Source organism: Liolophura sinensis, chromosome 9 (genome assembly GCF_032854445.1).
Source record: "Liolophura sinensis isolate JHLJ2023 chromosome 9, CUHK_Ljap_v2, whole genome shotgun sequence".
Classification (NCBI taxonomy): Eukaryota; Metazoa; Mollusca; class Polyplacophora; order Chitonida; family Chitonidae; genus Liolophura; species Liolophura sinensis.
In genome coordinates, this window is record NC_088303.1 from 30573740 (window position 1) to 30645828 (window position 72089).

At 38.1% G+C, this 72089-nt stretch overlaps 2 protein-coding genes across 2 annotated transcripts; both read left to right on the forward strand.

Annotated features, from left to right (window-relative positions):
- Positions 1-3493: 3493 nt before the first annotated feature.
- LOC135474804 (gamma-aminobutyric acid receptor-associated protein) lies at positions 3494-8655 on the forward strand. Its single transcript, XM_064754403.1, has 3 exons — positions 3494-3683; positions 6537-6734; positions 7494-8655. Exons 1-3 carry the CDS (start codon positions 3594-3596, stop codon positions 7557-7559), a joined length of 354 nt encoding a protein of 117 aa, XP_064610473.1. The 5' UTR covers positions 3494-3593; the 3' UTR covers positions 7560-8655.
- Positions 8656-11989: 3334 nt separating this feature from the next.
- On the forward strand, positions 11990-46905 carry LOC135475780 (WD repeat-containing protein wdr-5.1-like). Its single transcript, XM_064755720.1, has 12 exons — positions 11990-12118; positions 14023-14294; positions 14573-14646; positions 15004-15136; positions 16452-16573; positions 18302-18391; positions 21189-21275; positions 22300-22388; positions 23439-23658; positions 24625-24747; positions 26879-27032; positions 46652-46905. The coding sequence occupies exons 1-12, from the start codon at positions 12002-12004 to the stop codon at positions 46869-46871; spliced, it is 1701 nt and encodes a 566-aa protein (XP_064611790.1). The 5' UTR covers positions 11990-12001; the 3' UTR covers positions 46872-46905.
- The last annotated feature ends 25184 nt before the right edge of the window (positions 46906-72089 follow it).

Below are 72089 nucleotides of genomic sequence, written 5' to 3' on the forward strand. Positions count from 1 at the left end.
AACCTTCGCTACTATAATTTGTTTGCCAATGAATTCTAATCAAGAAGTGTCCCACCTCCATCATAACATATAGAAAAATCTACTTTTGTAAAATTTTCAAATTCATAATGGTCCATCAGTGTTTATTAATGGAATGGGAGACTCGAGTGCGAGCTACACAGAGCGTCCAAATGACAGTAGAGCGCGTCGTTTTCTTCTGTGACGTTGTAGTGCGTGTGTATATATGTTTCATGAGCACGCCTTCTCAGATAATTATGACGTAATAAAAGAAAGAACAAATGAGTTCACAGCTTTGGACTCTGTGTACCTTTAATAGCGCCATCTGACGTCGGGGGTAGGGAACCAGTAATGGACCGTCTTGATATAGACGGCAAGATGTTCTACTAGTTACGACGTCACAATGACCTCCATGTATCCGAGGCATATAATCCAGTTACCGTTCACACCACACACACAAACCGGCTCAAGACCTGAAACAGGCTTAAAGCCACGTCGACAACAGGGGCAAATAAACCGGATTAAATGCCCCGCTTTGGGGTTACACGAGCGACGTTAAACTGGCTCAAAGCTATTTTCGGATTTAACCAGCTTAACTTTGTCCGTGTGAACAGGATGTCAATAGTGCACGAAATCAGGACGGAATCCTGCAAAGAGAAACAGTCGTTGGTTCGCAATGATGTTGCAAAGAAGCAAGAAATTTTTAGGTGAAGGAGTGAAAACAGCATTCAAATCGTACCATGCTTGTATCGGGCCTATACATTGTCGATAATAAAAATATGTATTTCAGTTGACACACGTGTGGAGCGTGTATTCTGTACATTTTACTTCGAAAACTTGAGCTGACCTTCAAGCTGACGCATGAATGATAGACACAACCAGAGATTTCGCTTTCCGTTTCAATGCGCTTTCAAAATTAGAATGATCGGCAAACTCGTAACGTCTTGATGCATTCACCTCGAAACACTGATTTTATTTATTTATTTGATTGGTGTTTTATGCCGTACTCAAGAATATTTCAATTTTACGATGGCGTTCATCATTATGGTGGGAAGAAACCAGGCAGAGCCCGAGGTAAACACATGACCATCCGCAGGCTGCTGAAGACCTTCCCACGAACGGCCTTAGAGGAAGCCAACATGAGCTGGACTTGAATTCACAACGACTGCATGGGCGAGAGCTCATGGGTCATTACGGAGGCTCCTCTAAAGGCTGATGAGAATTAGATGTTTTCATCACAGTAATATGGTTCGAGTCCTCAAATATGGTTCATTCCTTTGGGGGGGTGGGGTCAAATAAAAATATATCCGTTGAAAATTTAACGCCTTTCTTGCCCCCAGCATTTTCGCTATATAAGGAGTGTGGCATGTACATACTGGAATAGGAGATGTGTGATGATGTAAATTAAATTATTTATTTATTATTTAGTTATTTATTTATTTGATTGGTGTTTTACGCCGTACTCAAGAATATTTCACTTAAACGAGGAAACCGGGCAGAGCCCGGTGGAAACCCACGACCATCCGCAGGTTGTTGCCAGACCTTCCCACGTGCGGCTGGAGAGGAAGTTAGCATGAGCTGCACTTGAACTTACGGTGACCGCATTGGTGAGAGGCTCCTGGGTCATTACGCTGCGCTATAGCGCGCTAACGAACTGAGAAATTAAAATTATGTCGTACTATATATTGACGCGCAGGTACATATGCTACACCATCATGTAGACATATATTCTTGGCTATATACAGAAATTTCTGTGGAGCCGGTCTTATTTGATTTTAAAAGACAATAATCAAACTGCAATTCATGCAAAAGTAGCTTCTATTGACAACTTTACAATGATTTAAAATAAGAACGAGAGAGCAATTTACAGCTAGTAATTCAATACGTCTTCTTAAACAAGAAACCCATTTCATGATTCAAACAATTAAATATATTTTAAAAATATTAAATGGGATTTTTACCCATATAATTTTTTGGGAAGAGTCCTTTTGAACGACATACATTAGTGTACCACATATATAATAAGACGTTGTGTATAAATATTTGTATATAGAACACTGACCATATGGCCATCTACGTTCGTGGATATCAGCAACCTGCGGATGGTCGTGGTTTTCCCCCTGGCTCTTCCCGGTATAAGTGAAATATTCTTGAGTACAGCGTAAAACACCAATCAAATAAATAAATAAATAAATACGGCCATTTATATCACGGATCTACAGGAATCGTGCATGTACGGTCTTCCGTGTAAGAGCCTATCAGAGGATAGTCCATAAAGACACTCTTTTTGGCGAAGGGGTTCGTCATGGTAGCTGATGACTACAGGCCCCTACCAGTTTTGTTTCAGTGTTTTAATGTACTACTATGTACTACTATTAGCACTACAGGAGCCAGATAAACATTTAGCAGAGGCATGTACATGTAAATCACAGGAGTTAGGTAATCCCCCGCACTCAGTGAGTCAATCCCTTATTCATTGCATGGAAACAAAGAAATAAAACACGACAGTGGTGCATGGTTTGCAACGAGTTTTGTAAAATTTTAGGTATTTCGAATTTTCATGATTTTCATAACTTAAGTGAGTGCATGAGTAATGGTAAATTAAATTTACTCAACGGTTTTACCTTCCTTATATATATATATATATATATATATATATATATATATATATATATATATATATATATATATATATATATATATATATGAAAGCCTAACAATAAACTTGATTAAGGAAATGTATATACATATAGCCTATATGTAGGTCTACTGCAGGGTTCAGCCCTAATTTAACTCACTGCTATATAGGAATAAACTGTTGAATTAAACTGCAATCCCCCCCCCCCCCCCCCACCACACACACACACACTTCCTTGTCCTTCCCTGTCAGTATAAGTTCTCAAGAAGTTTACAGTTTTACTTTCGTTATGCGAGATTATAATACGCTATCATACATGTTAGTATGAGTCAGGTTGCGATATGCATAGGTCTGTTCATTCAGCCCGAAACAATATACATTGTATAAATACTTAATTTAAGTATTTAATTCGTTATAACATTGTGTAAGTTTTCGCAATAGGCTTTGCCTCACTTTGGGTTACTCAACAGTATGGCCTTCTCACCTCTACCCATACAAAAGACAACAGGTGGTGAGTCAAGGACAGATTTGACTGAGCGAAGGAAACAAAGATTTGATATGAATGCAATATTACGCAACAAAATCGAATCACGTGGCTAACACTAACACTACACACAGACACGTGACGTTGCAATGTATGTGTGGCGATGTAATGTATAACTCGTGACTTTGTATTCCTACACTGTTTAACTAATTAAAATACATAAAATATCGTTAATAACAGATTAAGACCAACTGCAAGACACCATAACAGATTCCATATCATTAGAGTTTTATTAGACATTGTACAAGGGCCGAGTGTCCGTTTCTTTACCGAACTATTTTGTTTTGGCGCAGTAATATACCAGGAAGTTGGTTTTCCAAAACAAAACAGCTGCCATATTTACTGACGGAACAGGGTTGAAATTCAGACATACAACTGTATTCGTTGTTATTTCTCGAGCAAATATCTACCAGAATGAGGTGGCAATACAAAGAAGAACACCCTTTCGAGAAAAGGAGAGCAGAAGGCGAGAAAATCAGAAAGAAGTATCCAGACAGGGTTCCAGTAAGTATCACAGTGAGGTGATGCGTATTTATAGAATCGACTTTTGACGTTTCTCAACTTCTAACGAAAACTGTCTGACGAAATAGGGGACCACTGTAACAAATTTATCACTTGAGTGTGACTTTTTTCTGGTTGAAAAGCACCATATACTTACAGCAAACATTAAGTTGTCAAAAGGTAGCTGTTGTGGTTGCATATTACATTCCCCATTGTTCGTTCTTTCATCCAACATTAACAACGTCCCTTTCTCCTATAAATTGAAACCCAACGAAAAAACACTGAACTAGCCTTATCGTATTTGTAATGCTGTGTTCCCATGCGTGTGTAATGTATTTTGTTTCGGAGTATTTAGTAAATCTAACCTTTCCAGCATGAAGTGGACAGTTTGACAGCTACTATGGACATCGAAATCTAATGCGAGCACATTCAGTAGTCGGTTGAGAAATATTGGGATTCATCGTTATCATGGCTGCTCAACCTCTAATCAGAGATCCCGCACTTCAGTCCTGTGTTGAAGAACATTACAGCTCGAAAAAACACTTCTGGCCTCTATTTGATGAAATCCACATTGTAACATCTCACCAAATACATCTCCATGGCCTTAATTTTGCAGACACTTACGTTCGTTATCTTTTCCGCTTTTTATTTATCATAAGCACAATGGCCATCTGTCATTTCAGAGGGCGCATGGGTCCGAAATTCATTGGTAATGCTCAAAGCGAACTGCTGCATTGATAGCCTCAACATATTTTACAAGGGCAGGTAACTGCATCAGGTTTTTAAATAGAGCGCATTCTGACGTTGGTTAGGAGCCAAAGTGCCTGAACAAAATTTTGCCAAACCTAACATCAGAGGAATATGCCACCATGTTGTCACATACACAAATTAACTTCCATTCACCTATCACTGTCAAAGCATCAATTTGTACTCATTTTGAAAGCATCTAGCTGGTACTTCATACTTTTACTTCACTCTAGGGTAATTTTAGATGATTTTATTTATTTGATTGATGTTTTACAACATACTCAAGAATATTTCACTTATCGGACATGGCTGTCATTATGGTGGGAGGAAACCGGGCAGGGACTGGATGAAATCTACAACCATCTGCAAGTTGCTGGCATACGTTCCTGTGTACGGAGAGGAAGCAAGCCACGAGTTGCAGTAAAACTCGCAGCGACCCACATTGCTGAGAGGCTTCTGTGTCATTCCGCTAACCACAGAAGCCGGCCTAATTTCAGGTGATGTCATTTTCATAACAAGATTGATGCATCAAGAGGTCAGTCAGACATGGCGACACGGCGAGTAGCTCAAAACAAATCTTATTTGAAATATGACTTGGAATAATTATCCAACAAAGGTCCGTTCCAGTGGTAGCAGCGGGCTGGCTGTTTATGAATAAGATTTACTTGTTGTGAATCGCATATTCAACGAGCAATCTGGTGCAGAAGTCATCGCTAAATATAAAAGATCCTTAGATCATGAAATTATGGTTGAAATGTCATCTTGACCGATTTGACATTAATTGAAATCTGACATTCAATGAAATCTTCTTTGCACTGAGCTGAGGCATAGATGGATGGATCCTCTTAACTAAACCTGTCATTTTGTTCAATCATCTTAATAAATATTTGCAGAATTCAATCTCTCACACCCAGTTTTTGGCACAATGGTTTATCTAACTGGTGCTTTAAACGGGATAAATCTATATGCTTTATAACGACATGACATTCGAGACTGAGCACATCTGGGCACTTCACGTACATGAGGCAACTGCATGCATACAAGGGGGTAAAAGATTTCCAAATAAAGGTATTTTACGTAATTTGACTCTCTTGGCCCAGTTGTAACTCGCGCATATCATGCTATAGCTACAAGCCCTCTGAAGGTCTCCTTTTAGTTTAAGTTGAGTCTGTTGAGAAGCCATTCTTAATAAAATAGACAGAGGGGACATTACATCAAGAATTTACTACAGCTTCTGTAATCATTTTTATTTTTGACGTACATTTATAATTAACAGGACCTGCTAATACATTTTGTTAAGTAATTTGGACATGAAAGAGTTAATTGAGGACTGAGTTGAAGCTTGGAAGCATTGTCCATTTCCAACAATGATATTTTGAAAAGATGTTTACATGTAGACTGCAAACATTAGACGTAAATGTATGTACAAAGTCTGAATTGATTACACGGCCTGGTCTACTGTGTTTTATAATACTGATTAATATTATTACTGTACTATTGTGTAAGTGACTAGGTACATACTTGTGTTAACCCTAAATTTATAACTGGATGTACATGTATTTTTTTTAAGATACAGCAAAAAATTAATTTTTCATTATGCACATCGTGTAGATAGTTGTTCAGACACTGCTTTTTTCCTTTGGAGGGTATTGTCATTGCTGTTATCTTTGTATGTCTGTTTTCTGTCTTCTTGTTTAAGTAAGTTGTCCAAAAAAATTATGGTTTATGATATAATATTTTTGCTTTGAAGCCTTTTAAAACAAAAGTCTTATTTAGCTGAAGCGGTATGGTGGATGATTTGTTAATTTCCCTTATAATCCTTGTCACCTTACATTGCATCCTAATCTTTACTGTTTGTATGAAATAGCCTTGAACATGCCAGTGAAAACCTATGAAGTAAATAGAATTTGATCATGAGATGTTAATTTGTGAAGCTTTCTATTAGATGCATAGTACATAAAAGGTATGCATTGTACCTCATCTTGTATTTTGAGTCCTTAACTGTTATTTTAGCTATCTAGAAATTTTGCATTTGCAAGGTTGCATGGTATTTTTGAGGCTGGTATACAATTATGTATTTACACATTTGATTTTTTATTTTTATTACAGGTTATTGTGGAGAAAGCGCCCAAGGCTAGAGTTGGAGATCTCGACAAGAAGAAATACCTAGTACCATCAGATCTGACCGTTGGACAATTCTATTTCCTTATCCGCAAGAGGATTCATCTGAGGCCAGAAGATGCGCTGTTTTTCTTTGTGAACAATGTTATTCCCCCAACCAGCGCCACAATGGGTGCCCTGTATCAGGTGGGTAGCTTAATTAGAAATAGGACGCCATATATTATATACATTCTTGTGAGCATTTTATGCTGGCTGTTGTCATGACTGTTCACTCAAAAGCCTGGTGCCTTTAAGACATTTGTAGTGCAGCCTCACTATAATGCCATGCCAAAGACTTTTCTAAGCCCAGTCACATCATCACGACTGAACCTATCTCATTATGCTGATTGCCATGCCAATATCTTGCATTAGAAGATCTTGCTCATGGCAAAATTTAGGGTGAATCCAGATCTTCCATCTGCTAAGCATATGGTTGACGGCTCAGTCAGTGGAGGTGGCCTGTTGTCCTCAGCATGAATATAGTAGCTTTGCCTGTCATATGGAGGCACTACCTTGAAAACCAGATTCTTGTATAAATTATTGAGGATGAGAACCATTTTCTCACCATTTGGAATTATAATTATTGCTTCCAATAAACCTACTCTGGTTTATTCTGAATACAATGAGAGAGTTATTCCAGATGTTTAAATTTTTCCAGCAGTTGTTAATTTGGCTTGTCTGATCGACTATGTGATCATGGGATTCTCCAGAGGTGTCAGACAGCTGTCAAACTGATCATAAATTGTCTATTATGTGTATGTGACTTGTACAGGTGATGAATCTTGTTACTTTATAACACTTATTCTGCTGTGATATTTGTAATCAAGTTTGACACTGGATATATGTTATTACAAAAATATCATGGGTGGAATTCAAAGTAATGCGGAATGTTTTGTTTCATTGCAGGAGCATCATGAGGAGGATTTCTTTCTTTACATAGCCTACAGTGATGAAAGTGTATATGGGGCATAGAAAGTGAAGTGGAGATTTTGAACAGTGGAACTGTGTACATGTTGTGGAAGCCACTCTTTGAGTGTTAGGCTTGGGGTTTGTTGATACATAAACCTATGTATGAATGAGCTTTTAAGTGTAAATAGTAAATGAGTATATATGTATTTGTTTGTTTTTTTTAAGGTTATTTTTCAGCCACCCATGCATTTGTGGGTGTTGATGAGGGTTGGTGTTGATACCACAAAATTAAATTTACCTGTTTACCTGTATCCTCTAGTTAGGGATACAGATCCTTAATTACATCTCCTACTCTGTATATGAAGTTCCCTGAAAATGTACTCTTGTGAAGAATTTATTAGGCTATTTTCTGTCTTTGTATCTGTTTGGTGGTAGTAAAATGGGATAAGAACCTGTTTGACCATAAAGGTTTGTGATGTAATTTATCTTAATGTCTGCCATGGTTTGTTTATAAACACACCTCTTTAGCCCGTATACCCTGTGTATAATTATTTAATGTAATGTAGTAATTAGAAACTTGTTTGGTTTGCATGAAAGTCATGTGTGGTTTAATTCATATTTTTACCTCAAGATCTAACCAACCCCCGTCATACCACTTGCAGATGAAAATATATGTATTTGGCCTTGCCCTGTTTAAAAGGCATTGTCCCCACTTTAGGATGTACCCAGAGTAATCTGTTTACAAAGTGAAAATTAAATTCTTTCGATGCTTAGCTCAGAAGGCAAAATATTGTGATTTCCTAGGCGAGCTTTCATGTACAGTTCTTCAGTGTCTACTGCTATTCAGATTAACTTACTTTCTCTTTGGTACATTCTGTATACTTGTAAATATTATCTTCTCAAGTTTTTTTAAGGTATACAAAGGCCATATCATTTAATTACTAGTGAACTATGTTACCACCTGAATTTGTAAACCATTATTTAACGGAATGCTTTTTTGTTGGCCTTGTAATGAAGTAGAATCTGTCAGGATGTACAATTGTCAGTCATGTCTTCACGGTAGCATGGCATCACCCGCCCTTGTAGAAAGCATTTATTCTCACAGCATATGTAACATTTGTTGAATAAACACTTCACCTGTCCATGGAACCACTGAAAAGCTTTTTTAATTTATTAGAGCGCAGCCATTTTTAGGTATTGTGAGTGTGGGGGGGGAAAAGTGGCATTGGTGTTTTTTGTATGGGTCAGTTGAATAAGGTTTTATGTTCAGGTCTGCTAGTCTCACAGTTTTGACATCACCTTTATGAAACTTGATGGGAATGGTGAACATGATTTTGACATGGATAGTCAAACAGTTTTCACATTATCTTTATGAAACTTGGTGGGAATAGTGAACAGGATTTGAGGGTTCACTCATTTTGAATAGTAAGGGATATTTGCTTTTTTAGTTCGCTGTTACAAAGTAAGCTTTTTTGTCTTGGGGTCAGCTGTAGTCAAAGTTTTCACAATATGTTTATTAAACTTGTTGGACATTTTAGTTGATGTTTTTGTTTTGGCTTGTTGTCTCAGTGGGCAGCACCCGATAAAAGAGCGGTGGAAATCCACCGTGCATAAACAGAGGTACAGTGCATCACACACTCTAAGGACTCCTTGTTGTCATGTGATGAAAAATTGTCAAGCTGTCGGGTTTCTCATAACCCTTGTTTTATGTAGACTTCCCCTGACCTGATTTTGTTTGACAGTTGTAGTTGAGAAATGGTTCTGCTGACCCTGGCTTGTACGTCACCAGTGAAATGTTTCTTTTCATTACTGGAGTAGTCTGATGCGCCCCGATAACTCCATCAATATCTACTGAAAATCCGCGAAGATGATCTTGAACAAAGCAGGTTTGAGCGTGAGCCTACATCAGAAGATTTGTCCAGTAGGTCTACATGTACAATGTACATATGCCTGGCGAACAACGATGATTTCCACTGTTTCAGCCATCTGTTAGATGAGTGAAATATTCTTATTGTCAATTTTAATCATACATGTATACCTTGATCAGATTACAACAAATAATTTTTAGTATTTGCCTGACATCATATTTCACTAGTTTTACATGTAGATGAAGGTGCATTGTCCCCTAACAAGGATCAAAAAGGTGTGTCGAAATTGTGGTGTTTACTGATCAGGCAGATGTGACAAGAAATGATTAAACCTGACGAGAAATGAGCAAACAGGTGTGATGAGAAACGATCAAACAGGTGCGATGAGAAACGATCAAACAGGTGTGATGAAAAATGATCAAACATGTAATGAGAGTTGAAAAAACAGGTGTGACAAGAAATGATCAAATATTTGTGACGAGAGATGATCAAACAGGTGTGCTCAAATCTTGATCACACAAGTGTCATCAAATCCTGATCAAACTTTTGTCCAAATGATGGTGAACAGCTGTGCTCAAATAATGATCACACGTGCGATGAGAATCCATGGTATGTAAATGCTATGAACATGTGTGGTAAATTAATGATGGTGAACAGGTGTGGCTCAAATCATGAGTGCACAGCTGGGTTCTAACAGGTATGGCAAATGAAGTTTCAAGCAGGTGTAAACAAATGATGATCACACAGGTTTGTTCAACTGATGATCACACCTAAATGATTATATGAGTTTGCCGAACACAATCAAAAGGGTATGCCCAAATGATGATCAAATGGGGGTGCCCATATGATTGATTGATTTATTGGATTGGTGTTTCAAGAATTAAGAATATTTTACAACAGCAGCTAGCATTATGGTGGAAGGAAACTGGGCTCTGAACCCCATGACCATCCACAGGTTGCTGCCAGACCTTCCCACACATGGGCGGAGAGGAAGCCAGCAAGAGCTGCACTTGAGCTCACAGCAACAGTATTTCTGAGATTCACTTTGGTTGCTGGAGTTCAACTCAAACATGCAACCCTGTAGGCCAAGCCTACCTACAATTTTACCCATGACCAAGCTGCACATTTTGCCTCATTATTGGTAGAATTCTACTGATCATAGGTGTTTTGAGGTTTGCTTGACAGCTAAGATGATATCCTACAGGAGAAATGTAATTTTCAGTAACAAAAATATTACAGTAAGATATTTATTTGCCTTTAAAAATGTCTTAATTTTGAGTGAAATTTAAGGTCATTTACTGTATGGTTTTCAACTCCATGAAACCACAACAATTCCAATAAATAATATATACAAGTGTGATATATTACATGTGCGGTTTACACTTGTGTCATCGACTTTCCTTTCAATCTCTGGTCCAAATCATACAGCTCCCCTAAGAAGCCTTTGTTAATGTCCATTGGTCTGTTTTCTTGTAACAGTTTAATAGCTGCAACAAGTCTCATTGATTGCTTCAACATGAGATAAGCCAAAACCAGACTCGTGGAACGGCTCATTCCCAGCATGCAATGCACAAACACTTGCCCTGAAAAGACAAACAGAAGTCAAAGTGAATAAAAGCCACTCACTGTTTAGTCTTTCTTAATATAATGAATAATAATGATAATAAAAGAAATACAAATGATATTTCAGAATTAAAACCCTTTTGTGTACCAGAAAATAGAATTAAATTACCGATAAATAATTAATTACAGTCTGAGCAGCGAGCACAGATGCCACGTGACAATTACCACAGCATAAATCACAGAGGTTATTGGTACTGTAAACCTTTAATATCCTGATCTATATTGGCATGTCGAGTAGGCCAACTACTTGCCTCCATCTTTCAAAGCAGATTCAATGAAGTCAGCAGCCTCTGAAAAGTGTGGTGTAAGTTTGAAGTCTGGCTTATCAAATGCGTCTATGCCGTGAAACTTGATGCCACACTCCTCAAAGAAAACGTCATTTGTATTTATCTGGTCGAGTCCAGTGCCCATGGCAGCATTCAGGACGTGTGTTACCCCTAGCTGCTTGAGGGCATCTCTGTCAGTTGATATGGTCCTGAAACAGACCAGGTACCTGGTTAGCTTTGTTTGAAAATTACAGACACATTCAGCATCTCGAACTATATTTTCATATGTGAGGCCAAGAGAATGAATTAACAATGGTCGATATCATGTTTCAAGCAGATCGAGCTCTGCCTAGTTCAGTAAAACTAAACGTTGAAGTCTATTTTCAACAATTTCTGACATAAGGCAGTTAAATATTTTGTTGACCTACCATGTAGGCCTACCTAGGCATATTTACTATAGGCCTAAGCCATCCTTAGACCCGATTATAGAGACCAAATGTTTTATATATGTTTTTCAAAAAAATAAATCAGATACCTATCACCGATAATTACGCCAGGAAGAACTTCATTGTAGTCATCTAATGGTATGTCGCCTTCAATTCTTCGCGCCCAATGACCTTCGATTAGATCATCAATTTCATCCAACGCTCGCTCTTTCGTGTTGTCCATGTTTACCTCTTCACGCGCCACAACAGCACGCTGTGACAACTTGACTCTCGCCAAACAACACCATCCGGGTATTTGGAAGATGGCTGCCGCCACTGACGAAGTTGCATTGGAAATTCGAAAATTACGGAAAAAATTGCGCCAGATCGAAAATTTAGAACGCTCCAACAGAAACTTGTCGGAAGAGGAAGAAGCAAAAGTTTGTGGTTATCTTTTTAAATTGACATGCATCGAGAAATGAAAAAGTAATGGTTTTGTTTCCACACCTGAACTACTACAACAACAACAAGAAGATCGGAATACGTGTAAACTCATTGTGACACATCGTGTATTTCTGTATACCTTGAAAGTATTTCATTGATTGATGTCCATGCTGTTTCTGTGTTGTGGACATATATATGTAGTCTACACTGAAGGGCTCTGATAGTATGCGTAATTATAGCGGTAAAATAGCCTATGCTGACGAAACGTGTAGCGGAGGTCCCATCACGATTGCTGGGTATTTTCTGTCCACATGTGGAACCTCCGTGGTGTTCCCTGTGTGACATTTTGTCATTCCCCTCCAGCTGAGGGGATCGCACTTATATTGGACCACAGTTGCCTCCAGTTTTGCTTAAATCGGCTTAAGACCGAAAAGACAGTAAACATTGAACTGACAGACATGTTTCCCTTCTCAATGCTTTGCTAAGAAATCTCCACAATGGAGACTTTTCACTAAGCTGACAGCTGTTCTTCATGGATAAAATCACCTGCTGTGCACCACAGACGGAAAATCATTCTGCAAAAGTTAGAGATGGCGAACATGCCAGCTAAAGTTTTTGCTAGGTTGTGGACTAGAAATTCTCAATATGGTCGTAACTGGAGCCGATTGTGGCCCCAAAAAAGTGGGATCCCCATGTCCAGAGATTACTATGGATGTTCCAATTACTTATCAAAACACTCAGCATTTTTGGAAGGAACCTCTGTTAGACATTGTATCGTTAGCTTGCAGTGTCTAATTCATTATACTTTGACTTATTGTAGAGGACTTATCACAGCCACAGCCTTACACAGATATATGTAGCCCAACACCCTTTCTGCAGCGGAGTTTATACGATCTTAAAGCACTTGAAAAGTTAAAATACTGGTAGAGACAAATAAAAATGTTACATTCATGAATCTGGAAAATTTTGGAGAAAGTTTTAAGAAACTCAAGAATTTTCCTCTCCCTCACCTGAGGTCATCACACCTGTTATATGGACTGTAACCTCTGGCGCAGAGGTCTGATTTCAGTCCTTCTGCGATCATCTTTACCGGAAACGTCATCCCAGTACCTGCCTGGCTAGTAAGGCAGAAATTCTAGCCTTTTGTGGCTAGCTGTATTGCTATCTGTTTTAAAGGATTCATTACATTAATGATTTTTATTCCTGTTGACTGGTGTATCAGGGCGTGTTTGGTAATGTGAGATCAAAGTTCATGGGCCCCATCAGAGGTTATCAATCTGTATAATGGGTTTGATGAACTCTCGGTCACTCGTTCAGAAAAGATGATATAAGTGTTATTATGGGATGGAACAGTCAGAAAACAACGCGGCTGTGACATGATAAATCCCTGAACTACTTGCTGACATTTTGACGGATTCTGTCCACATTGTGGATATTTCAGACAAACTGTTGGTGGAGTGAGGCTCACAGGACACCAGGAAGTATAGATGATTGTAAAACTAACGGACAAATGCTTTGTTCCTAAAATTTCAGAATTCTTCAAATGATAAGTTGCAGTGGTAGTGGAATTCAAAAGATACATTTCAATATCTTGCCCATTGTCACCTACCCTATTTCTTCTAAAATTTGGGATACTAGGCCTGTGTCATTTTAGCCAATATTTATGTCACTTTAGCAGGAATATTCAGTTTCTTTCTTCTCACATGGTTAGACCAGCCAATGAACAACATAATCATGTCTTTACTTTTTCAAATGGCTGGTAAAGAAATTTAATATTGTATTTTCAATGCTACAAATATCTTTCCCAAATTTTAGAAGAATTAGGGTACATGTAAAGTACATGTGGAGCATTCGTATTTCTGAGATGAATGCTCTAAACATGAAATATATTTCATTGCAGGTGGCTAAGAAGACTGACATACGTGAGAGGTTGCTGGGATTTCTGGCAGAACGAGCTGAAGAAGCCCCAGATTATCAAGGGGATACAACATTAGAATCCGAGCCACACTCCAGTTTTACATATACACCTGCCAATCTCAGCCCAGTGAGAGATTATGGCGACACAAGTTTTACTGGACAGACTAATGAAGAGGAAGTCCAGATGCCCAGCAGTGATGAAATAGTGAAAGCTAGTCCCACAACATCTGCAGCAAAGCGCAAAGTTTTAAGCAGGTACGGCCTAGTTCACAGTAGCAGTGGGTTTCTGTAGCCCTGCATAAATTTACATAGCGAAGAAAGTTGTTGTGTTTTTGATTTTTCATTTGAACAGCTTCCTTGTTCATGTAAAATTGCAAGGAAATAGCAAATGAAGAACTGATTTGTATATTGTGTAAAGATTACATTTGAGCACTTGTTAAAACATAAATGTATTGTGTGAAATAAAGAAAACTTGCAGTTGAAGCATTGCATTGTATTTGTCTTTGGTTTGAAATAAAGTTACTTTATTTTAGTGAAACTGTTGAGGCAAAACGAGAGGAACCCAACATTTTACCCGAAAGCAAGAAGGCAAAGACAGACACAAAAAGTGAGTTATTGGGTATTTATTTTTTCTTTTCCTTTTCCCATCACACTTCATAGGAAAGTGTCAAGGGAAGTAACTTTTCTGCTTTCGACATTTGCGGTACAGTACTTAGTTGTCTCCCCTCGATTGACACGTCACAAGTAAACCATTTATTTGAAGTTTGCATTAAAGAATGCATGAAATTATTTTCGTTTTCAAAATTCAAATTCAAATTCAAACCAGCGGAATGATGTGTTGGATAAATGTTGAACTCTTGGAATGGTTCTAATGGTTTTTATAGTTGATGGTTTATCTGTTGTTGGTAGGTTTCACTTAATCATTGATACAGAGAACATACATTATTTTAATATCTTTCTTTAGAAAGGCCTGTCACCCCCTTTGATGCTGAGAGGAAGTGCTGGCGTCTTGCTGAGTTCCAGGTGGACTTGCTGGAAGGTCACAGTGACCTTGTAACATCAGTGGATACAGATGGAAACACTGTTGTATCATCAAGGTCAGGATCAAAGTTGAGGTCAATGCCACTTGTTTGATAATGCTTGAATGTGAGAAGGGGTTATTAATATCTCAACATCTTTGCTTATTTGTGTTTACAGTACTTCTGATATGTAGCTGTCACATACTTCAAAGGAAGTAATTGCTGTTGAAAATATTTATTTTGTTTATTTGATTGGTGTTTTATGCCGTACTCAAGAGTATTTCATTTATGTGATGGCAGTCAGCATTATGGTGGGAGGAAACCGGGCATAGCCCTGGGGAAACCCACTACCATCCGCAGGTTGCTGACAAACCTTCCCATGTACTGTTGAAAATAAAAATGATTTAAGTGATGCTTTGCACAAATATAACTTGTTCATGCATGTGTACAGATTTTCTTCAAACCTGAATATAGGTATAATGAACTTAAGATAATGTTCATCACATACATAAGCCCGATCGGGGTGACTCCCTGGCCAAGGTAGTTTATAATAGTGTTCCAGGATTATAATATGAACCTGTCACCAATGCGGTTGCTGTGAGTTCAAGTCCAGCTCAAGCTGGCATTCTTTCTGGCGGCATATGGGAAGCTCTGTCAGCAGATGGTCGTGTGTTTCCCTAAGGATGTGCCCAGTTTCCTCCGACCATAATGCTGGCCGCCGACGTGTAAGTGAAATATTTTGGAGTACAGCATAAAACATGAATCAAGTAAAAAAGTAAGCTTAGTTGGCATTTAGTGGGCCTTAAGAGTTCACACAGATTTAGGTGAGACAGGGTGGGGGCTGTCACAAATTACCCCTGCTAAAAGACGTGATTTAACGGTAGGTGTCGATGGTGCCATGGAGTCAGGAGACATACATGTATATTCAATCAAGCAACTCAGTCAAGCAAAATCATGCCTTTAACCTACATTAAATTGCAGGAGCCCCTGCCTTGTCTTGCGAAAATCTGCCTGAACTTGTAAGACCCCTGAAACACCAACTGAGTATATTAATAAAAATTTGGTGGGAATTTCAGCAGATTGTTACTGTTAAATTTGCAGGAATTTTACCACACTTAAAATTTTCAAAATACATGTAAATTTTAAACATTTCAGAATACCTGTAAATTTTAAAAATTTCAAAATACCTGTAAATTTTAAAAATTTCAAAATACCTGTAAATTTTTGATGAATCAGAAATTTTGAACTCTGTGTTGAGGAATAATTGTACATGTAGATGCTATGCTCGTTTTCTGAGGACGAGATAGAAAGGAGATTTTGGAAATTAGATGACACATTCTGCAGTGTCACTTCATTATGGTTTGCATCTACTTACATATGTTACTACATCTAGCCGAGATACAACGGTGAAGGTATGGGATGTGAAGAGTGGCCAGGAGAAGAGAAATCTTGGGGGTCATACAAATACAGTGACCAGTGTCCAGCTGTTGTCCACTCAACACTCACAGGAATTAAGTGAGTTGCCTTCCTTGAATACTTGATCATATGTATACAACCTACATTAGAGGATGTATAAGCTTGAATGTTATTTTTGTATTTTTCCCCTTTTCTCTCTTTTTGAGTGTCTTGCGTGTGGTTGTTTCTGCTCAGTCTTTGTAACAGCCAGACCTTTAGGAGTTACAGATAGTGCAAGGTACATACTGGAAGGTTATTTCTTCCACTGGTAAAATTGTTGATACAATAAGCCTGCTTTATCATTTATGGTTTAAGTAGCTTGCAGATGCACGGCAGGGGTATTCCTGGTTCAGGTGGTGGCCTCAAGAGTGGTTGTGCCGGTGAATGTGACCCCTGGCGATCAAATATTTACAAAATTACAATAGGATTGTTGTACAACTAAATTCATGCTCAATTCTGAAACAAATGGAAATAAATCCAAGCACCACTGAGGCTGATCTAGACATTTGACTGCCGCTAAATTTTATGCTTCAGTTTTGTGGTGGTGGCATCAAAGAGAGTAGTGCTGACATAGTTATTGCAGATGTCAGGGGAAGCACCTTGGCTTGAACACGGCGTTTCAATAATTTACTATATTTTATGAAAGAAAACTGAAAAATATGATCTTTTGTATGTAAGAAAGACAAAGGAGCAAAATTTTATGTTGTTCGATTCTCATAAAATTAGAGACAGAGAATTATATCATAAGATTTAATTAATTTTAAGCATTGTCTGGCGAGATGCTCTCTTCCCATTCCCATCAATCCTAATGAATTTTTCAGTGGCTGATATTTTTTATTTAGAAATGGTAAAATGAACAATTAAAAATGTATTTGTATAATTTGAACAGCGTGTCTTAGTAGGCCTAGGGTCTACTGGGGAGATGAATGTGTTTTGGGCTAAGACACTATGCTACTGTTTGACACGGTCATTCAATATTACATAGCTTGTAATTCAACTAATTTTACCTCTTTGGTGGCCCACAAATGATACAGACCTGTCCCATAACAGTGTGAAATGGCCCCTTTGCTATAACTAACTAAATCAGTGTAAACGATCACAAAATGATGTCTTATGCAGCTTTTTTGTGTTATCATATGTCACTTCATGGAGTGAATCGGTAAAGGCTATGTCACGGCTTAGACTGCACAATCTGATAGCAACATGTTTGAATAGATACAACTCTCAAGATGTCTTCCTTGATTCACACCAGCCATTTGTGCTGTATTGTCAGTTTCTTTCACATGTTATTTGATGACGTCTCATTAAAATAATAAAATGTGATAGTCTGCTTCGGGAGCGGTAGATCCAGGGTCAATTCTGGGTTGAGTCACCTGACCTTAAAAGAGGGAGTTGTAACTTCCTCGCTTGGTGTTCAGCATTCAGGGGATAGTGCTGGTTGACCCGTATCAGTATAATGGCTTGGGCAGGACAGCTTATTTGCCTTTGGTAAGGGCGTCTCAGTGAAGCAACACTAGATGAAAGAGCGATGGAAATCCCTCCTGCAACAAGGAGGCACATTACACGCACTCAAAGGAATCCTTTATCGTCATATGACTGAAAAATTGTTATGAAGTTAAACCCCAAGCACTCACTTACTCACCCACTAAAACATGATAGTTTTTAGAAAGCTTTAGTATCCTGCTTTGGATTGAAATATGTTTTTAGCCAGATATTTTAAGAATATACATTGTTTAATAATAAACTGATGTTGAGCAAACTATCTTTTGTTTGATCCGAATTTGACAGGTGAAGTATTAGAAGATGTCCTACCTGAAGACCAGTTGGTTATCAGCGGAAGTCTGGATTGCTCTTTGAGAATCTGGTCTGTCAGGACAGGTATCACCCTTAGAGTGTTATTAAGTGCCATATTTTATTTATTTACTTTTATTCATTTATTTAAAAAAAATTCCAATGCAGGTTGAGGCTGGTTCGAAATTTGTCTCTTCATTTTCAGGGAAATGTTTATAAGTCTGTTTGACATTATTGATACTTACCTTGGGATAAAGGTGGTTCAGGTATTTTGAAAAAAGATTAAAAGATGTAGCCATGTTATCAGTTTTAACTAGTCAGTAAGTTATTTCTGTAAGCCAACTTTGCAGCTGTATCCACAAACATCATGTGAACCTTTTTTAACCTTGTAGCAATGTATTCATGACGTAAGGTGATGCTACATCATGTATCTGGTTACACTGTTTAACATGTTGTATCCCATGGTCTCAGAAGAATTCAGAATGAGAAGTTGATTTACAATCTTAACGGCCCTTATGCACCAAGAGAGATGAAGTTTTGGGTTAACTCGGGATATACTAAGCTCTACTTATGTTGCAATGAGAACAATCTTAGTCTTTTCTGTACCAACCATTTGAAGTTCGAATTAAATTATCTTGATATCTTTTTAACTGAACCTTAACGTATTACTTAACAGCGATCAGATTATTCCGTTGCTGACTCATGTAATTTAGCTTAGGGATGACTTTGTCGTATATACATGGCTGATCTTGTGGTGTGGAATGGCGCATTTTTCACGTCGCTGCATTCCTTGTATAGCATCAGAATATCTGTGTACAATATTATGGGTTTTAAAGGGAAGAGCAACAAAAATTTCTCTGAAGTGGCAAATAATTGCTAATGGATTTGATTGAAAATCATAAATCTGTGATTGAAGAAGAACAGCATGATGGTGAAGCCATGGTGCAAAAAAGCGCTCCTGGGCACTTATAACCGTGGTGTTGGCAAATACGATGTGTCCCAGTTAAAAACCCAGTGGAAAAATGCCAAAGCAAATGCGAAGAAAGAAATTAAAAATCAAAGAACACATAAGACACCACACAGGAGGAGATACAATGAGTAGTGGAGAGGCATATTTCCATACATAACTAATTTCTGCTAACACCGCTTGATAAACCGTTTGATTATGATGTCAGTTAGGACGGAAATGGGTCTTCTAGGCTTGAAACACAAAAGCAAGACCATGGACTAAATTCTGACCAGCAGGAAGTTAGTTGCACATGTAAATAAGGCTTTTTTCGCCGTTCATTAAAAGACCATAATATATATCCTTTCTCCAATCAATTCAAATCCAGCTCATGTCGATTTGTCTTTGACCTGATATACACATGACAGAAAACAACTTTATGTTTACCTGGCTTTTTTCGGGCTCTGCCACATTTTGACAATTTTTCAAAGATACTGGGGAAATAATGACCATAGTCAAATAGAAATGAAGAATGTGATATTGTTGTCGAGTGATATACAAATCCGTACGTAATACTACGTAACAGTCAAAACTGTTCTGATAATTCACAATCCATATATATTTCATGCACAATAATGTTTCAGCGTAAGATACCTGAATGAAAAAATGTTGTTCAGCAATTAAAATTAAAATATGCCTCAAAACAACTCCACCTAAAAGTGGAAATATTGCGTACACAGATAAAGGCCGTGTCTTCTAGACCTGTGTCTGAGACAAACTGAGATATCGTTTGTGGATGTCAAAGTGTGAAAAGATTTGAACAATCTGAAAACACACGTTCAAGTGGTTCTATCCTACATAGTGCATCGCGAGAGTAGAGAAGATCCACCCTTCCTTATCAAAAACAAACAGCCAAATGCTCATGTCAAAATTAAACCTACCTGAGGGGAAGTTTAAATATTCATGCTCTAATGCTCATGTTTCTAACTTAAAGTAATCGAGGTTTGGGCATCACTGATTACTTTTTTATCTCCACTTAAGGCAAAGTTAATCCAAGTGACTGCTTAAACCATATTGGTGCCTACGGGCCAACAAGCACATCCGAAAAAAAAAAAATGGCTATGGCCATTTCGATATTTCCTGCTCCCCTTCCTGTATACAAATAATACAGCTGAGGTTATATTGTTGGTTGTCTCTTGTTTTAGCTTTGACATTAACATATTGTCTAAAAGTGAGCCTCCGTGGCTCAGTTGGTTAGCGCGCTAGCGCAGCGTAACGACCCCAGGAGTCCCTCACCAATGCGGTCACTGTGAGTTCACAGCTCATGCTGGCTTCCTCTCCAGCCATACGTGGGAAGGTCTGTCAGCAACTTGCGGATGGCCGTGGGTTTCCCCCAGGCTCTGCCCGGTTTCCACCCACCATAATGCTGGCCGCCGTCGTATAAGTACGGCGTAAAACACCAATCAAATAAGTAAATAAATAAATATTGTCTAAAAGCAAACAGGTATAGAGATGTCAAGATACAGTACACCTTTTCTATATGACCATAAATTTCCTCCGTGACTAACTTGCCCATTTTTCCTGATTTTGAGGTTCTATTGAGTTTAGAAAGGTGTTTTGAGGTTTGCTTGTAACACGGGGTGATATTCTACTGGAAAATTGTAAATTTCAGCACCAGAAATAATATTTTTGTGATAGTTATTTGCCTCTAAAACTGCATTTTGTGGATGGAATGTTAAGTCATTGAAGGTATGTAGAACTGGGTATAAATTCTGTGAAATTCACACTAATTCTATGAAGTAACTAATTTCATAGCCTTTGTGGGCGAAAATTTAGGTCATTTCCGATAATTATAACTTGTCTATTTCACAGGTTTTTCAAGTATCCATTGACACATGTGCTTGAGACTTCAGCAGCAGTTTGTTATTGTTTTGGCAGGAAAGACTATACGGCGCATCTATACCTTTGACCCCATTACCAAGTTACAGTATGTTCCAGAACTAAGGCTGATATTCACTGGCTCAGGTTTGTTACAATTTTAACATGTAACATGGATTTCACAAAAAATATCACATGAAATGAAAAGAAGATGTAATAATGGTGATAATCGGCTTTTCATTGGTTTACATGCATTATGCTTCTTGATTTTGGGAAGATACATGTAATGAGGTTGACTTTAATAGAAAAAAAACGTTTAGCAAAGCCTGAAAGTTGTCCTTTCTAGCTCAAATTTATCTGAACCTGCGGATGGTCGTGGGTTTCCCTTGAATTCTGGCTAGATTCTTCCCACAATGATGCTGGCCGTCGTCGTATAAATGAAAAAATGTTTGGTTATAGCGTACTACCCCGAACAAAAGCTGCAAACAAAAGCCCTGTCGGATGTGGGGATGAGTCACGTGTGTTAGAGTATTGTCTGATGGTTTTGTTTGCAGGGATTTCCTCCATTATATTTTTGTCCGTTAATTGTTATTCCAGTGAGATTCATGTCATCTGGTTTTATTTTTGTCATCCGACATACATATATATGTTGAAAATTTCTGTTATCTGACATATATATGTTGCAAATTTTAAGAAACATGCAGTTAAAAGGATAATTTGTATAATTTGAAATAGATAACATGTTGGCTGCCTGTACATCATGTGTGCGTAAATATCAAGGCTGTACATAAAACATGGTGCTGTGACCAAGAAATAGTGCTTCGTTCGTTAAATTTGTTTTAACACTTTTGAGTGTGAATTATCATCAGCCCTTATGCGGGAATGTGTTTTTCACTGCTTTTGAGGCTTTGATGACACTGAGCGGTCAACATTTGTGTTATAATTTGTGTCTAAAATAATCATGTGGCTATCTGTACATCACAGAACATGTGAGAAAGTTTGTCAATAACTTATCAGGTCAGTGGATTTCCTCAGTCACTCCAGTTTTCCTTACACTTAGAAAACTGTCCTTGCATTCTAGTAAGTGAAAAATCCTTGAGTATTGCATAAAACGACAGTCGAATAAATAAATAATTAATTGTACAATCAGCCAATTTATCCGTATTTTCAGATGGTGGGAAAATATCAATGTGGGATATGGGATCAGGGGAAGCTACTCATTCTGTGCGTGCCCACCAGGAGGCTATAACAGGTCTAAAGGTCAGTATGACAATAACGACACCAGAATTTACAATTCTGGTGTCACGAGGTAGTTGGCCATCATAGGTCAAAAGGCTTTTCTGTTGTTCTGCATTTGGACTACACTGCTGATAAAACGCTGAAATGGTTTGGTGTACATGTACATTTAAGTCAAAGGTGACTTTACCTCAATTTTGATGTAACTGGTTCCTTCTCAATTTTAAAACTTGATAAAATATAACTGGGTGAAACACAATTTTTTATGGATGAATTTTCGTCCCTCTTTGTTAATTTCTGTGCCAGTAAATACTTCAGGTATGAGTGTGTCTCAGAGTCTTTTAGACACCATATTCTGATGAAAATAGCGTGGGAAAGATAGGGAAAATAGAAGAAAATTTGGAAATGAGATGGCCTGATGTCAAAGCAGACCACTTGTTTGCTACCAATACGGTGTGCACAAGCATTTGTCACATGTGGTAAGGTTGGTCAGTGACTTGCCAGTGGTGGGTGGTTTATGACAGGTACTCTGGTTTCCTCCATCCTGGAGCCTGACCAGCAGAGTGAGGAAATACCTTTATAAGTTAGTAGCAATATGGCCTTGAACAACAACCAGATATATAAATAAATGTGGTCTAACTTTGATACAGGATCTTTAATTAAGTTCTTGAAAAATTAGGCCATACCAAGTTATATTGTTGTTTTTACGGGCAGAATAAAGTCTTTATTCAATGTCGGACGAGGGTATAGATTTAAAAACGTGAAAATCTTCTAATTTGTTGAAAATGTGGACTATCTTGGTAACTTTCCTGTTGAAGACATGTTCAGACTTTCATTATTAGAAAGAATAGAAAAACAGGAAAATCATAAAAACATGGAGATGTGATAAAATTTGGCTCGCAACACCTGTAAAACACAAAATAAATTTGGTGTCACCTTAAATCAGGTTTAAAAAGCAGCTTGACACATGAATGTGCTTTACATATTTAGCTCTGGATATAATTGGAATTACATGTAGCTTATTTCTTAATGATTTGTAAGTTGAGTGGATGTGTCAACAATACGTCTTTTCAGTTCTGCACTAGCTACCTTTACACAGCCTCTGAAGATGGTGTGGTCAAAGTTCACGAGGTCAGGGAGCAGTCATTATCGTGTGTGTTTGTTTCTGAAAATGTCCACAAGGCAGATGGCAGTCATTTGTCTCTACGGACTATTCGTGACATTGAAGTCCGAGACAACAAAGTCTTTTACGGAGATGATCGAGAAAATTTGAAAGTATTGGATTGGAAAACAGGTTGGTGTTGTGAAATGCACTAAAAAAAGATACATGAGTAACTTTAATTCTTCATCCTTTTTGCATCTTTGCCAAGATATTTATTCAAGCATATTCTGAAAGAATTAGTCTGTGTTGAATGATAAAATTATGCTTTTTTGTGTAGCCCAGAACCTGGCTAATCCAACAGATGAGGCCTTGTCTCCAAAATCAAAATATTAAAAAATTGGAAAACATGGAGGAATTAGGACATAATATTTTATTTATTTATTTGATTGGTGTTTTATGCCATACTCAAGAATATTTCACTTATACGACAGCTGCCAGCATTATGGTAGGAGGAAACCGGGCAGAGCCGGGGAGAAACACACGACCATCCGCAGATTGCTGCCAGACCAGGATATAATATGAAATGGGATGGTGTTCAGAGAGGCTGTCACAATATCTAGGATAACTCACATATATATATATGACTGTGACTCTTTCCAGAATTCACATATATGTGAGGATTGGAGTTCAAATCCATTACAGGTCACGTCCAAAATTGTCAGCTGTAACTCACAGCTTTTCTCAATGCATTGTCTGTGTGGTGGTATATGGTATGTTGTTATAGTTGCTGTAAAAGTTACAGGTATATACATGTACAGAAATACAGTGAGTCACACTCACTGTCGTGTAAAGTACATTTTATTTCAACATAAATGTAACCTATGTTTTCAATATTTTTCTCATCATCGTGTCACTGAAAGTATGATGTTAAACCCCAGTATATAAATATTTTTCTTTTCTGTGGCAAAATTTTGTGTTTATGATAAACTACGCTGATGTCATTTATTGGATTTGAGATGATTAGAAAAGTGTTTTTCTTTCTTAAATATCATCAGTTTTGTATGGAAAATCAGTTAACATCAATGAAAATACCTTATTTTGAGCAGAACACTGGTAGAAAACTTCCCCTCAGTATAAAGTCTTGGTGTATCTTTCCAGGCACTGTCAGTAAACTGCGAAATAATCTAAGCGAATTTGGTTTTACGGACGCTGTATGTGCTGAGGCAGACATTCTCCTGACCTCTGCATACGACCTTGACAATGGGCTTGCATTTCTCAATGGTGAGTTTGCTTATGTTGAAAACTTTGGAATTGATCACACTTCTTTTGCTTTATTTTGAAAAATGTTGTATTCTTTCAAACCTGGACTTGTGTCATTTTTCTTTTGTCTGCACGCCTTGCTTATTCTGATAGTCTCTTTTTAATTTCCTGGTGTTAAACTTTTCTTTTCTACTCTGATCTTGGCTTGTCTTTCTAACCTTGATTTAGATTCCTTTTCTTTACTAAATCTGGAATCTTTCTAAACTTGAGTAAGAAACGTCTTTCCTGCTCTCATCTGGGCTTCTAATTTTGTGTAAAGAGACAAGACAACAAAAAATATAACCTGAAACATTTAGAAAGCTTGGTGAAAACAGACCAGGCATTTTTTCTGACTTGCTTGGTAACTCTGAAAATCAATTTTTAATAAGGAATTCTGAAAGGCAAAGAAAATGGTAAGATGAAGTAAAAATCAGATGAAAGACCATTGAACACTGTAACTAGCAGTTTAGATATCAAACCAGGAAAATCCCGTTTCTGGTTGCTTTAACATGGCATGTTGCATGTCCTCTTAAAGACAAAGAAAACGCTGATGTGAAGTGTATGTCAGATAAAAGACTATTCAACACTCTCCTGGAAAATAGTGTGATTTATTGTTTTAGAATTTTTCCGACCGAGTAAAATTGGTTTTAAAGCATCAGATTTTGTTGTGGTCTGTAGTAGCCTAGACAGTATCAGTGACATCACATCCATCTTTTTGGTTTGAAATAGTTTTATTGAAGTTCCATTTGATGAATGCATTCATAGATTTACACGAACATGCACATAGAATAATGAAATCTGTCATTCTATGTGTGTTTGATGGTAAAAAAGTGATGTGACGTCACTGGTCTCAGTAGGATGAGAAAAAGCCACGGTTTCAAATGCATTTTGCTGGGTTGAAAAAAAACAAAACAAATTCAGCTATTTTATGGACAGTGTTTAACAGTCTTTCATCTGACATATTCTTCACATTAGTCATTACCTCACACACACATATGGTTAAAAGGCAAACAGGTTCGGGTGATGTAAGCTGAAACAGGCTCGTTCTACTGCTATAGAAATCACTCACATCTAATTGGATAAACCTCTTTCGATTATCTTAATGTGCCTGATTTTGCTCAGTTTGAACTGCGATACCTTGGTTGAGCAACTTAACAGAAATAAAAGAAGTTACGCTTTTAGAACTTTGTGTGGGATACTTTGTTGATGGATGTATATATTTTGGTCTAGCGCTGCCTTTTGTGTTAAACTCTGATCTAGCTCGGGGAGTAACCTCCCCTTGGTCACATCTGAGAGGAGTTCAGCATTTCTTCCATTAGTCATGGAAGACTGCAGTGGCTTGATCCAAATGCATTGTATGTGAATTTAGCTTCACTGTCATGTGTTTAATATTCCATGGAAATGAAAATAAATGTACGAATAAAACTTAATGAATGAAAGTACATTGGATATTGTTATTGTTTAACATGAAAAAGTGCCTAGCTCAAGACCACTACTACCATGACTTCATACACAGTGTATACCCTGAATGATTGACTTGCTGTTTTTCAGTTATTTCATGAGTTGCTATAGTTCCCCTTGGGGTCAGCTTGATTTACTCATCCATGAACTATAAACTCACACCTTAATCTGTCTTGCACGCTCATTTTCTCACAAGTGTCACTCTCACTGCAGGAAGTAGACAATTCAAATCCAGCTTGTGCTCATTGCTGGCTTGACTATGGCTATAGGTCAGGAGTTTTTTCTGGTAACTGGTCAACGGCAGTGTTTTTTTTTTTAACAGGTGCTGGCAACTTGTAAACATGACCATTATAGTAAAAGTGAAATACCCTTGGAGTACGACATTAAACCCCAATCAAACAAACAAGTCAATAAATTTATCACCGTTAGTGTCATTCACCATTCAAAGTCAACTTATACGTGGGAAGGTCTGTCAGCAACTTGTAGATGGTCGTGGGTTTCCCCCGGACTCTGCCCTGTTTCCTCCCACGATAATGCTGGCCACCATGGTATAAGTTAAATATCCTTAAGTACAGCATAAAACACAAATCAAATAAATAATTAAAAGTCAGCATTGTATTAATGGCCACATTGTCTTACTCTTTGTTTTGAGTGCGGAGTTTGGCTCAGCAAGGTGAGTACCTAGCCACATTGTCAGACGATGACACTGGCCGCATCTTGTGCCTGGCTGGCCACCAGGGAGCAAACCATCACCTCATGATCGTGTCTGGAGGGGTGGAGGTGAAGACCTGGACAATGACTCCAAGGTATGTCCCCATTGGCTCTAAATGTATATATCCATGTGTGTCTCCAATATGTCTGACTGCTCTTAAAATGATGGCTCTAAATGCATATGTCCATGTGTGACCCCAGTGTGCCTGACTGCTCCCAGAGTGATGGCTCTAAATGCATATGTCCATGTGTGACCCCAGTGTGTCCGACTGCTCCTGGAGTGATGGCTCTAAATGCATATGTCCATGTGTGACCCCAGTGTGCCTGACTGCTCCCAGAGTGATGGCTCTAAATACACATGCCCATGTGTGACCCCAGTGTGTCTGACTGCTCCTGGAGTGATGGCTCTAAATGTATATGTCAATGTGTGACGCCAGCGTGTCTGACTGCTCTTGGGGTGATGGCTCTAAATGCATGTGTCCATGTGTGGCCTCGGTGTCTGACTGCTCCCGGAGTGATGGCTCTAAATGCATGTGTCCATGTGTGACCCCAGTGTGTCTGACTGCTCCTGAAGTGATGGCTCTAAATGCATATGTCCATCTGTGACCCCAGTGTGTCTGACTGCTCTTGGAGTGATGGCTCTAAATGCATATGTCCATGTGTGACCCCAGTGTGTCTGACTGCTCCTGGAGTGATGGCTCTAAATGCATATATCCATGTGTGACCCCAGTGTGTCTGACTGCTCTCGGAATGATGGCTCTAAATGCATATGTCCATGTGTGACCCCAGTGTGTCTGACTGCTCCCAAAGTGATGGCTCTAAATGCATATGTCCATGTGTGACCCCAGTGTGTTTTACATGCCCTGGAGTGATGGCTCTAAACACATATGCCCATGTGTGACCCCAGTGTGTCCGACTGCTCCTGGAGTGATGGCTCTAAATGCATATGTCCATGTGTGACCCCAGCGTGTCTGACTGCTCCTGGAGTGATGGCCCTAACTGCATATGCCCTTGTGTGACCCCAGTGTGTCTGACTGCTCCCGGAATAATGGTTCTAAATGCATATGCCCATGTGTGACCCCAGTGTGTCTGCTGGTGTGCCTACCCCTGTCAGCACCATTCTTTTTACCATGGGTTCCTATGTTAGCTTCACCACTCTTGTATTGCCTCTTGAAGGATAATACATATACATACGGTTGTATGTCGTGAACAAAAATATGTTAAAAAACTTTTTAGTTTTGTAAAAATGAGAGACCAGTAACTTTATTATTTTTACCTTTAATAGGGTTTAAGCTATAAACAATTTCTCCATTAATTACAGGATGTTACATTTCTGTTTTTCATCCTGTCTGTAAATCTCTGTGTTTTTTTCATCATGTGTGAAGCATGTAAAACTGTCAGGTTGTGTGAACACCAGTTTACCTGAGCGAAATGTTCTCGGATTTCCACATGGGTAAACCTCAGGTATTCTGCTTCCTGCCTGACTAAATCTCACCTTGGCCTCGATTTTGGACAATCATTATGCCAAATGCTATGAGCTATTTTAGTTTTATTAATGTCCTTTTTTTTTACCTCCAGTATGTGAAATATTACCCAAATGTAATGCAGAATTCTTGATGTGTTCACAGACATTTTAAATGTTTTCTTTTTTATGTCATCATGGTATACATGTACTATGTAGGTACCATCTGGATTGATGAAAGTTTTCCCTTATGTGTGGATTTGTATGTCTCAATCAATTGAGTCATTATTACAAGTTCTCCTGCATGGGACAAGGCATGAATATTTATCATGGTCACGCATGGTTTGTCATGGTCGCACATGGTTTGTCATTGTCACTCATGGTTTGTCATGGTGACTCATGATCTGTAATGGTCATTCATGTTCACTCGCAATTTGTCATGGTTACTCATGATTTGTCATGGTCACTGATGATCTGTAAGTCACTGATGATCTGTAATGGTCATTCATGGTCACTTGTGATTCGTCATGGTCACTTATGGTTTGTCATGGTCACTCATGATCTGTAATGGTCATTCATGGTCACTTGTGATTTGTGATGGTCATTCATGATTGTTTGTGGTCAGTCATGGTTTGTCATGGTCACTTATGATCTGTAATGGTCATTCATGGTCACTTGTGATTCGTGATGGTCACTCATGATTTGTTGTGGTCACTCATGGTTTGTCATGGTCACTCATGATCTGTAATGGTCATTCATGGTCACTTGTGATTCGTCATGGTCACTCATGATTTGTCGTGGTCACTTGTGATTCGTCATGGTCACTCATGATTTGTTGTGGTCACTCGTGGTTTGTCATGGTCACTCATGATTTGTTGTGGTCACTCATGGTTTGTCATGGTCACTCATGCTTTGTCGTGGTCACTCATGGTTTGTCATCGCTGCGTACCAGAAGGATTAGTCTACATACTGTGGTTAAAGTAAATGTGCAGTAGCAGCTTGAGAAAGCTCAATTGTTTGAAACATCTCTAAATCTGGATCAAAATTTAATCTATTATTGTCCCCTCAGCCCAGTGCCTGCCTACTTTATACGCACAAAATTTCATCCAAATCCCTGAAAACTGATTATTCAGCCTGTAAATTCCCTTCAGTGCTGAAAATTCCAGATATGTTACTTAAATATAGGCTAATTAACACATCAGATCTCTTGTTTGTCCTTCCGGCCATGTTGTTTGCCACACTATTGCTGAAATATTGCCAATGTTACTTGGCATGGTGAAGCCATATTCATTAATTCCAGCCATGCTTAAACTTTCTGAGTGTTTGTTGTATTTATATTTATGCTTGACTTCCTGTCACCTCCAGTTTAGACTTTCAGAGGAAATGCCTTAATGTTTTCCTACAGTTTGTAATTAGAGGTGAGGTGCTCGTTGCCCATAACAGGTGATCATGATTATATGTAATTGACAAGTCGGATTAAGGAATCATGCTGTCTTTGGCTGTCAATTTACGCTTTCCTTAAGTTGAAGCTAGAACAGGGGATGTTGCCAGGGAATATACAAGAGAACCAATGGTAAAAAAGTGAAATGTGAACTAGAAGGCACTCCTATAGGGCAAACCTTGGCTATAGCTGAGTGTACGATTCCCCCACTACAGATAGAGGTTTAGCACTGCATTTCATCTTATCTGTTCGTTTATGCTCTGCTGAAGAGATAGTTACAAATTGAGTATACATGTACAAGAGACCCAATGGCAAAAAACAAAGTGAAGTATTTTTGAACTAGAAGGCACTTCTATCGGGCAAACCTTGGCTATAGCTACAAGTATGATTCCCCCACTACAGACAAAGTTTTAGCACTGTGCCTAATTATATCTGTTTGTTTATGCTCTGCTGAAGAGATAGTTGCAAAATGAGTATACATGTACAAAGAGACTCAGTGGCAAAAACAAAAAACGTGGAGTATTTTTGAACTAGAAGGCACTCCTATCGGGCAAACCTTGGCTATATCTACAAGTATGATTCCCCTACTACAGTCAAAGTTTTAGCACTGTGCATAATTATATCTGTTCGTTTATGCTCTGCTGAAGAGATAGTTGCAAAGTGAGGAAACAACTTTCAACATAATGAAGTATATTGTGTTAACACATCAGATCTCAGTCCTAGCATCAAGGTCAAAGAGGTGTGCTGCAGACTGCGATTTAAAGGCAAGGTTGTTTTTTAGTTAGAGTGCTGTATGTGGAAATTGGTCTTTGTGTTGTCATTATAGCTGTAGGAACTAATTAGTGAAGGCCTCCAAGAATATATACATATATAAACAGATTTAAATTTTAGAATTTCTGTCATGTACTTTATGATTTCAATTTCATTAGGTAAGATATCATACACTTACTGTAGATATGTCAGTGTGGTGGTTGTTGCTTTCATTGTCACATTGTCTTAAAGTTGTGATTAAATAGTCTAATCTTAGCCCCAAACCTCGACCATTGTGTTAGTTCTTGCAGAGATGAGACAGCTCAGTGCTGAATGATTTCTTTAATTAGGTCGTTTATGAAGACATCATTCACATTCATTGCTAATTGTACAGATACTTTCTTCAGGGAAGAATTGTAGATAATATCCGTCTCCTGCTGGCATCTTTTTCAGTTGTTCAATATTTAGTTAACGTCTCTAGAATTTTTTTTTCATTGGGTGTTTTTATACCATTTCCGTATTTCTTTATGTTTTCATGCATTACTGGTCTGCAGTGAAGGAAAAGTCTTGTCTTTTGATTGTGGTGAGACTAAGTTTAGATTGTCCTTGACCTGCTACTGGTTCTTTTGTGTTTGAGGTAATCAGACATATCGCATCTCTAATCAGGGGTATGATTACTATTATCTGCCCTTTCTTTATTTGCATATTGTTTTCTTTTTTCAGTTTTACTTCATTTACCACTTCCTGTAGCTAGATAATAGACGCTCAGTTTTTTTTTTGGACTGTTACAGTTAAGTGTTGATATTTTTATTGAACCTTTGTTACATACACTGTACACGTTATTCAGACTTCACTAACGTTACATTGTAAATACACGTATATAGTTGAGGGCTTTGTAAGACAAGTCCATTAACTGTTATGTATGTAACTTACACTATATGAGAGACAGATATTATGTTCACTGTTAGCTATGTATGTAACTTACACTTTGTGAGAAACAGATATACTTTAATACTGTTAGATATGTATGTAACTTACACTTTGTAAGAAACAGATATACTTTAATACTGTTAGGTATGTATGTAACTTACACTTTGTGAGAAACAGACGTACTTTAATACTGTTAGGTATGTACATGTATGTAACTTACACTTTGTGAGAAACAGATGTACCTTAATACTGTTAGATATGTATGTAACTTACTCTTTGTGAGAAACAGATATACTTTAATACTGTTAGGTATGTATGTAACTTACACTTTATAAGAAACATGAGACTACTTACCATGCTATTAGTAAGCTATGTAACTTACACTTTTCATAAGAAACAGATATTATACAAACGGTAGATGTGTATGTAACTTGCACTTAATAAGGAACTACTTATCATTAGTTAGATATGTAACTTACATTTTATTTGGAGCTGAGATGACATATAGTTGCCATTAGTAAGGTATGTAATTTTATTATTTTATATAAAGGTGAAATGTTAGAATTTTCTTCACTTATAAAAGTGATATTTCACTCGGCTAGATTCCAGTTTTGTTGTTACATTTTGAAATATCACACCCAGACACTATGACTTGGAAAAAGAAACATATTGTTTCCGCACACTTCGTGTACAACATCATGCTATATACCCACCTGTGTAGCGCCTACTGATGTAGAACTTAAAATATTGCTTAAACTTTATATTCAGACACACAAAATCATGATATTGTCTAAATATGAATAATAAATAGAATATTGCACAGAGAAGGATGAATATATATAGTTCTGGTGAAAGGTGAAAATGATAATCCATGAGATCCGATGCAGTCAAAAATTATTTGTCATATTCATCTTTCTGTGTACAATATCCTCGATTTTATGGGGAATTTTATTTACACTTATTGTTGGATAATTTATGGTTCAGGCAGTTGAATAAAGGGCAGGAGTTGCTGTATTACAGGAGATTAAAACATAAAAATGATGTCAAAACCAGACGAAAGAGTGGGAAATCTTGTTTGCAAATATGGTCTTTAATATTTTAAAATTTTTTTTTTATTCTGGAGAAAAGGGTATTTGAAAATATTTTTGTATGGTCAATATTTGGAACCACAGTTTGGTATATATCTTCGTTGCATAATAATGTTCTAAATAAGGATGGGACGCATGTCTAATAAATTTGTGTGTAAATCTGTTTTTTATGTCCAAACACATGGATTTTATGTGAATTATGAATATGTTAAAAATATAAATATGATCAAATTTCAGGCTGAACACATTTGCTGAAAAGAGCAAACTCCAGTGCAATTTTTAAACATGGTTTACATGCACATTTATAACATTAGTGCATAAAGACAATATATACCAACAGGTGGTCCCAAATACCAACCATACAAAAATATCTTAGAAGTATAAAAATATCTTAGAAATATAAAGAAAAACAATAAAAAGTTAAAGATCACACTGACAACTAACTATTTACACTCTTTCAACTGAACTTACTGTAATTTTTATGTCTTCTCCACCTTTAATGAATTTAGCTCTGGCTTCTTGAGCGGTGTCATGCAGCTATTACCTCTGGTGGATTGTCTCCCTTCACGACATGGAGAAATCATCTCCATAAAATTCAGTGGGAAAGTGCATGGAAGTCATAACTATCTGTGTCACTATACAAACATATACCTCGCATATATGTAGGCCCTGTGACAGAAATGGCCTTGAAGTTTTAACCTAAGCACAAAGCAATGTTTGAACAGATGTTCCTTTGAATCAATGTTATTATTATTATATACTGATACATGTATTTAAAAAGTGCCCTAGATAAACTTGAACGTGTCATCTGCACTTTTAGACTTGAAAAGGGTGCCTCAGGAAGTGAATTCAAATCATTGAAATATTGACCTAGCTGAAGAAAATGAGCCACTGATTTTGGCCAATGTACAACTTCGGCATTATACTGATACATTGTATTGAAGCTATCACAACATAGCTTTATATTTAGCGTTCATGGTGTAGCTAGGCCATGCATGTGGGAAGAAGCATTGATCTCTGTACTTTTAACATTAGCTTATATATATATGATCAGCAGAAAATGCTTTTTATATTTTCTTGTAACATTGCTTGAAATGAAGGCTGTCTTTCCTTTGAATATGTAAATGTAAGTGGTTTCAAACATTGAATGATCTCCATAAAACGGTGCAAATTATTTCTCTACACATCCTAGTTCTTGAATGTTTCAAAATATTGGTTGCAGACATGGTTGGAAAGGTTGGCGAATTAATAGGATAGTTTTTATGTAAATGTACCTGTCTGGCTAAGGTCTGTATATGTGCATATATTAATATATTAAGTCTAAATTGGGTAGGTATTTCAGCCTTTACAATTTTTGCAATTTCCTCACCTGCACTTTTGTTGGTGTATGGCGATGAATAACATATGAAAAAAGTTCTGCTGTTGCAAAGCTAGATGTGTAGTCTTGATATCTTTTGATTTGTAATTTTTACAACATATTTTTATGTAAAGAAAACTGACACCCTTGATAACGGTAGTATTGGTTATGCTGATCTTCTCAATTCACTTATTTAATTTCCATAAAAAGGTTTACCATCATTCACTTTTTTCAAGTAAAAAAAGCTAAAATGTGAAGTTAGATTTATCATACAGACAACAGAAAATTGCATAAAAATACTTTCATTATTTATTTCCAGATTTTTTAAACAGTATTGAAAGGCATTCAAATATTTGAACACTATGGTGGGCTTTATGAGCCATACTGATGGTATCGAGGAACACTAACGTCACTTCACCTTTTTTATTCCTGATGTTCATCAGACCGAAGGAATTTCGGGAACGTTATTTCAGTAATTTACTCATGGGTAAAGATTTATTCCAACATCCAGGTGGAAAAACTTCCTGTGACGTCAGAGTTCCTAAACTCTGATAGTATAATCCCTAAAGCCCACATTAGAATTCAAATGTTTGAACGCCTTTAACTCTTTTCAAACAAATCTAAACAAAATAAATGAAAGGTTTTTTTAGGCATAGTTTTAACAGTTTTAAGTAGTCTATTTAGTGATGCCTACTTTGATTTCTAGAGGTCTTCACCTTTAAAGTATGTCATAATGTAAATGTCTACTTTCAAGTGTGTACATGTAAATGTCAATTTGAATATAACATTGAACAACAATGTTGTAAATATCTACTTTCAAATGTGTACATGTAAATGTCAGTTTAAATATAACATTGCACAACAATGTTGTAAATATCAACTTTCAAGAGTATACATGTACATGTCAGTTTAAATATAACATTGCATAACAATGTTGTAAATATCTACTTTCAAGTGTGTACATGTAAATGTCAATATCAATATAACATTGCACAACGATGTTGTAAATATCTATTTTCAAGTGTGTAGATGTAAATGTCAAGATGAATATAACATTGCACAACAATGTTGTAAATATCTACTTTCAAGTGTGTACATGCAAATGTCAATATGAATATAACATTGCACAACGATGTTGTAAATATCTACTTTCAAGTGTGTACATGTAAATGTCAATATGAATATAACATTGCACAACAATGTTGTAAATATCTACTTTCAAGAGTATACATGTACATGTCTTTTTGAATATAACATTGCACAACAATGTTGTAAATATCCACTTTCAGGTGTGCACATGTAAATGTCAGTATCAATATAGCATTGCACAACGATGTTGTAAATATCTGCTTTTAAGTGTGTACATGTAAATGTCAATATCAATATAACATTGCACAACAATGTTGTAAATATCTATTTTCAAGTGTGTAGATGTAAATGTCAAGATGAATATAACATGGCACAACAATGTTTTAAATTATCTACTTTCAAGTGAGTATATTTGAATATAACATTACACAACAGTGTTGCAAATACCTACTTTCAAATGAGTTTATATGAATATAACATTGCACAACAGTGTTGCAGATATCTACTTTCAAGTGAGTAAATATCGATATGAATATAATGTTTCACAGCAGTGATGTAAATATCTACTTTCAAGTGAGTATATATCAGTATGAATATATTACACAACAGTGTTTCAAATATCTACATTCAAGCAAGTATATATCAGTATGAATATAATGTTGCACAACACTGTTGCAAATATCTACTTTCAAGTGAGTGTATCAGTACGAATATTATATTACACAACAGTGTTGCAAATTATCTACTTTCAAGTGAGTATATCAATATGAATATATTACACAATAGTGTTGCAGATATCTACATTCAAGTGAGTGTATATCATTATGAATATAATATTACACAACAGTGTTGCAAATGTCTACTTTCAAGTGTATGTGTATGTATATTAATGTGAATATAAACATTTGCGAATGTGAATAACTTCAGAGCGTCAGATAACTTCAGGTGTTTTAGCTGGTGTGCAGCGTCCTGATTTTTGCCATATCTGTAGACATAAGGATAAAACATGTACATTTTCATATTCATGCTTATTTACATGGTTTTGAAAAATTGGCAGTATTGTCACACTAAACTAGACAGCTGAAGGTTCCCACAATCAGCATCCTTTTTTATGGGCTAAGTTTGTGCTGATTTTCTTTTTTTTTTTAATTATGTGGGTTTTATTGTTTGCTTTTTTCTTGTAACTGCACGATTGTACATGCAGTATTCAGCAGAAATTTTTTTCAGTGACTGACTGAATTAGGTCATCTTAGGTGCATGCTTTGCTATATTAATCCTTGATTATCTGTGGGTATCATAGCTCCACCCATTCCTTGATTGACACCTGTGTGTGGCTGTATACTTTGCCTCAGCTTCCGTCTGAAATTTTTAAAAAGTAAGAACCTGTGCTCGGTGAGGTCTGTTATTTTCAGTTTTTATGTAGACGTTAACACAATTTACGAGTGTGCATCAGACCTGAACGAAATTCTGACCTACATGTAGCTAATTAGCATACAGAGTGTGTTTTCAGTGCAGACCAGACATGTGTTGGACTTTTACAACCTCCTGCCTTAGGGAGTTTGGTAACCTAGCTGACATAACACTTGTACTGAAAGAACTCCTTCAGCTATCTCAGACTTTATGTAACATTCTGTATTAATGTCACAACCAACACGAATGTATTTGTTACATCAGCAGTAAGCCAAACTTCCCCAGTGGCTAGTCAATGTTCAGTGAAGAGTTGTCATTTGAGTTATGAAGTATCAGGCAAAAATTATTATTTTTTATGATTAACTGTGTAAAAAAAAATGTGAAAAAAAAAAAAAACAAGAGCATACAGAATGTGAATCCTTATGTGATGTGTTATGTGTCTGTTGTTTTTTCATTGTCTGTCATCCTGATGTGATGTGTTATGTGTCTGTTGTTTTTTTCATTGTCTGTCATCCTTATGTGATGTGTTATGTGTCTGTTGTTTTTTCATTGTCTGTCATCCTTATGTGATGTGTTATGTGTCTGTTGTTTTATCATTGTCTGTCATCCTTATGTGATGTGTTATGTTTCTGTTGTTTTTTCATTGTCTGTCATCCTTATGTGATGTGTTATGTGTCTGTTGTTTTTTCATTGTCTGTCATCCTTATGTGATGTGTTATGTGTCTGTTGTTTTTTCATTGTCTGTCATCCTTATGTGATGTGTTATGTGTCTGTTGTTTTTTCATTGTCTGTCATCCTTATGTGATGTGTTATGTGTCTGTTGTTTTTTCATTGTCTGTCATCCTTATGTGATGTGTTATGTGTCTGTTGTTTTTTCATTGTCCGTCATCCTTATGTGATGTGTTATGTGTCTGTTGTTTTTTCATTGTCTGTCATCCTTATGTGATGTGTTATGTTTCTGTTGTTTTTTCATTGTCTGTCATCCTTATGTGATGTGTTATGTGTCTGTTGTTTTTTCATTGTCTGTCATCCTTATGTGATGTGTTATGTGTCTGTTGTTTTTTCATTGTCTGTCATCCTTATGTGATGTGTTATGTGTCTGTTGTTTTTTCATTGTCTGTCATCCTTATGTGATGTGTTATGTGTCTGTTGTTTTTTCATTGTCTGTCATCCTTATGTGATGTGTTATGTGTCTGTTGTTTTTTCATTGTCTGTCATCCTTATATGATCATGGCCTATATAATTATGAACAGCATGTCCCACATGCTCTGAGATCAGTTAGCCATGTTCCCAGCTCCCCTTCCACACTAACCACTCTGAACCGTTGCATTCATTATCCTGGAATTTGGTCCTGTCATCTGCGCTGTCTCCAAAGCGCCAACGCTGCTGTATGCCACAAAAAGAGGCGTCCATTGACCTTAAAGTAATTCTGAATTCATATCACCTCGTTATGTGGTAATAATAAAGGCCATAGCATTGCAAATAACACAGATGTAACTGATACACCCACTCAGACAGCATCAGAATGTCGCGAGTCACCATTTTCAAGTCGTGACTCGGTTTGCTAGGGTGGACTCGTCTCAAAATTAAGACTATCTTTCTTCACAATATGATTGATTATAGATCATTTCTGTTCATTATTAATGCACAAATTAAAGATTCCAAAGAATTTGGTGTACAGCTAATTGGTTTCAATCAAATCATTCCAAGAGTTTATCTTTTTCTGGACGATGCTGAGTGCGGCCATGTCAAATTGAAAATGGCGGTTAGCAAAGTTTGGCTTACCGCCCATGTAACAGATACATTTATGTTAATTGTGACATTATGGTCTTTATTATTCACAAATAACTAGGTGATATGAGGTAAGAATTACTGAAGGATTACAGGAAACATGTTTTTTAGCAAACAGTGTTGATATGTTGAGGACAGCACATGCGGAAGGACCGAGTTCCAGGTTAGTAAATGGAAGAGTACAGATCTGTATTTCTGAAAGCTAAACTGGGAAGAATGAAACAGATCTCAGATCTAGGCACACACCCATTCTCTCACAATAAACCATACTGTACATGAACATTGTAAACAGCTGGACACACTTGCTCTCTCACCATAACCAGACTGTACATGCACATTGTAAACAGCTGGACACACTTGCTCTCTCACCATAAACCAAACTGTACATGTACATTGTAAACAGCAGGACATGCTTGCTCTCTCACCATGAACCAGACTGTACATATACATTGTAAACAGCTGGACACACTTGCTCTCTCACCATAAACCAGACTGTACGTTTATATTGTAAACAGCTGGACACACGTACTCTCTCACCATAAACCAGACTGTACATGTATATTGTAAACAGCTGGGCACACTTGTTCTCTCACCATAAACCAGACTGTACATGTACATTGTAAATAGCTGGACACACTTGCTCTCTCACCATAAACCAGACTGTACATGTACATTGTAAACAGCTGGACACATTTGCTCTCTCACCATAAACCAGACTGTACATGTACATTGTAAACAGCTGGACACACTTGCTCTCTCACCATAAACCAGACTACATGTACATTGTAAACAGCTGGACACACTTGCTCTGTCACCATAAACCAGACTGTACATGTACATTGTAAACAGCTGGGACACTTGCTCTCTCACCATGAACCAGACTGTGCATGTGCATTGTAAACAGCTGGGCACACTTGCTCTCTCACCATAAACCAGACTGTACATGTACATTGTAAACAGCTGGACACATTTGCTCTGTCACCATAAACCAGACTACATGTACATTGTAAACAGCTGGACACACTTGCTCTCTCACCATAAACCAGACTGTACATGTACATTGTAAACAGCTGGACACATTTGCTCTCTCACCATGAACCAGACTGTACATGTACATTGTAAACAGCTGGGCACACTTGCTCTCTCACCATGAACCAGACTGTGCATGTGCATTGTAAACAGCTGGACACACTTGCTCTCTCACCATAAACCAGACTGTACATGTACATTGTAAACAGCTGGACACATTTGCTCTGTCACCATAAACCAGACTACATGTACATTGTAAACAGCTGGACACACTTGCTCTCTCACCATAAACCAGACTGTACATGTACATTGTAAACAGCTGGGCACACTTGCTCTCTCACCATGAACCAGACTGTACATATACATTGTAAACAGCTGGACACACGTACTCTCTCACCATAAACCAGACTGTGCATGTACATTGTAAACAGCTGGACACACTTGCTCTCTCACCATGAACCAGACTGTACATGTACATTGTAAACAGCTGGGCACACTTGCTCTCTCACCATAAACCAGACTGTACATGTACATTGTAAACAGCTGGACACACTTGCTCTCTCACCATAAACCAGACTGTACATGTACATTGTAAACAGCTGGACACATTTGCTCTCTCACCATAAACCAGACTGTGCATGTACATTGTAAACAGCTGGACACACTTGCTCTCTCACCATGAACCAGACTGTACATGTACATTGTAAACAGCTGGACACATTTGCTCTCTCACCATAAACCAGACTGTGCATGTACATTGTAAACAGCAGGACACATTTGCTCTCTCACCATAAACCAGACTGTACGTGTACATTGTAAACAGCTGGGCACACTTGCTCTCTCACCATAAACCAGACTGTACATGTACATTGTAAACAGCAGGACACATTTGCTCTGTCACCATAAACCAGACTGTACATGTACATTGTAAACAGCAGGACACATTTGCTCTCTCACCATAAACCAGACTGTACATGTACATTGTAAACAGCTGGACACACTTGCTCTCTCACCATAAACCAGACTGTACATGTACATTGTAAACAGCTGGACACACTTGCTCTCTCACCATAAACCAGACTGTGCATGTACATTGTAAACAGCTGGACACACTTGCTCTCTCACCATAAACCAGACTGTACATGTACATTGTAAACAGCTGGACACACTTGTTCTCTCACCATAAACCAGACTGTACGTGTACATTGTAAACAGCTTTGCACACTTTAATACTCTTCCATCCGAAACATGTTTTATCAGTTATCTAGGCAATATTACAAACACTAACAGCACTATAAAAAAATTGCCTTTCTGTCTGTCGAGGAAAAGAAACCTGATAGACATTGTTGAGTGACATCGTTGATCAGTTGAGAATCCTGCATTCCTGGACTCTTGGAGACGTATAAGCACTGTAGTGTCCTGATCAAACCCAATGTCATTTAACATTTTACTGCTAGATAAAACAGTGTGCAATGTCGCTGAGGTCGAATTAGTGTAATGTAAGCCTTGTTTTAGGAATTCCAGTCATTGTTATGTAAGGCCGGTCTTTGAATTGTCTACACGAGTTCTCTTCCACTCAGGTTGAATGAAGTCTATGAACTGCTTGTGGGTATTACTTTTTATGGAGCTGAAGTCTCCAAGTTGTATAAGTCTTGTGATGTAAGGGACTTGGCTGGTTTTAAAGGGTTAAGTAATGTGCATGTAATTGATATCTATTAATGAGGTGGATCAGGTTCAGACAAAAACGTTCAGACAAACGTGAAACCGTGGATCATACATGTGTGTAGACGCTGTCTGTGTTGCCTGGAATGACTTTCATGTACCAATTTAAGTGACGATTTTGCATTTTTGCCGTAAGAATTTCAGAAAGAAAGATATCAATGCTACACATTACAGAATTTGACTTGTAAATTTGTCCATGACTAGAGTTGAAATTTCAATCTCATTTTTAAAGATCTTAGAAAGGTGGTTTGTTTGCTTCAATGACTTGACTGTTTATTAAGCACATTTACCCCTAAAAGTCATGATTTCTGTTTTGTATCCTTCCACCATATAATGCTGGCTGCAGTCATACAAATGAAATATTCTTGAGTACAGCGTAAAACATCAATAAAAAAAAAATCAAATCATGATATTTCTCATGTATAGCCTATGCTAAGTTCTGTGTGACACATTTGTGAGTTTGTAGATTGTGAGAAATTACAGTCAAGTCCCAGTATGCATATTTGAGAAAAGCAGTTCTGGGCGTACAATTTGGTCTGTTATTTAATGCTGTGAAGAGACATGCACGAAAAAAAAAAATACAAGAGAAATGTCACAGCTTAGCTTTTCACAATGTTGATCTAGTGTGTGTGAGTATGTAAATGTGATTTATATATTCAGGATTTAATCAGCCTGTTGTAAATGGGCCTTCGGAATACACATTGATGGGTGACATAGGTACAAGCTCGTGCGCTATGAATCACGCTCCGTAGCAGTGACTGACCCGATTACCTCATTCTCATGTGCTTCCCCTATCTTGATTCTGCCAAACATACCTATAGCCTTGATTTGCTTGTACATGTATATGTATGTAAGTACATTACACTTCACTCATGATAATTGTGTGATGTAAAATTTCTCAATAAGGTTTACAAGGAATGACAGTGGCCATATACAGGTATATGGGAGAAAATTCTTGTGAACGCACTGAAAATAAGGCCCTACTCAGATGTTCTGTAAGGAGCTTTTTTTTAAGGAAAATCTGTGAGTTGATCCATTGCTAGTGCAGTACAAAGTTTTTAAAATAATATCTTAACCACAGAGTGCCCTAATTTTTCACAGTGGGTCAGATTATGTGAGGCTTTATTTTTTTTTTCAGGATGACTCAGTACTATATGTGTGTGTATTTTGTTGAAAGAGTATAAAATGTCACCTACACCTGTAATACAGATATTCTTGCTGGCTTGAGTCAGGGTTGAGTCTGTTCAGAGTCTTGTTTATGTAATCATATTAATTGTTATAATGGTTATGGTGATAATACTAATCTTCATTTTCTGAGAGATCAGTCGTCATACTTGCCCATGTTCATCTTCCCACATGCCCTTGTTCATCTTCTTCCCACATGTTGTTCATCTTTCCACATGTTGTTCATCTTCCGACATGCCCTTGTTCATTTTCCCACATGTTGTTCATCTTCCCACATGCCCTTGTTCATCTTCCCACATGCCCTTGTTCATCTTCCCACATGCCCTTGTTCATCTTCCCACATGCCCTTGTTCATCTTCCCACATGTTGTTCATCTTCCCACATGCCCTTGTTCATCTTCCCACATGCCCTTGTTCATCTTCCCACATGTTGTTCATCTTCCCACATGCCCTTGTTCATCTTCCCACATGCCCTTGTTCATCTTCCCACATGTTGTTCATCTTCCCACATGCCCTTGTTCATCTTCCCACATGCCCTTGTTCATCTTCCCACGTGTTGTTCGTCTTCCCACAGATTAGTTTTTACTATTCCAGTATATGCTGTCCTGATTCAAAATGAAAACAAAGTCAGAATTCAAAAGTAGTATTTGATTCAATTTTTTTTTTTAGTTTTTTATCTGGTTAAATTTATATGTTCATTTTTAATTGGGCTGGTGTCCAGTGTATTTCAAAGCTGCAAAACATGGAAAGAACATTGAAACAAAAATGAATTTAACCTTTTATTGAACTTTTAAATACATGATAAAATCTATCAGATACCTTGGTATCTGTGCCAACAATACGCCACCTGACAAAATGCACTTTGAGTGACAACTGTATTCTGTGCAGTTGTTATCTGCTTGTGTTTTTGCTGGCTGACTTCAGTTGGGTAATTGGGTGATATATTCTTGAGTTAAGATATTGATCTATATATTTATGTATTTGATTGGTGTTTTATGCCATACTCAAGAATATTTCACTTATACAACGATAGCAAGCATTATGGTGGGAGGAAACCTGGGGGAAGCTCAAGACCATATGCAGATTGCTGGCAGACCTTCCCACCTAAGGCTGGAGAAATTGAGCAGAAATCGAGCAGAAATCAAATTAACATAAGTTACATGCATATTTTTGTCAAAAAACTTTAAGGCAGTGTAGAATTAGAGTAAATGACCTTGAACTTCTTGTGACTACATTGCACATAGGGCCTGATTTAGGGCCTTGGTGTAGATGGAAAATTTCTGATGCTGTGTGAAAAGTTCTTTGAAATAGTGGGAAACTTGAGACTGTATACATTCATTAAGTATTTTTCAGTACAGTGGTTTCCTGACACTGTGTGAAAGTTTCCTGACACAGTGGGAAAGTTTGACACAGTTTGAAAGTTTCCTAACAGCGTATGAAGTTTCCTGACACCGTATGAAGTTTCTTGATGTAGTGTCAAAGCTTCCTGATAAAGTATGAAAGTTTCCTCATTAACTTCCCTGACAATGTGCAAAAGTTTTCTGATTAAGAATGAATGTTTCCTGACACGGTATGAAAGTTTCCAGACACTGTGTGAAACTGACACTGTATTTGTACAATATCTATGTGAAAGTTTCTTGACACAGTGTGAAAATTTCCTGACACAGTGTGAAAGTTTTCTGACACCTTCAGAAAGTTTCCCGATGCAGCACGCAAGTTTCTTAACACATTGTGAAAGTTTGCAGGCACTGTGTGAACATTTAATAATGGATTGCAGAACTGAAGTAATACCAGCAAAAATGTAACCATTATTACATATTCCTTTACTGGGCTGTGAAATGAAATGTGAAGCCCTTGGTTGAGAGAACAAGCCATCATTGATACATGGGTAGTTTTCTCAGAGGTGGATATGAACCTTTCCCCCCCAATTTCCCCTCATTACATGTCGGTGAGTCATCTAGCTACACAGTTGGAGGTTGACCACCCCCTATGCTAGCCTCATCTCGCTTCCAGACAAGTACATGCGCAGCAATCTTACTGCCTTTATACATGTAGTAAGTGCACTAGATACAGATACGCCTGCCAGACATTATGTAGACCTACTTCTGTCTCCTTGGGTGCTCCTCTTGCATGTCTTGTGGATGAAAACTTACTGACATAGTAACCGAGATCTGTGATGGTGGGGGGTGGGGTGGAAGAGGGGTACGGGTTGGCAGTCACAACATACGTCATCAGATAACCAGGTGTAACCAGTCCTACTGTCAGAGGCAGACACTGGTTGAAAACTTGGCCATCTTTAGCCTAATCTCTCCCTTCCTTTAATTGTATCAGTCCATTTAAATATACTTGCATGTGCATGTGTATGAAGTTACATAACATGGGGAGAACAGGCATCAAACCCAGGTCGTGTCATACCAAAGACTTCAAAAATAAATGATACTTGTTACTGTCTCGCTTGGTGCAGCACTGAGAGGAAAGAGCAAAGAAAGAGGACTTGCTGGCCCCGATATCCTGGGGTGTATTTGGCATGATACTTCAGTGGTGGCATTACTTTGGGGGCATTGTTTCGCCCTACCACAAGAAGACACAGTATATGCACACTCACATATTATATGATTCTGTGTCGTCATATGACTGAAATATTGTTAAACATACTATGTAAGCATACATACATACATCTGTGGGTACATGTGTTACATTTATGTGGTATTTCAGATAAACTTGAACCTGAGTGTTTTTCATGATCAGTTGTTTGTTAGTAATTTTCAGTGGCAGATGATTGTATGATGTCAAACTTTAAAAACTTAGGACTGAAAGAACTTAGGTCAGTCTTCTGACAGTGACAAGTTTAGGTTTGTTGTCGTGTATGGTGACAATGAAGTAAACATGGCTTAGTTTTCCTGCTCCTTTCTTTGAAAATGCAATTTGCCCTGGATTTGTCAACCATGTACCCAGAACCATGTTCCCAGAATTTATTTGAAAACAAAATACAGTTGAAAGGAATAAAAAAAAAAGCAAGAAAGACAAAAAGCAAACTGAAAACCTAAATAACGAAATAAATCAAAGTCAAATTATATGAACCTTTTTGATACTTGTAACTTGAATTGTAATCCGATGAGTCATTTGTGTGTCAGCAGTGTTGATTGAGGAAAGCTAATGATATTTGTCACACATGCAGATTTTACTTTGTCATGGATGTGTGTCTGACCTACATGTAGAACTGTGTTCATGTAATATTTCGTTCTATTTAGAAATCATGCTAGTCTCTTTATTAGGTTATGAGAAGAGAAAAAAAACATTCCTTTTTTGTGATATTTTTAAATATGGTTTCTTTGTTATCAGGCTTACATGCTGTTTGGAATGTCAGTGGCAAAGTTTCTATTGTAAGCTATACAGAAATTAAAAAAAAAAAAATCAATAATTAAACACCTGTGACACCTGTTAAAAATAGCTGACTCAGGGTGAGTGACCTAGCTGTATCCTTTGTCATTGACACTTTACACAGCCTAAAATTACGCCTTATGTGTTATTTTTATTTTTGTTTTTATTAAATTCCTTTGTAAAATTTAACTGACATCTGTGAAATAAAAGTTTACTAGGAATGGGATAATCAGGTTAGATGGTTCAATACAAGGTGCTTGTCTTTCAGTCACTATAGCTAAGTCAACCCAGTCTTATACACAGAAGAGGAAAAACTGAAACTGGTAGAGGGAAACCTGAATTAGTACAAGGAAACCTGGAACTGGGAGCAGATGTACATGGAATTTATGTTGATTCCTGAATTCTCAATCTGTAGGCTGTTGGTGACAGTAAGCAATCATTAACGCAGCCTAATGCATGTCTTGTCTTTTACCATTGTAAGAGTGAAAAATTTGTGACTTTAAATGAATAAGAAAAATTAAAATATTCTCTAGTACATGCACTTCACAAAAATACTGGCTCCTAAAACATGCTCTGTGACACTTTAAAATGTCAAAGCTTAGACTAGTTTGGAATTGTAGGTAATGAGAAGACAAGAGTAGAGCTAGAGAGGTCAGACTATGTCCATATGCATGCAAGAGAGGTCAGGCTATGTCCATATGCATGTAAGAGAGGTCACAATATGTCCATATGCATGTAATAGAGGTCAGGCTATGTCCATATGCATGTAAGAGAGGTCACACCATGTCCATATGCATGTAAGAGAGGTCACACCATGTCCGTATGCATGTCAAACGATGTCTATGTGCATGTCACACCATGTCCATATGCATGTTGGAGGTTTTCCTATAAAACCTAACAATCTAACTCTGAAGTGCATGTAGCATGGCACCTACATGTATATTTTCTCAAATGTAAAGTTTCAAACAAGACTTGGGGTAAGAAAGAAAACTTTTTTGCACAGAGTATAAGGGTGTTCACATCTTGATCTTGATGATTAACCCATGTTACTCACACCTATGTTTTTTGTGTGTTGTGCAGGAAGGGGATGGAGGAAGACCTGGTTCCAACTCGTTACCTGACGCGTCTGTCAAGACTTGCGGTAGACTCTGACCTGGACTCTGACTTGGACGATGTGGAGAGTGGTGATGAGACAGAAGGTTCAGTGTCATCACGGCAAAGGACGAAACGGCTAAGTCTGGGAAACTTAGGACCAGGGGGTGAGCCAAGTGGATGGACGTCATGGTGCTCACTCATCTAGCACTGTTGGATGGACATCACAGTGTTGCATTATTCAGGAGACTGTGGCTGTTGGATGGACATCATGGTGCTCAGTCATCTAACACTGGCTGTTGGATGAACATCATGGTGCTCAGTCATCTAACACTGTGGTTGTTGGATGGACGTGATGGTGCTCAGTCATCTAACACTGTGGCTGTTGGATGAACATCATGGTGCTCAGTCATCTAACACTGTGGTTGTTGGATGGACATCATGGTGCTCAGTCATCTAACACTGTGGTTGTTGGATGAACATCATGGTGCTCAGTCATCTAACACTGTGGTTGTTGGATGGACATCATGGTGCTCAGTCATCTAACACTGTGGTTGTTGGATGGACATCATGGTGCTCAGTCATCTAACACTGTGGCTGATGGATGGACATCATGGTGCTCAGTCATCTAACACTGTGGTTGTTGGATGGACATCATGGTGCTCAGTCATCTAACACTGTGGTTGTTGGATGGACATCATGGTGCTCAGTCATCTAACACTGTGGTTGTTGGATGGACATCATGGTGCTCAGTCATCTAACACTGTGGTTGTTGGATGGACATCATGGTGCTCTGTCATCTAACACTGTGGCTGTTGGATGGACATCATGGCGCTCAGTCATCTAACACTGTGGTTGTTGGATGGACATGGTGCTCAGTCATCTAACACTGTGGTTGTTGGATGGACATCATGGTGCTCAGTCATCTAACACTGTGGCTGATGGATGGACATCATGGTGCTCAGTCATCTAACACTGTGGTTGTTGGATGGACATCATGATGCTCAGTCATCTAACACTGTGGTTGTTGGATGGTCATCATGGTGCTCAGTCATCTAACACTGTGGTTGTTGGATGGACATCATGGTGCTCAGTCATCTAACACTGTGGTTGTTGGATGGACATCATGGTGCTCAGTCATCTAACACTGTGGCTGATGGATGGACATCATGGTGCTCAGTCATCTAACACTGTGGTTGTTGGATGGACATCATGGTGCTCAGTCATCTAACACTGTGGTTGTTGGATGGACATCATGGTGCTCAGTCATCTAACACTGTGGCTGTTGGATGGACATCATGGTGCTCAGTCATCTAACACTGTGGCTGTTGGATGGACATCATGGTGCTCAGTCATCTAACACTGTGGCTGTTGGATGGACATCATGGTGCTCAGTCATCTAACACTGTGGTTGTTGGATGGACATCATGGTGCTCAGTCTTCTAACACTGTGGTTGTTGGATGGACATCATGGTGCTCAGTCATCTAACACTGTGGCTGTTGGATGGACATCATGGTGCTCAGTCATCTAACACTGTGGTTGTTGGATGGACATCATGGTGCTCAATCATCTAACACTGTGGCTGTTGGATGGACATCATGGTGCTCAGTCATCTAACACTGTGGTTGTTGGATGGACATCATGGTGCTCAGTCATCTAACACTGGTTGTTGGATGGACGTCATGGTGCTCTGTCATCTAACACTGTGGTTGGTCATCATGGTGTTACATTATCTAACACCAGGATTTTGGGTGGACACTTTGGTGGTCCAGCATTTATCAGGGATAGATGGACATCTTTGCACTCAATCATTTAACAGCATCATGGTTAGGTTGACATTTTGGTGCTCAAATTGTCAACTGCGAGAGACATGAAAACTCTAATTAGAGAAACAGAATTCCATGGGACTGAGATTGAACGGTTGTATGATAAAGAATCATAGGGTTGGACGTGTTGATGAAGTTGTTGTTAGGATGAAAGAGTGTGAAAAATGAGAACATTGAGAGACGGAATGCGCTGTCATTTCACTTTCAGGATGAGATGATTGATAGTTAAAGGTATTGATGAATACATACAGTTTGCAAGTCAGTATTGTCAAAACAAAGGGTTTATTTAGGCAAAGATTTACGCAATTGAAGCATGGGTGAATCGCTTGCTGAAAACAAAAGGGTTGATGAATTATAAAGGATTGAAGCATTGATGAACTGATTGAGAGGTGGAAGACTTCTTTCAGTGGCATTTAGAAGCTGAGTTAGAATATATAACAAATATATGGATCCCAACTTCTGTGTTCCATGTGAGGCTAATTAAGTCTTGAAGTCTCAGTCTACGAGCTGTAAGGCCTGTTGTTCCATGTGAGGATAAGTCATGATGTCTCAGTGTTCGACTTGTGCAGCCTGTTGTTCCAAGTCAGGATAAGGCTTGATATCTCAGTCTACCAGCTGTACTGGTTGTTGTTCCCTTTTAGGGTAAGGCTTGATATCGGAGCCTGCGAGCAGTGCAGCTTGTTGTTCCATGTGAGGATAAGTCTTGATGTCAAGTTTGAGTGAATTGAGTGCATATATCATGTGAACTGAGATATTTGATCAATACCATGTAAATATATATGCCAAACCATCTGTACATGTACATGTAACAAATTATTTTAATTGTATTTTTGGATGCAATGGTTGTTCAATAGTGCCAAGTAAGTTATGAAACAAATAGTGATACTCGTTTCCTGGAAGCAAGGTAGTTTACATCAAAATCATCCATTTTACTTTATAAGTGTAACATTGTTGAAAATTTAATGAGAAGATCTGTTCATTTTTAAGTGTCAATTTTTAAGTTGTTCATTTTAGTTTATTTTATGTTGTCCTGAATCTTTTCTGTGTTTTTCTTGCTCACATCAGGCAGTGTAAACAGTAAGTCTGTTTGGCCAGTTCAACTCTTTGAGGGCATTGAGCACACTTCCATGGAAAGGAAAAATTAAATTAAACATTAATTTTATTATGTGTTAAAGAAACATTGGAAGCCAGGTTTTAGATGGCTTTTTCGTGAGGAATTATTTGTCCTATTTTGTTACACTAGGGCAAATACTTCAGAGCTGGAAATGTTGGCCATTTGAACTGTAACTGTTTCCTGGAAAGGAATAAATAGAAACTTGTCATACTTGTAATGAAGCTTATTTTGGTTTGTTTTATTATTTGACCTAGCTAGTTACACAACAGAGGCGTCTGTCTATGTTGGCCTTTGGCGCCTGAAAGTTTTGCTTTGAATAAGGTGAGGTCGAGTGGCGTATAGACGTTTTTTGCTGGGCACTGCTTCATGTTCGAATCCAAGCGTCTATGCTGCACGTCTCACTTCATGCCCCTCCGTCGGTCCAAGTTATCTCGCTACCATGTCCAGTCACAAATCTTAATCTATTACTGGCCCGGTAATGTGATGGTATTTATCACGGGTGATATGAATCCAAAATGAGAATCTATGATGATAACATGGTATACATGTAGCTTGAAGGGTACATGACAAGTTTGGGTTTTTACTTCAAAATTCTGTAAGACGGTTTTGAAGTTGGAGATCACGTGATCTCCCTTGCGTGGTTAAAAACAAAATGGCCACCCCCATATGGAGCATATGGAAAAAGGCCCATGTTTTTGCCACTCTTTCAGCTACGAGTAAGCCATGATTGTACAGGAAAACGTCACGTAGTCTCTACAGAAATACTCAAACTATCTGGAAAGCTGAAAATTATACGAATCCAACGAATACACTATTGATGAAAGCGATTCATAAGTGGGCAGTTTAGGAAACGTCATAATATGTAAAGGTACAAACAAAATCATTTTGACTTTGCTCTTGAGGCGTAAAATGGCTTTTAAACTACGTCTGTAGTAAATGAGTGAGTGCTTGGGGTTTAACGTCGTACTTGACAATTTTTCTATCATATGACGACGAAGGAGTCAGAGTGCATGTAATGTGCCTTCTTGTTGCAGGACGGATTTCCACGGCTCTTTTATCTATTTGTGTTTCACCTATTTGTGAGGCGACCTACGAAAGGCGAGTTTGTCGCCCCGTTCGGGCCCTTATGCTGATATGCACTATTCCCCTTATGAACTTTAAGGTCTTAGGTTTGTCCCGACCCAGTACTGACCATGGATCTATCGTCCCCAAAGCGGACGCTCTACAAAATGTGGCCGGTACTATCAGTGTTGTAGCGTTACAACTCATGAAGTAGCCTGTTCTCGTGACGTGAGCGTTGACAGTGATTTCTGTGGAGAGAAGAGCTCGCATGCGGGCACTAAGCTGGTCCCAATTAGCTTGCAAGTTCATAGGTGAATTTTAGACCATTGCCGGAAAATTTGAATAAAAAAGAGGGGTAATTAAGAGATATAAAATATGCCCCAAGAATGAAGGTTTTTTAAAAGAATATATTTTTTGTCACAACTTATAATCTTAGTGTTAAGAGATCTTTTGCATGTATCCTTTTATCATATAAAAACCGGGCCATTTAGGTTTCATAACCCCGATTGCACGAAGTGTCGCGGTAAATTTACATTTCAGGTAGGCCGATTACATTAGACCGACATGTTGGAAGGTCACATGAATCCCTCGCACACAACCGTACAGTACTTCAAGGATTTATCATCCACGTCAAGGCGCGGTATTCAATTTCATAGATAAGTTCACTCTAGTCCTTGCTCATTCCTCACTAAACCCTCTTGCCTTTATTTTAAACAAAATGCCAGAGGACAAACGAGTAAGCCATCTTGCAGTCTATTAAAAGAAATCGCCTTAGGCATTAACCGTATTTTGGTTTCTTTATAGCCGGTTTTGCGAAATTGGGAATTGCCCTTTGCCATTTCGGTGATCTGTTTACCCTTTCCCTGTAGCCTTGACGTGTAGCAGAAAATACTGGACAGCTGTCCTCAGCTGGCGTATTATTCCTCCTTTAACTCCGGGGACCTTTGCTGTTTTTGCTGTTTGTTCACTTTATTCTATTTTCAGGGCCAATCTATTTACGAGCAGGTGCGTACTGTCCTTCCTGACGTGTGTGTGTGTGGTATGCTGAAGGTGGTGGTGGAGAGAGGGGGGGGGGGTGTGAACTTGGAAATGGGGTTGAGGGCGCGCAAAGTTCATGGCTAAAATGCTATGTTATATATATATGTGACCATATCGAACTGCTCAGCCCAAGGTTGTGATATACGCTCCGGATCCTGCACGTGAGTCCTTGACGCCAGTGTAGCTGCCACCGCTGTGGTATGTAACCAACATCTTTCGGTCCGATATAAATGTTATGTGTGTAGGTGGTTAAGTGCTGATTTTTTCTTCTTCGTGATTACAGTCTTTTTGCGTAACACGCTACATCTGTTTTCTACCAGGGTGGAATAAAACAAGATATATGAAGTGCTGTCTGGTTGTAGATGTGAACAAGCTAATTTAGATTTAATTAGACGTATATTAGTTTACATCGTAGTTGGTTTGGAACGATTAAACCACATTAACCCAAATGAAATAGCCTTAGATACATATGTACGAAAAGCTTTGGAAATGCAAAACAATCCAATAATATGACAAATAAGAGTGTTTGGCCGTCGACAAGCCACAGAACATGGTTGTCCTCGCTTGATTAATTTTTTAACACTCACCAAAATTACGCCTGTTTCTGGTATTTGTTATTGTCAGAATTATATAAATATTTCTCCAACTTCTGTTTCTTGCGTTTTCACTGTTCTTCAGCATACACAAGAAAATCACGAATATGACGTCAAAAACCAGTCAAAGAAATGAATAAAGCAATTTTAATGGAACCTTTTCTTTCATCCATTCAATTAAGAACGGCATGTAATTCTGTTTATCTTATAAACATGCCCAGGTTGCTATATTTCTACATTCAACACGAATATACTTAGCTTTTTTGCATTTTATTGACTGTTAAAAAATGTTATAATTTTATAAATAATGTACACAATTATAAAAAAAACGTGTGAAATCTGCATGAAATGGCCTTTCACACGATGGATACCGGTTCTTTATTTAAAGGTGGTCTCTACCTTTAAGGTGTTTAGTTAGAAAACCTCAAAACATAATCCGCTGAATATGACAGAGTCTGTTGTCTGAGTGATGCTGGAATGCAAGTATTCTGCTATTACAGCAGATTATTCTGTTAGATATATCACACGTGTTCTACATTCTTTCATCACTCAGACTACAGACTTTCTGTTGAAAATAACAGATTAATTTTTGCTATATCCTACATTCAACACGAATACACTTAGCTTTTTTTGTATTTTATTCACTGTTAAAAATGTTAACAGAATTATGAAAACCATGTGTGAAGTCTGCATGATGGGTACCGGTGTCTTATTTAAAGGGGGTCTCTTCCTTTAAAGTGTTTAGTTAGATAACCTCAATTTTGATAACCTTTTTTTATTGTGCATAGATGGTCGGCTTGATGTCAGTCTGCATGAGGTCATCGAAAATGTAATAAATAAAATGAATTATTACTGGGACTGTTATGTTATCGTAGTACACGTCACTTTGATATGACAATGTGAAAACCAAAGCATGAAAAAAAAGAGACGTAGGCTATATCATGGCCACTCTGTAAACACTAGATACAGTACTTCGTGGTGTAAGTAGAACTGTGAATGAATGAATGATTATGGCCTAACGTCACATTGGCAATATTTCAACCATACCGTGGCGAAGTATGAGTGTGAAACACAGGCACACTACTTCTCTACTTTAGGCAAGGTTATAGTCTTTATATTTCCTTTGGACAACTTCAGTGGCCTAATGGTTAGAGCGTCCACCTCTAAGTAAGAAGACCTGGGATCAAACCCGGGTCGGGTCCTTACAGACTTTAGAAATGGTACTTGTTGCTACCTCTCCTGGTACTGATGACGAAGAACAAGGAAACATGAGTGGTTGACCCAGTGTCGGTATAGTGTGACAGGGTGGGGTGCCATGCCTGGTGTCTTCGTCATGATACCTCAGTGACGCATTATATGTAGACACGAGCTCTGCGATTTGTTCGCTATATCTTTCCTGTGGCAAAGTCTTGTCCCATTGTTTTTAACATTTGCGACGGAAGTCAAGTCATAATACTTTAACCCTAAATATGTGTAATTTATTTGATTTTGGTTTAACGCTTGAGATTATGTTCGGAAGATAATTATGTTATCGCATTTCTTGCATTTTTGTATTGTATCTGTTTTTTGGCACAGAGCATCAGGTCCCGCCAATGCGAAGTCATTTTCCATCTGACGTTATTCACACGCAGGCGCCATTTTACGGTTATGGATGAAAAATATGTAGGCGTAGTGATGTCATTTATCAGCATATTTGTGTCTGGGGCCTCCGTAACTGTGTGGTTAGCGTGCCATACATGCATGTAACCAGTAAAGTTTTGAAGTGAGATAGCGAAGATTTATTCTACCAGTCTCCACTTTAGATATGTAGTGGACTCCACCTGTTATGTCACTGGGTACGTAATCATAAACTCAGTTTTGCTCAAACTAGTTTATTTGCACTCAGCTCTGAACACAGGCTTTGATCTTAAGGTCCATGTAGGCTGAAGTTTTTGGCCTAGGTACAGCGCAGAAACAGCACTTTGCTTGTTGCCTTTGTAGAAAACGGAAGTTTAAGTTGAAATTAAAGATTAATTTAATTAATAACTCCATGAGTGTTTGTGAAATGTCACTAGGAAGACCATATATCCGTTTGTGTATTTTTGGACAAATCCTTGTTATAAAGTATGCGGATGTGGTTTCAGTTCATGTTATTCTGGTCTGTTCCATTGTATTTTATATACTAGTAGTTACTGTAGTTCACTCTTGTAAAACACACCATGGGGGCCTCTGTGGCTCAGTTGGTTAGCGCGCCAGCGCAGCGTAATGACCCAGGAGTCTCTCACCAATGTGGTTGCTGTGAGCTCAAGTCCAGCTCATGCTGGCTCCCTCTCCGACCGTATGTGGGAAGGTCTGACAGCAACCTGCGGATCGTGGGTTTCCCCCGGGCTCTGCCCGGTCTCCTTCCAACATAATGCTGGCCGCCGTCGTATAAGTGAAATATTCTTGAGTACGGCGTAAAACACCAATCAAATAAATAAATAAATAAAACACACCACTATATTTTGTCGTGTTATCAAAGATAAATTTATGACAGCTCCGCTTTCGTTCTGTCATTTCTGTGTTATATTCCAGTGCATGTAGACAAGGTAGTTTGTCATCAAGTTTATTCTGTTGTTAGGTGTGTCAAACTGTATATTTATTTAATTATTTATTTATTTGATTGGTGTTTTCAGCCATATTCATTGACAGTATACATATATAGTGAATGGTTATGATGATATTAAGTATGGATAGTTTGTTTGCACATGCTTTATGTTTTTTGGTAAGTTTTTTCCCCTAGAATATACCGGTACAATGAACAGATCATTCTGTTTGTTCGTTTGTTCAAATATTTTGTCATTTCACTCCGGAATTTAGTACGCTGCTTGTATCATGTATATAAGTTCAACCTAGTGCTAATCTGTGAAGGTTAAGCCAGTAAATTAGTGCAATACAAACAGTCGTTAGGTTTGGTTCATTAGCACTGGCCGGGATGCATGGAAAAATATGACGAGTGCTGAATATGCGACCAGGGTGAATACCGCTAAAGTTTCCCCAATGGTATTGCGTAACTGCCCCCCAAAAAGTCGGTCAGCAGGATTTCAAAAGACAGCGTCGAACCGGGGACTATAGTCATCGGGTGGCGGAAATAACTGACCTTGAATAGTAAAATACGGTCATGATAAACAAAAACAGTGGGATGAATCACACAGTATACAACCGGAAACGACGCCCAGTGGAATTTAGGTCGACAGCCGCAAGGCCTTGGTGCATGTATACGAGAGGCTCCAGAAGGACTCCAATTGCGCGCCACCTTACGAATACATGCAAGCACATACCACAGGACGTCGTATTGGACTATAGGACGTCGTATTGGACTATAGGACGTCATATTGGATTATATGACACCATACTGGACTTTACTGGACACCTCTTATAGGTTACGAGCGTCTTGATTTTCCTTACTATTTGTGTAGTAAATTTATCTTGTGTAGTATATTTATTTTGTGTAGTAACTTCAATCTCAAAAATATATATGCCATGCAGCTTGCACTTTTCTACACAACATATCAAAAAAATCAACCTAGCATGACCACCATTTCTTTTTAGCTTTGGTTGCAGGAGATGAAGTCATAGCATTTTGTTACCTTGGTAATATCCAGGGTGGGGGAGGGGGGAGTAACACTGGAAAAAAATGTTTTTATTCCTATCAAAAACAGACAAAATTCTGATATATTTTAACTACATGTAGGTGAAGACTAACAGTGCGGAAAGTTATAGTGCATCAACAACGTAAAATGTCTGTATGGCGCTAGTACCCCATCAGTGCTCCTTCGCTCTTCATTTCTGAAGCAAATCTTGGAGCCACTTTCCTGAATTGCACATGTAACCAGAACGCAGTAATATTCGAGTCTGTTAGTGGCTAATTACCATCCCTGTGTTCAACGCTATATTGAACATGTGTGATTAATTTTCCTGTTTTATATGTTGAAAGTAGAAACCCCGAATACGAAGCATGATTAGTGTCAGAAAAACTCTATAAGAACTGCAATTAAAAAACAGTCGAATTTTTGTACAGTATGTCTGCTTATTAGAGGGAATTACACTTGCGGAAAAATAATTCTTGGTCAGCCTTTCAACTGTTCAAAACTGAATGACTAAATCAACAACAGAACATAAGAAACAATTTTTTATGCATTGCGTTCATGAACGAAAGGAAACCTGGCATTTCTATCCGGACACATCAGCTTCTCTGGTAACTTAATTATTCATGTTTGTTTAAAGGTTATCCGGGGAGCATTTTTGCGAGATTTTAAATGTTAAGGTAAGAACTATATTGACTGTCCTTATGATGAAAATACGTTCTTATTTTTTCTGTCTTATCTAAAATGTGTCTTTACAGGCCACAAAGTCCACTCAGATGTGATCATGCTTGTCTGTTGGTGACATCACTTGCAGAAGATCTGCTTAATCTAAACAAGTCCGACTCGATTGACACGAATTGTGCTATCAAAAACGCGGCTTGTACCCGTCTGCCATCAGAAGAAGGTTCCAGTGACCGAAAAGATTCGAGTGGCATGGATTTATTACTCGAACGAGAGCCTAGAAGAGAATGAAGTCTGCAGTAATGAGCTACACAAATGAATACGTTGTCATATTAATTCGAGACACTTAATATGCCCTGAAGAGGATCACCTGTAAAATAGAATACACTGGCAGCGGATCACGTCACATAGTGGGCCCAATATTCAAAAGGCTGTAAAGATTTTAAATGGCAATATTTCTCAGTAGTCGTCCTTTTTTCGAGAAAGGGTTGCCGTTCATTGAGTGCTTAAAAGGGACAACCTTTAAAAGAAAAGACAGCAAATAATATAACCTGAGTAATTTAGGAAAAAGGCCGAAAGCATACCGAAACAGTAACAGGCATCTTATATGACGTGTTTGATAACTCTATACATCAGGGGATGTGTCATGTAAGAGCAACCAGAAACACGATGTCGCCCCACTCCTTCCCCACACAGGTGGTTAAAGGAGCAAAGCAGTCTTTCAATGACGTAAGCGGAATAAGACGCGTCCTCGGGTTATAGAAACATGCTTTTTAAGTTTGACTTCTCAATTTAAAAGTTTCAAGTTTTAAATACATTAAAAGGCCATTTCTTTTAATGTATTTGACGATTTTGCAATTTTGTTTTAGTTTCGATAAATTGTCACTAATCAAAGCATCGCTCGTTTTACATCACTACCACCACTAGACAAGCTTGACCTGTGGAGCCTGTGCCACGCACCTGGGCTGCTACAGGCTTAGCCTCAACACTGATGTCCTCGCACGGGACCTATATAATCAGTATACATTCATAACTGTTTCAGATGCTGGTTAGAAACATGTTTTAAACACTTTAGATAGAGGGAATGCTAGTATACAGAGTATGAGAAAGTTTGAGAACGGGTTTTTGTGTTTCCTAGCTGACATCACTTCCTACCTCATCACGGTCGCCCCAATGACTTCGGGGTTGTTCAAGATTTATGTGTATGCATACAGGAAGGCGACGCACTTACTGCCGTCGTGTATGCGTATAAGGTATGAGTAAAAATTTATTAGTTAAAAAATGAATATTATCTCAATTTAAAGAAAAATCCATTAATAATATACTTATAAGTCTGTGATGTTCACCAGCCGTAAGTAGGAAGATCTTTCAGCAACCTGCGGATGGTCCTGGGTTTCCTCTGGGTTCCTGTTTCCTCAAACCATAATGCTGGCCGCCGTTGTATAATTGAAATATTCTTAAGTACGGCGTAAAACAACAATCAGATAAGTAAAAATAAATCAAATAAGTCTGTGATGTCTTCCGGAGGTGTCGTCTTTGTACAGATGTGTACATGAAAGACTCATCTGCCAAAAGACTAAATAATGTGGGGCGATGTTTCGGAAAAACTCCTGTTACCGACCTAAAAGTTCCAGATGTCCTGAAATAAATCGCGGTTTAGTGATTGAGAGACAAAGAGACAGGCGGCTGCCTGTCAGTTCCAAGGAGAATTTACCTATGCGTTAGATAAGACTATTTGCATTATAGGAACATCGTGGACGCACTCTACTGACACACTTGCTTCTTACGTAAGAAAACACTTTGCTCTGATATTTATCGACATCTTTTAACTTTGTGAGCGGAAGTTATCGTCACGATCAACCTTACTTTTACGGCCTTAAAATGCCCGGTCTGAAATTAACGATTTTGCAATAATTACGATCACTTCTTCCAAAACAGCAGACGTTTACCAATCACATGTATTTAAGGTTTATTGCATGGCCATTATTCCTTGATACAGAATAAAGTTCCGGAGTATCCTTCCCCACGAAACCATTCAAATACAAAGCTATTTAAGTCTCAAAATGGGAATTCCAAGGTCACAAGGCTATTTAGAAAATTATCGATAGTCATTATATGCGTTTATAACATTTCCTATAGCAACAGCTTGTGGATGTGCGATATATTGGCAGTTCACTGTGTTGTCAAAAGTGCTGGTTTGGATTAGTTGAGACTGCTTACAGGTACAAGTACTTATCATATTATAAGAATAAAGGGCTAATAAGCCAATAGCATAATTGTGCTGGTGTTAAAATACTGTACGTAGAAATGTTATCAGGTTGCTCCTTGTGTAGAGAGTTTTCTGATCGATCTTCTAGCTGTTATATAGACAACTTTCGGATTGTTCCATACGCAGAAAGATTCCGGATTGCTCCATATGTATAAAGTTTTCGGATTGATGTTCTATATGTAGAACGTTTTCGTATTGTTCAACATACAGAAAGTTTACGGATTGTTCCGTATATAAAAAAATTCGGATTGATATTCTATTTGACATTGCCTGTATACAGTTTTCGGATTGCTTCATAAGTTGGATATTTTTCGGATTGTTCTGTATAAATTAAGCCGAGTTGATCAATCTTCTGCGTTTGAGCTAGTAGAGCTGATCAATCTTCTGCGTTTGAGCTAGTAGAGCTGATCAATCTTCTGCGTTTGAGCTAGTAGAGCTGATCAGTCTTCTGCGTTTGAGCTAGTAGAAAGCGGAATACACCCACACAAAAATTCTTCAAAGTAATCATATACTGCCATTAAGTTTCTTCTGGGTTAAGATTTCCGTATCTTCAACGTACTCTAAAAAAGTAAAAGCTGGCAGTAGTTGGCTGTTTTTTTTTAAACTGAACTGAGAATCATACTTCTGCCCACAAACAACTTAACATGTCCGTAATGTAAATGTGTACTCATTCGGCGTGTTTTCTACTCGACCCATTGGCCTTGGACTTGTTGTTCGAAGAGAACAGACCCACCTGCAGGTTACTGTTTATGACCTTTCCGCCAATGCATATCTCAATGCATTGCCCAAGGCAACCTCAACTAAGACCCTATAGACGCTTTCATTCGAGCTATTCTACAACCCACCTACATAACACCCACAAGATAGCGGCTCTGAGGCCGCTTGCACAAAGTGGTCGTAGTCTCAGTTGTATTAAAATGTGTTAAAAGACATACGTTGCCATGGTAGTTAAGGTCAACTTAGGCTACGATTGCTTTATGTTTTTCAAGGATATTTTCCAAAATGAAAGGGAAATTATATTTAAAGTTTTAATTACTTTGGAATTCTTTAATTATGGCAAAACCCCAGGTGTTTACATGTTTATCATCCTTGGCGCATATTTACTCCGACATAATGACAATATACCGATAATAGTTGATAATGCCGTTACGCGTTATTGTCGTATAGCGGTATGTACACGAACAAATGTATACACAAAGTTGTACAAGCCAGTATATCCACAATTCATGTATACAAAGGACAAAATAAAAGAACATCTATGAACATCTAACAATCTTCTCAAGTGGATATCGTGACTATATATAACACCCTATAAACTTAAAGCGAATAGTAGGCTACTACCTTACACCCTCATATTACTGAAAAATTACGACGTAAAACATCACATACATACATACATGTAGTAACGTTAAAACTACGACGTAAAAGCCTAAGCATACATACACACATGCAGTAACCGTTTACTGATATATACAGCATAAAGTCTTTCTCGTTATTGATACGTTATACAACAGATCAAACAAGCATTTGGGTAGGTAGCTTTGTGACATATACATGTACACCGTAATCAAGAATATTTCACTCATACTGCAGCCAGCATTATGGTGTGTGAGGGTAGACATTGTGTACTATAATAACAATTAACATATCTCAAATCTAGCTTTAGGCCATTATCATCTATAAAGGCCATTTGTAGTCGGGCGATCTAAACTCTGCTAGGATGTATGACACAGCTATATAGGTATTATATAGGTATAGGTATATACAGGTATGGGATTTTTTTTTACTCAGATCCAGCTTTCACTGTACTTGCGTCTTTTCTACGCCGAGGAATTTGCTCGTTATTTCGCAGGGCCCTGTTTGATTGCCTTCAATTAATCAAGAAAGTTAGTTTTGTTTTGTTCGCTTTGGTTTTTAAAACATCACTTTCTTCATTACGCTTTGATTTTGGTCACACTATCACGACGATATATCTCCTTTTACAGGTCGGTCTTAGTTTAATCGGTTCACTCTTAGCTAAAATGGTGTCAGTATACACCCATAATGGGTGTAAATGGTTTGTACCAGTACGCGTACCCTACTTTACACATTTTGAAAGGGTGTGAATTAACACCTTTTGTCGAAAATGTGAATTAACCTCTTTTTGAAAAGGTTTGAATGAACGTCTTGCAAAAAAGGTGAGAATTCACACTTTAAATAAAAGGAGTGATTTTACAACTATTAAAAAAGAAATGAACTGACACATTTTCCAAAAGGTGTATTAATTTTTGGTCATTGTGTATTATATTAACACCGCTGGGAAGAAGTACGTGTTTTTACCTCTGTTAGAAATGGTACAACACCTTTCTAACGCACCCTTTCAGCATCCTTAAAACTAACAGTGTGCTACGACACTGGAAAGCCATGTCTAAGGCACCAATCAGGGCGTTCAAACAAGTCACACAATGTACTGATATCATACAGAGGTATACATGTACTTGTACTTGAAGGGCCAAGAAACGCTTACACGCATGTAACTGTTCCAAGATTGCAGACTTGAATGTTTTAAGTATGACCCTACCTGGCATTTTTCCAAACCACATACACCCCATCGATGGACATTCTCTCCACCCCATCATATAAGTCTATAGAAGTACAATGATAGATTGGTTCTACGGTGAAGTTCTATCTGTACGTACCAGTATATAACATATGGCAAGTTCAGAAAGTATAGTTTGTTGGTATAATCAAAATGTAATAAGGTATATAATGCTCAAAGATAAGAATTAAAACGGAGTACAAATATGAACTGAGACATTACTCATGTAACTGCTGTAAAACACAATAAATAAATTGTATGTGTACTATTCCTTTATATCATTATTTATTTATTTATTTGGTGTTTTACGCCGTACTCAAGAATATTGCACTTATACGACGGTGGCCAGCATTATTGTGAGGGGAAGTGGGCGAAATCCAAGACCATCTGCAGGTTGCTGGAAGATATTCCCACATACGGCCGTGGAGGAAGCCGGCATGAACTGAATTTGAACTCACAGCGGCGGTATCGGTGAGAGGCTCCTGGATCATTGCGCCACGAGGGTACCTGTTTGGTTATTAGTTAGATTAGGCCTAAATGTGTTTGTCAATCAGGTTCATCAAACCCGACTTCGATACACTTCATCCCACCATCATCGGAGACACCTTTGATAAAAATAGTGCAGATCAGTAAGTATTTTGTAAAACTCGTAACCACGAGGGATACAAGGTGTTCAATCCCGACCTTGGAGTAAGAATTTGCAAATGTCCCCGCCCTCCTTTGTTCATAGAGGCTTTGGTGGCAACAGGCAGCCGACAAGGCTAGGTCCATTTGCGCAATCTTATGTTCGTTGAAGTCCACTTGCCTGTTACCAATCTGGCGTAGGCCTACAAGTCTGAGGGCTATGTCACATGCATGCAGGTGGCAAAAATCGTCAGTAATTTATGAATATGCGGATGACACTCCAGCTTCACTCATGCACCCTTAAAAATAACCGCCACTGAATAGGTAAAAAAATTCTTGACTATGAATATTAACAATCAAACAATCCATCAATCAATCATATTCATAAAAGGCCCTTTACGTATCAACCCTGCACGGCCAGACACCATTATCTGAGGAAAGGCACATCAGTTAGGCTATGCGCGTATGCTCAGTTGTATTTCTTGACCAGATGTGATTTTTAGATGTGATATCATTGAAGACAATTGATTGCTTCTCTTTGCATGATTCCGTCCTAATTTTGTAATTTCTTAGTCATTTGCTGGTTTGTGTTACGCGTGGTTTTTGGAAATTGACCCCGCGATTATTGACCTGGAACGCCCATAATAATCGACGGCTGATATACGAATGTCTGTTTCAACGCATAGATTCTACTCCTTGACATGACAACACTTTCTTTTTTTTGAGGATATGCCCATTCTTCTGTTTGATAAGATATGACATCCGGGTGTTGATCAGATATCAGTGCTGTTTGTTGACCTTGTTGACCAGATACCATTGCTGCTTGTTGTGCTTGTTGACAAGATTTTAGTACTTCTTGTTAACCAGATATCAGTGCTACTTGTTGAGCAGGCATTAGTGCTGTTTGTTGATCAGATATCAGTGCTGATTGTTGTGCTTGTTGACCAGATATCAGTGCTGTTTGTGGACCAGATATCAGTGCTTCTTAGGGAACAGATATCAGTGGTGCTTGTTGACCAGGTATCTGCTGGTTGAGGACCAGTTATCGGTGCTGCTTGTTGTGGTTGTTTGACCAGATATCAGTGGTGCTTGTTGACCAGATATCAGTGCTGCTTGTGAACCAGTTATCGGTACTTCTTGTTGTGGTTGTTGACCAGATATCAGTGGTGCTTGTTGACCAGATATCCGTGCTGCTTGTGAACCAGTTATCGGTGCTTCTTGTTGTGGTTGTTGACCAGATATCAGTGGTGCTTGTTGACCAGATATCAGGGCTGCTTGTGAACCAGTTTTCGGTGCTTCTTGTTGTACTTGTTGACTGGTTATCAGTGGTGCTTATTGACCAGATATCAGTGCTGCTTGTTGACCAGTTATCGGTGCTTCTTGTTGTACTTTTTGACTGGTTATCAGTGGTGCTTATTGGCCAGATATCAGGGCTGCTTGTTGACCAGATATCAGTGCTACTTGTTGTTCTTGTTGAGATATCAGTGCTAATTATGGACCATTTATCAGTGTTACGTGTTGTGCTTGTTGACCAGATATCAGTGCTGCTTGTTGTTCTTGTTGACGAGATATCAGTGCTAATTATGGACCATTTATCAGTGTTACTTGTTGTGCTTGTTGACCAGATATCATTGCTGCTTGTTGTTTTTGTTGGCCAGATATTAGTGCTGGGAGTATACCAGATATCAATGCTTCTTCTCGACACGATATCAGTTTACTTCTTGCTAGTCTATCAGTTTTATTTATTGACAATCTGTCAGTTTTATTTCTTGACAATGTCAGTTTTATTTCTTTCACAATCTGTCAGTTTTATTTCTTTGCATTTTATTCATGTGATGAAACAGCTGAACCACAAAATATGACATACTTTTAAAGTTAAAGGATTTTTTAAAACTCTGATTGGCCCATAAGTCGAGAGAATGGTCGTCAGTAGAGAAATCGTCGTTGGGGAAAGAATCCCCAGGTCTACATGTCGCTCCCGTTCTCTATTTGATTATCAATTGTTTAGCTTACATTTGATATACTGACTTGACTCACACTTTGCATTCATTGGATCCGGAACTAAAGACAAACTGAGAATGTCCTTGTTTGTCTTGACTACAGCAGAGAGTGTAAAACCAGAGGAGTGACGACAGCTTGATAACAGAAAAATGGTTACATTTATTACTTTGATTTGTGTAGACCATGTCACTTGGATCCTTCATCCACCATTAGAATCCTGTTTTTTTTTTCAGCAATACAACATAAATGGTTACAGCACAGAGAATAAAGCGAAAGCAGCGACAACAGTAAAGTGATACATGTTACAAATATCGCCGATTGGGTGGAAGACCTGCTTGATGTTCTTGGAATCCCTGGTGAGAAAAAACTATACACAGTTCTCTGCTCTGCTTTTATGTGACTAGCTCTTGCTGGTTTCCTCTCCAGCCATACCTGAGAAGATCTTATAGCAAGCCTCCTCTGTGCAGTTTTCCTTTACCATAATGTTGGCCGCTGTCGTATATTCTTGAGTACTGTGTAAAACTTCAATCAAATAACTAAATAAATTATATAGGAATCTTAGGCGATGAGGTGACCTTTGTAAATCTAGCTCTAACTGGGAATGAAGATGTGGAACTAATTGCTAATCACGTTATTGGTTTGGGAATAAGTTCTTAACGCTTAAGAGTAGTGGATGGAACCAATAATTTTAACAAGACTTAAACCCCAAAAGTAAAACAAAAGTTCACACAGTTTAACATGACGATGCATAGGGCATAGGGCTTCGGCTTACTTGTGTACTTTTTAATAGAAGATGCGTATGAAAAATTATGTAATCTGATAAATTGTGTTTTCATTCCGAATTAAATGCGTGGAATTCGCTGTTGTTGATGGTTGGTTGTTTCCAGATCACCGTCTGATCTAAACGTAAAATCAAGCGTTTCCTTAGACATATTGCTTACGGCGGCCGTGAAGCATCTCCGCCCAGATGCGCACTTTATACAATGTACACGTAACAGCATGAGACAAACAAAGCTATAATCGCGTATTTATGCTGAACTGTCAGCTATCAGATTACAGTCAAAGCAAGGATGTAAAGTGTTAACATCTGTCAGGTACTTTTAATAAAAAATTATTATAAAAGAAACCTATTAAGTTGATTGAGTATGGTTATTTAACATAAAAACGTGACAAGGTGTAGGTTTGTTTCATAATGACAAAAAGGCACCCTATGTTTGATAAAGTATGGTTATTTAACACAAAAATGTGACAAGATGTAGGTTTGTTTCATAATGACAAAGAGGCACCCTATGTCATCCTGTTATAAACCAAACTGTCTTGTATGGGTGCATATACGGTAGATTAGTGGTTAAAGCGTGAGATTTGGGTGGCTTTGGATGGCTTACCTGTAGGTTCGCGGTTCAAGCTCGAGAACACTCAAACAAAACAGTATAAAATCTATATACATGCAGCTGCAGTGTCAGATAATACTCTGATACCGAGGTGCATCGTATCAGGTGGTGACTCCCACGACATGCCTCAATAAGGAAAAATAGCTTGTATTAAAAATGTGGGGGACATGTAGTGTAATATTGCATCCCCAAAATTCACACGGTTTGACAAATATCAATATACCTCAAATTTGTCGGTCAGTTAGGGGAAGGATCAGATAGTTATCCCCTGTTAAACTAGACAACAATCACAATTTGAGGATCTTTGCTGCGTTCGGCTTGTCCTCGTGGTTTTAGAGGAAAGCAGGTGTGTCGTGGGGCTTATTAGTTTCTGCTATATTAGACTGTAATTCCTTATCCGCAAGGGGTACCATATACCGGATGAACAATGTGGATATTACGCAGTCTCATATTACTGCACAACATGTCATGACAACATTCAAGGTTACCATGGCGGCCGAAGCGTCTGACTGGTCCTGAAAAAGGAAAATTGATCGAGCCGATCTGAATGTGAAGGTTAGAGCCTTATGATTGTCACGTTGTGCTTATCTAACCTGTACTTCGCTATGGATCGATATTCTTCATACCCAATCTCTCTGTGCCCCCAAAATGACTGATATCTCATTTACGACAATCTATAATAAAGAGCTAAAAACTGGACAGTACTGTCCCGCAGTTAATTGCTCAGTTAATTTCCCCAGCTGCACTCAGTGCTTTCTGGAAATTGCTCGGTGCTGTATATGGCATGCTGGCTCCCTCTCTGGTCGAACGTGGGAACGTTTGCCAGCAACCGGCGCATCGACGTGGGATTCCCCCGGGGAAAACACCAATCAAATAAATAAATAAATCAGTACTGCGCCGAGTCAAATATGAATTGTTGAAGGTTAATTCTACACTGTCCTGTATAAACAACAAAGAATTGAAAAAGATAAATAAATAAATGAATAAATAAATGTCATATTAATGACTTAGCTAAGGCCCTGCCATTTCTAGAATTACCGGTGTCAGTATAATGTGACTGTGTGGATGTCATCTCTGGTATCTTAGGCACGGTAATTCACTGATGGCAACACTTTAACAGCATGGACTCTCCCAAACACAAGATACAGGAGATGTACGCACACCTAATGACTGCTCGTCGCTTTACACGACTGAAACATGATTAAGTACGACTTACAATCGAAAGAACGCAACATGCATACATACATAAATTCATACATGCATACTGGCCCACACAAAAAATAATCAGCACATACTATGGGCACAGGGCAAATCTGTGTTATACCGCACTGTGCTGGACAAAATGGTCTTCGGACTGTGTCTTACAGTTTTAAACATTATAGTACATGGGCGTACTGTACAGCAGCTGTATGCTGTAGCTACCATACGTGACATACGCACGCTACTGTGCAGCGGCTGCTCAGCACATCGTGAGATTGTGAGTGAGTGAGTGCTTGGGGTTTAACTTCGCACTCAACAATTTTTCAGTCATATGGCTCTACCAAATGTGCTATCCGGGCCGTACAATAAGCCGTACTACACATATGTCCAATGCTTTGACACACGTATACAAATATTTGTAAGTGTTCAAAGAAAATGTGTGTACATGCGTAGAACAAATTTTTTATTTTTCATTTTACAAAAGACTTCCTGATCTGTGCAAAAGAAATTTTATTTTATTTTTTTACAAAAAGATTTAGACACGTATACAAAAGAATTATGTAGGCCTACATGCATGGCAGAATATCATATAGGAGCCTACATACATGTATGTACTATAAACGCTTATTTTACCTATATACAAAATAATTTGATATATGTACAATTCTTTTGCACATGTATAAGAGAAAAATATACACCAAACAGCCTCCCAAAGCGTTCCTGTGTGCCAATAGCGAATAAAGACGTGCAATATAATTAAACACGTACAACATACAGTACAGTATGATAGCTGGCAAATAGTCACTCGAAACCGGTGAAATACGACCTCTTGTCAATTTACCCCAGTTATAGTTTTATTCTAGCTGTTCATGTAAATGTTTAAAAAGTAGCAAATACACGTCCCCATGGCACCATGGCGTAAGCAGAATTTGGTAAAAAAAAAATGAAGTGGTGTTAATTGCAATATATTAGACGTCACTGGTCTAGAAGACCACCCGTGTAAGTGTGATTTACACTAACATAAAGGCACAATCAACAACAAGGGATCCGTTATTTCTACAAATGATGACTTACACGAACATTCGTAGCAAGGTAGAGCTGGTAGGTATACACTTACGGTATTGGTGTTATATTTGCTCGATGTCGATCTCTATCATTCCAGTTTAATGGTTACAGTCGATGGGGATTGGACGATGACATATTTGGTGAACTGTTGGCATGCGGTATTATATTCGGAAACACCCGAAGGCTGACGGCACGAATTCGGAAGGCTGTTCCATTACACAAGGTTATTACATGTATTTGTACGCTGCGCACAAAGGGAATGAGGACTAGCCTTGACATTTACATCCCCGCCTTTCCCTCACCCCATGCAGGTGGCCGGCTAGAATCCGACTATCCCTGATCGATCCACCTGTCAAATTATTCACAGTGGTCTCGAGTTGACCCTGAAATTGTTATTGCCGGCTAATGTTAGCGTCAAGTCGAGAACACGAACTGTCCACCTTGAACCGGAGTTGCTGCTTTATCACCCATTATTAGTGAGCCCGAAGTAATGTATTTCTTCTGCTTTTATATAACATCCCAGTTATGTAAGATCTATATAAGAACACATGCATGGTCAGTTCATTGTCGTAGCTGTAAACAAGTTGCGAAAGAACAAAATATCATTAACTGTAGTGAAATATATGTGAAATATAAAGAATGTTTGATTGATACATTGTTGAAGGCACTGTTGCTATAAATTTTCTTACTTTTGATATTTAAAGATCTGCCCTTTCCCTACAATCTCGCTCCATTTTCCTGGCGACAAAATTAAAAACGTGTCGCCGAACGGCCGGTCTAACGGGCAATGGTAATTTATCCTGAAGGCATTACAAGCCAATATCAACACACACGCGCTCATAAACAACATTTCATCAAATTTGTAACAATTTCCGTATTCTTTATTCCGGGGAAATTAAACAACCGGAAAGACTCAGCATCTGAGATGAAAAGAAAGAATAAAAATTATTATTTCAAAAGATGGTGGAATATGTAAAAGGACAACTTACGAAGAGATTGAGGAATCACAGCGAATTGACGATGTGTATGCAGCTTTTCTCGTAAGTATGTATGTTTGTATGCTTGGGGTTTTACGGTAGCTTTTCTTGTATATATGTTTGTTTGTATGTATGCTTGGGGTTTTTAGATAGCTTTTCTTCTATGTATGTATGTATGTACGTCTGCTTGTTTGTATGTATGCTTGGGGTTTTACGACAGCTTTTCTTGTATATATGTATGTTTGTTTGTATGTATGCTTGGGGTTTTACGGTAGCTTTTCTTCTATGTATGTATGTATGTATGTATGTTTGTTTGTTTGTATACTTAGGATTTTACGGCCGCCTTTATCATATGTATGTATGTTTGAAGGCTTGGGGGTTTAAGACAGCTTTTCGGGTTTATGTATATGTATGTATGTGCGTGCGTAGGTGCAAGAGGTTTAACGTAGTACTCAAAGCAGAAGAAAACATAAAAATGATGCCAAAATTAGATGAAAAACTTCAAAACTTATTTGCTAATGTGGTCTTTAATATTTTTTTCAATTTGTTTTTTTTAGGAGAAAAGGGTATTTGAAAATAGTTTTGCATGGTGGGCATTTGGAACCACTCTTTTTGGTATTTATCGTCGTTGCATAATAATGTTCTAAATAAGAATGTGACGCACGTCAAATAAATACATTTGAATGTAAATTTGTTATTTATATCTAAACATATGCATTTATGAATATATTAAAATATAAGTATGATAAAAATCAGGTTGAACACATTTCTTAGATGAAAAGACGAAATTTACAGTGCACATACATTTTTTAAAACTGTGTTACATTCTCATTTCTAACATTATTACATAAAGACTGTATACACCAAAAGCTGGTTTCGAACACCGAGGGGAAGTCGTCATATGATTTATAGGCGTGTGTACATATACTGTATCTTCATGTGGTAACGCGACATGATGCAGCCAAAGTGATGCCGCCAATGAAGTGTCATGTCGATGACACCAGAAATGACACCACCCAGTCACATCATACCGACACCGGGCCAACCAGTCCCGTTTCCTTGTTCTAGTCTCTCAGCGCTATGGCCAGTCAGTAAAATATCATAGCTCTTACAAAAACAGACATCTGCGTGCCTGTAGCGATATAATGATGATCTGACAATGTTCACTGCAATCTGGTAACGCTGTGACTCGTTTTGTTGTTTATTTTCTTAATTATGATATTTGCTTGTTTACAAATTGTGAATTGTGACTAATTTGTTTGCGTTTCGACTTGTATGTTTCTGTTTACACCAGATAATTTGTGCTGTCTCTGTGTGTATATATATAAATACCAGCAAATCATCATCAAACAGAATTACGAGAATATAACTGTAACCAGAGGGCTATAAAATCTATAATGAGATAACAACTGCGTACACAATTAGACTTCATTCATTAGCCAAGGCCACAAAAATGTCATAGACTTGTTGCTCCTGTGTTTCTGTAATAAATGATAAATGAAGTGACGATTCTCAAGACATGGCCAACGGCTACGAGAACATTAATCTTTCGATTTTATTTCCGGGTTTAATAGTCTGCTGTAACAAAGTGATTTTCAGGATATCATGGTGTTGGCATGGGGTTAGAATATGATTTATTTATTTTATTTGATTGGTGTTTTACGCCGTACTGAAGAATATTTCACTTATACGACGGCGGCCAGCATTAGGGTGGAAGGAAACCGGGCGGAGCCCGGGGAAAACCCACCACCATCCACAGGTTGCTGAAAGACCTTCCCACGTATGGCCGGAGAGGAAGCTAACATGAGCTGGACTCACCGCGTTGGTGAGAGGTTCCCAGGTCATTACGTTGCGCTAGCGTGCTAACCAACTCAGGGTTACAATATGGTATGACTGAATGCAGTCGTGTTTGGTGATGTATATATATCTTTTACAGGCAGAACTGTAAATACTACAACATAACTGTGACAATGAGACGTATATATAGATATATCATATGATCGCACTCTAGCGTGCCCTCCAAGGTGTTGTCGCATGCCCTCCATCAAAGAAATTTCAGCGTTTGATTCCAACTCTTGCTGTTTAGGCCGCGATTTTACATAAGGTGATCTATCAGATACAGGCACGTGGCGAAGGCCCGCAGGCTCATCTCGATTTCCTTCAAAACCTACCCCGCCATGTAATCTTCTTGAGTGATTATTGAAACAAATATTTGAATTGGGCTGAAAGTACTGTTAATTAATTGACGTTCTAATCGTTCTGAAGTTTCCATACTTATTGCATAGACCTACATGTACTTACGCTGATAGCCCTGAGACGTCACATGTAGGCAGGATGAATACTTTTTACAGCCCATGTGCCGTTCTCTATGCTCGATTTACATCACTGCCGCCACTAGACAAGCTTGACCTTTGGAACCTGTAAGTGAAACACACGTGAGCTTGCTTCGATTTAGCCTCATGGCCGATTTCCTGCTGTGGATTAATCTAATCGGAATCCGTCAATAAACTTGCTTCAGGTTTTGGTTAGAATAGTCTTGTACATACTTTAGATAAAGAGAATTCAATTGTGTAGAGTATTATTGGAAACAAAGTTGGAAGGAAGTTTAAAAAGCATAACTCTTTATTTTTGTGATGTTAAATAACCGAGATTTCGTAGATTAAAGTAAGCCAAATAACACTGGAACAATCGAAATCGTCGCCATGTCATTAGTTTTATCCAATCAGACACAAGTTACTTCACCACTCTTCTTAAATGACCCAGGTTATATTATTTGCTGTCTTTTTCTTTAAAACTTATGATTTATCTTATAAAACTATGAAAGAAAAAAAGATAAACAAAGGCATTTCCTGTGAACTTTCACTGACATCGTTAGAAACAAAGTTTAATTAGATTGACGTGTCTACAACCAAGACTAAAATCTGTGGAACGCCCCCAGGGATGCGAGAGGAACAGTTTAGAACTTATCATGTTATGTAAGATGGCGTTTCCTCACAATGACAATGTAAACGACGCCTGAGGGCTCATGTATCGTTGTCTTAGAATGCAGGTGAGTTGTCATAAACGTGTATAATAGGAACAACAACAGTTATTTTAGAACTGAACATAACACTTACGTTCACTATGGTTGCAGACTCACTGGGCGAAGCTTGATGAGTTTGTGCGTGTTTTTTTTTGTTTCTTGTTTTTAGCTATGTTGTTGCCACCGAGCCATTGATATTTTCTACAAGACATGTATTTGCACATTACTGCCATTTACAATGTTGTGGTTTATAAAAAAGGACAAAAACAATAGCCTGTATATAGTGTGCAATACAAAACACAATGCAGGTATCAGTTTCACCTGCAAGTACATGTGGGATAAATTAGATTGGTTGATGACGAAGTTATTGGTGAACTCT

Excerpts from the sequence above, each read along its gene's own strand:
- LOC135474804 (XM_064754403.1), top strand. The coding sequence starts at position 3,594 with ATGAGGTGGCAATACAAAGAAGAACACCCTTTCGAGAAAAGGAGAGCA. Across the intron at positions 3,684-6,536 it reads AGTATCCAGACAGGGTTCCA|GTTATTGTGGAGAAAGCGCC; the intron begins GTAAGTATCACA and ends TTTTTATTACAG. Across the intron at positions 6,735-7,493 it reads CAATGGGTGCCCTGTATCAG|GAGCATCATGAGGAGGATTT; the intron begins GTGGGTAGCTTA and ends GTTTCATTGCAG.
- LOC135475780 (XM_064755720.1), top strand. The coding sequence starts at position 12,002 with ATGGCTGCCGCCACTGACGAAGTTGCATTGGAAATTCGAAAATTACGG. Across the intron at positions 14,647-15,003 it reads GGCAAAGACAGACACAAAAA|AAAGGCCTGTCACCCCCTTT; the intron begins GTGAGTTATTGG and ends ATCTTTCTTTAG. Across the intron at positions 24,748-26,878 it reads TGGGCTTGCATTTCTCAATG|TGCGGAGTTTGGCTCAGCAA; the intron begins GTGAGTTTGCTT and ends CTTTGTTTTGAG.